The 65,922-nt window shown below is 33.9% G+C and overlaps 2 protein-coding genes across 2 annotated transcripts in view; one reads left to right on the top strand and one right to left on the bottom strand.

The window, feature by feature from the left end:
• Positions 1 to 411, top strand: part of LOC147809400 (uncharacterized) — a 3,915-nt gene extending 3,504 nt beyond the window's left edge. Inside the window, exon 2 of the mRNA XM_087162791.1 lies at positions 377 to 411. Within this exon, the coding sequence (XP_087018917.1) occupies positions 377 to 411 (35 nt within the window). The remainder of the gene's footprint in view (positions 1 to 376) is intronic.
• Positions 412 to 7,500: 7,089 nt separating this feature from the next.
• pkaap (A-kinase anchoring protein pkaap) lies at positions 7,501 to 31,175 on the bottom strand. Its single transcript, XM_043052699.3, has 14 exons — positions 30,871 to 31,175; positions 28,822 to 28,971; positions 25,389 to 26,066; positions 23,476 to 23,574; positions 22,394 to 22,472; positions 20,630 to 20,753; positions 19,560 to 19,696; positions 17,386 to 17,530; positions 17,188 to 17,299; positions 14,099 to 14,273; positions 13,037 to 13,113; positions 11,485 to 11,537; positions 9,862 to 9,986; positions 7,501 to 8,216 (listed from the first exon to the last, which is right to left on the bottom strand). Exons 1-13 carry the CDS (start codon positions 30,902 to 30,904, stop codon positions 9,876 to 9,878), a joined length of 1,974 nt encoding a protein of 657 aa, XP_042908633.2. The 5' UTR covers positions 30,905 to 31,175; the 3' UTR covers positions 7,501 to 8,216; positions 9,862 to 9,875.
• Positions 31,176 to 65,922: the final 34,747 nt, after the last annotated feature.

Raw genomic sequence — 65,922 nt, 5'->3', positions numbered from 1 at the left:
CAGAAACTTTTTGAGAGAATTCAGCAAATTTTAGATTTTGAAATTTAAGACTTCAAAGTTTAAAAAAGATGACAAAAAATGGAAAGAAAGGAAATAATAAACCAAATTGCTTCAAGAGCATTAAAAAGAAATTGAAGAGGGAGTGTTTTGTAAAATTTGTTTTTCTTACTCCAATATTCACAATTTTTCAGAACACAGAATACATACCTTTTGAAATAAATTTTATGATAAAAATTTCTGTCTAGAGTATCAATAATTGATCTAGGCTTAAAACCACTTATTTTGTTACACTTAACCAGATCTTGAAAACTGGCGTATTAGTTTAGAAGAACTCTCTATATAAAGAAAAATTATAAAAATAAATAAATGTTTTAAGGTGAAGCATTTCCGCAACAACCTGGAGTGGGCTAGCGCCTAGGAGTGTCATGGAGGTTAAAGCCAAGAATGTAGAAAGGAGTTCAGCACTTTGAATATGAGCTAACATGTGGAACTGCCCAAAGTAGAATACTATGATAGAAAAACAACTTATAACAAACAAAACATAATCAAATTTGAGGAGCAGCTTACATACTAGATTCGATGAATGCGTCTAAAAAGCAAAGTACGTCATCTGAACTGGTTGTTGGTTAGATATGTTGACTCCAGCTAATTGCCATTTTATTTTTTTGTTCTATCTCAAAATGCGCTAGCAGATACAACTAACATGAATGAAAGATAATTACTTAATTCTGACTGAAATATTTATTACAGTATTTGTACAGTATTGTTTATAAAAAGAGATGAAACGCAGCAACAGACCAACTATATACTGAAAAGCGAAATTTTTTTTCTTCTACTAAACCAAAGCAGTAGTTAGGAGGTGAGTGTAAACCCATTTGAAGAAGAGCTTCTGCTGCTGTACCCCTAAATGTTGTTTCTGCCTTTATATCAGGGACCGGTTTACATTTCGTCCAGGGAAGCTATCCTTCTTCCCCTACGTTCAATTTTTGATGGAGGCTCCACAAATTCTTGACCACAAATAAATGTCTTAAGATTGGTAAAAATCATTCCAAGAGTATATAAATCCTCTTACGTGAGAATAAGATGTGTTTAAATTTCAGTAAAACAAAAATAATAATTTAGGAGATACAATAACAACAATTTGGATACAAATATTGAATTTAAAGAACAAGAAAACAGGCTTGAAACTGTGCTTTTTTTCAAAGGCATAACACACTTTATTTACAAAATCACAACTGTCTGTACATAATCAATACAACACAGAAATCAACAAGAAATGTATGATGCTGAATTGTACAATGAATTTTAAAATATTTGTAACATTATTTTAAAGTAAAAAAAAAACTGAGCATCTCATTTCCATTTAAACAAGAAAAGTCACAAAAATGAGAACTCATAACCAAAAAAGAATGAATAATATAAGTCATATCGATGTAATTTCCATAGTTGATAAAATTATAACTTCAGCCCAAAAAATATTTTCACTTTTGTCTAAGTACACCAATTTCTTTTTTGTACTTAACACAAGTTTTTACTTGGTCTCAAAAATGCTTCAGCTAATATTGGAAATTAATTTTTATCTTTGCACAGAATGTTTAACTGATTCTAAATTTGCAAACGAAATCAATATCAACAGCTAAAAATGTATTTTAAGACATTTCTCTTATTTCAAAAAATAATGAATTTATGGAATGAATACATAAATTTTTTTTTATACTACTAAGAAAAGAAAGTCAAATATAATGTTGCTATAAATAAAATATTTCATTACTTTAATATGCTATAGAGACTTCGCCACATTTGTCGGGAGAAAAAAAAAGGGAACATAGTTTTAGAAAATATTATTTTTTAACCCAATATACAAAAAAGTGTCAAATACATATTATAAAAATTAAACTTTGATTAACTTGCATTGTATGTATAACTATTTTGTGACCAAAATGAGAATCCATAAAAAAACTCTTAATATTTACTGATATTAGGATACAAGTTTAATACAAGTTCTCACTTGATCTCAAAAATGTTTAAGTAAATAAACTCTTAATATTTACTGATATTGGGATAAAATGTGTGCTAACTTCATATTTGAAATGTAAAATAGTTAGAAAATCTAATGCATACTTAGTGAAGTCAGATGCTTTCCCAGAAACATCTTAAAGCTCAGAAGATCCCACATTGAAATTTAAGTTTAAAAAAAATCTTAGAATTACAGTTTTATAATACCTAATTAAATTAATTGTGATTAATATAAGTATACATTAATGTTTTTTTTTAATTATTTATTAACCAAAAACCTTTCACTACAGCATTACCAAAAGCATGTCTCAAATTATCAGATAATATATGAAGGCCATATTTATTAAAGTGGAACTTAACCATTTTCGCTCTTTTTGAGATATTGAGCCTTAAAGTCTTAACTAATGAGTGCATTCTTTTCCATATTTTGTCTTGGTGGCACCCTCAGTTTAGAAGAATAAAAAACTGGTGTACAAATTTTAAAAAAGGATAGTACTAATAATAGGATAGTACTAATTTAAAATAGGATAATACTAATTTTAAAATAGGATATGTAAGAGAGAGAGATGAGAACATAGCTTTTTTTTTTTTAACTAGTGGAGTTGGATTTTTATTAAAATAATTCCTTCAAATACTGCATGACTTGAAATACTTTGTATATTCTAGATAATAAAATTCAATAAAAATTAAAAGTGAGAAGAAATTATAAATTCAGTGTGTTGTCAACAAAACACATTTTAAAACTTATTTTTAATTAGTTTGATCATAATGACAACTGCACACAGTTCATTCATATTAATAGCACATTCTTGAATTAATTTTCTTAATATAATTTACAAGCTGTTTCTAAATATTTTGAATCACAGATATAGTATGATAGGTAACAGTTACATTGAAGAAAAAAAAGATACTCAATTTAACAGAACAGTAGCAAACACTTATTACAAAAAGTAAAAATTAAATCACATTTTTGATAAAAGGGAGGACAATAATTAAACAGAAAAAGCACCTAATAATGCAACAAGTACATACATAGCAATACACCAGCATAACAGTTAAACGAAATAACAAGGAATTGAAAGACATTTTTCTTTAGAATCAAGAAATTTAACCATAATGAAATAACAAAAAAGCAATGGAAGCACAAGTGAATTTATTTACATAGTACCCATATAGTTAATAATTATGTCCAATACTGAATAAGATGAAGTTATTTAACAGATGTTATAGCTCTTCAGAAATAATGAATGGAAATTTAATGAGAATAAAAACTACTTAATGAAGGCAGTAATTTTAACAGCTGCTTTTTAATTTGTTACCCCAAGAGATAATACTCAATTTTAATTTTTGAGAATACAATTTAAGTAAATTAAATTTTACATTTATGAACATATTATATTGCATTAATGTCAAAAGCTGCTCAATTAAAAGTTCATGAAGAAAGAATAACATTCTTAAATTAAAAAAAAAAAAAAACCTCTATGAAATTATTAGTAATATGAAAATAAAATAAACAGATAATAATTCTGAATTAAATAACAAATTTTATATAAATAGCATAGAAAAATTAAGGATCAACAAAATCTGCAGCCCGGGGGCCACACCGATGTTTCACTACTACCATCAGGCCAAAAACTAACCAAATAAAGGACTGATTTAAAGTTGAAGGCATCCTTCCTCTCCTTAGCTTTAAAAATTTAATAGAGAGGGGGAAAAAAAACAGTACATTTTAAATGGTTTTGGGATTTTTCGAAAGCATTTTCCAAGTAAATTTTAAATTACAATAATTATAAAACTACAATTTTTTTAATATTAATAAAGAATTTCATTAAAAAAAGCACACACGATATTGATGAAATTAAAAATGCTACAAAGTAAAGTTTAACATCAAGTGCAAAAACAAAACCAGACACAACTGATAATTGTAAAAATATACATTTTCTAAATTAATTTACATAGATGTTTAAAATTGCTACTTTTAGATTAATGCAGGGTGAACAAAAAGTAACAGAAAATGTCAAATTAATAGTACACTAAAAATATTGCAACATAGATTTATCTAAGACTACCATGTTTTGCACATTAAAAAAAAATTATCTAAAGAAACTGATTCAGTATTTAGAACAAGAACTCAAATATATATATAGTTAATTTTTTTTTTTTTGGGGGGGGGGGGCTACCTTTTATTGTTTGAACATTTTAATAAAATGAAAATAAAAAAATAACATAAAATTTTTTAAAATGATAATTTAAATAACTCTAAGTCTAATTATATATCTAATTTTTCCTAAAAAAAACATGAATTTTGATTTTATAGCCCTAGGCTGCAAAAACTAGCTGGTCAAATAAAAGGTAATTTATTAAACAAATATGTTATACAATGGGAAAGATACTGTTTAAATTTAATTATAACTTCATTTAACAAAAAAAATCTTAAAATAAAAGTAAAGGATAGTTTTAAAATTTTTGTTAAACATTTTTTATGGAAATATACATGTTTTTCAATGAAGAAACATTTAAATTTTTTTTTTCAAAAGATAATATTTAATATCCTAGAATCTCAAACACTATCATGCAGAATAAATAAAGAGCTGAGTGGATAAAAAAGATAAGTGCAATTTAAAAGGATAAGTGAAAGGAAAAATAATTTGACTAATTGGGCTAGGTTCTTATTTTTGTCCGATTAATATTAATTCAACTTGCAGTCTTTTAGCTCTGAACAGTTCAGATCTTGAAGAAGGATACAACCTCTGAGCATTTTCGGAACAGAAGAATGATTGCAGTGCCTCTGGCTATAAACAGTCAAAGGTTATCTTAGAAAATCAGCCATTTGGCTGCAAATTAAAATGCCAAAAGTGTTAATGCCATGAAGAAAACAGTTTAAATGAGTGCTGAAGATTTATACTTTCTACAACTGGTTGCTCAAAAACAGGAAATAAAAGCAAAGCATAGTCTTCCATTTCCTATTCTTAACATGAGAACTTTAACATGCATTCACAAAAATGTCACTTAAATAATTTATCTATTCACTCAGCTTTTTTTAATGTCTATATTTCGTGAAATGCCATCATACAGTTTTCAAAGAAAAAATAACCAAACAAATATTAAAATCATTTGTAAAAATAATAAGTTTTGATTTGTTATGAAAAGTAATTTTTTAAATTAAGTTTTAAACTAATTTATCATAAAAAGAAGTTTTTATAAACACATTTAAGCAAACACTCTTGAAAATGCTAAATCAATAACTTATTACCAATTTCGACTTAATTGCTGCAATAAATCAGCGATTTTTGACAGGTTTACTCGGAGAGCCTGATTTTTTTTAAAGGCAAGGAAGAGCCATGGAGAGAAAGCGTTTATTAATTTATTAGCTATTACAAACTAGTTAAAAAACAAATAGATGTCGATGTAAAAAAAAGAGGTATAACTAACAAACATATCAATTCAGTGACACTGACTTGGTTAAATTAAAACATTAAATATACAACTTAACATTATATTTATTATTGCAGTAGACAATGATAATGATGATTACTTAATGTGATATGGAATGACTTAAATGAAATGTAACAGTAGCTAAAACATAACAGTTTATGTGTAATATATATTTAAATCTAAAATTGTTACAGAAGAATGGAATTTATTGATAAAGTATTAAAAATGGTTCAACTTCTAATGCAGACTAACTTGGATAAATAAAAAAGATTCATGCATTGCTCAAAGTATTAATACATAACCAAACTGCTATTTTTTTTCTTCTGCATCATTAATACAAACTTAGTTTACTAGTTCAATTTATTACTTAAAGAGAAGCAGATACTTTTAATTGTTAAAAGTGACATATAAGGTACAGCATATAATTTTCAGATTTCGTTTAAAAAAAAAAAAAGACATGGGCTTTTCTTAAAGCATAGAAACAAAATTGTAAGCACAAAAACTCAAAACATTATGATCACATTAACCATTACAAAACATAATGAACTCTGCACTTCCAGAGAAAACCTGTAGTTTAGAGGAGATCACACTTTTCTTGAATATTTCAAGGTGCCGAGCAAAAAATTTGAAAATTTCTAGGCTTAACTAAATTCAAACCTGCATAAAAATTTTCATAAAAAATATATCACACGGTGAAAAGTATATAAAACAGGCACCCACCCTTCCTAATTTATTTCAAGAATATTGCAAAGGAAACTATTCCCACTTACTAGCAAATGATCTTTAAAATTCAAAACAAACAAGTTATTAAAAAATATTTGAAAAACACATTTGCGTTTGGAAAAGTTGAAATAAATATAAATTTAAACAAAGTAAAATAAATAAAATACAATAAATTATTTCAACAGCTTATTACACTTTGACACTTACATTGAAATATAACGAAAGAAAACATTTTTTTTTCAGATCACTGAGCATTTATATAATTATTCTTAAATACCAGATTCCATGCCTATTTCAGTTTGGATTAAAGTACATCAAGAAATGTATGAAAAATCAATTAAAGGTAAGAAATAAATCATATTGACTCTTACATATGTTCCTTTGTTTTTAAAAACTTCAGCAGCTATATTATAAGCAATGTATATAAAACACAAATTAACATATTTCAGTTTTTAGGTAACTGTAGCAAGATATATAACTAAAATAATAGAGATATAGTGTTATAACACTATTGTGTTATTTTACACTCTATGATTAAACACAGTAAAAAATTTTTTATACATTTATTTTAAGATACAAATTAAACTAAATATAAGAACATACCTGCCAATATTGGAGAAATAAAATAACGGAGATTTTACTAGCGACATTTTTAAGAGTAAAGTGTTTTAATACATCATGCATAATCATGTAAGTCAAAAAGAGAAATTCAAAATTGGGGATAATATAAACACTTACATTTAGCGAAGCAAAAAATATGTATATAAATCTTAATCTAAAGACGATTTTTTGAACTATTATTTATAATTACTTAAAGTATTAGCACTCAACGTCAGTACTGGCGATTGCACCATCTATTGAGGAATAAGATAATTATTTTAGCCATCAGCGGATATTTTATCGGCAATTAAAATAAATAATAATAATTCTTTAACTACGGAGAAATATGAAAACATACGGGTAAACAGGAGATAGTCGTAAAAAACTGGAGACAGCAGGTATGTAAGTAATGAAGGTATTGCTATCATATTGGTAGAAAATATAAAACAATTTTGTAAAAAATTAGCAGCCAAATTTAAATTAACCTTTTGAATAACTAAAACTTCATAGGTTGGGAAAAAAAAACACTTTTTTTCCTTTAAAATCATTACTATAGAATGATTTAAAAGAGATAAGCTATACTATAATATATATATATACTGGGTATATATAATATTTTTTAAACATGAAAATATTTTCTGCTCCTGAATTACACTTAAAATTTAAGAATTAGAGTAAAAAAAGAAAAATTATACTTGAGAAAGTAATTATTTCTTATAATTGCCCTCCTAATAGGATGAGAGAGGTACCCAGTAAAACCCTAAAAAGAAAATCACTTTGGTCCTATAAGAAGAGCAATATCAAAAATATTTATGTTTCTTACACAGAGTATAACATTTTATTTTATTTATTTAACCCACAAAGAATTCTTTCCTCACTATTATAAAAAGATAATATTTTTGAAAGCCCATCCTATGAGTACATGGCTTGAGATTAATAAATAGAAAATGTTACATATGAAATAAAACGGAAAAATAGTATCAGATGGAATGCAAGGAAAAAAAGAAAATTAGAAACATATGATAACGAGTATGATTCATTATAAAAATAAACAAGATTATATAGATATAAAACAAGCTATTGTGAACTAATATAAACTTTGCTTTAATGTTTGCAACTATATCCTTGAAATACATAAATATGAAAAAGAATATAATAAATATTTATCATTGTACACTAAAAATTGGCAACTATGTTCAACATTAAAATAACTATGAGCTACATTAACTAAATGAAACATAAAAATGAGTTTCTTTCTTTCCCCGAATACAAATGAGATGAACTTGTGACTTGAACTCAAGTAGACAAAGTTTTTAACAGCATCTAAAATAAACTGGACTTGGCAAAAAGGTTTTAGTCCATATCACATCACAATTTTATTTATTACCCCGTTTTTCATCAAAAACTGTTTTTTATGTACACATTGTACCATAAAAGTGGGCCTGAAATGATCAAAATTAGCGATTAGAATATTGAAAAGAATATTAAATAACTACATATTTTAAAGAATCACCAATGGACAACTGAGTTTTTTTAACCCTGAGAAAAACCCTACTGAAAAAATTTTATTAGGATTTTTAAAAATTACATAAAAATACAACATTAGCATTAACCCCTTAATGGTTACATAATTTTGAAGAAAACAGTCATAAAAATGCCAACTTAGCTTATTCAAGAAAATAATATCTAAGTGTGAGCACTATATATGTAGTAATTTTTGATTTTTTGGTTAATCCTTAATATACAAATGTGAGAGCTGACCATTAGTTCAAAATAAACTATCTCTAAACACATTACAAGTAGTCTGTTACTGCCATCTGGTTAATAGATTGAGAAATAAACATGATTATGAACGTAAGAAATAGATTGTTTCAATTTTTTTGACGCATTACTTTTAACCAATGCAGCCAGGAAATATCAAAGGTACGAGAGTAAAACTTAACACCGTCATTTTGATGTGAGCAAGAAGAATTGAGTCAAAGTTAATTAATAATAAACATGCAATTAATTTAATAAAAATTCAAGTTTGTTTGCACAGTTCTTGTTTCTTTTGATGAGGTTGTTGCTTATTAAACAAATTCTTCATCAAAAAATTTTTGCCTTAATTACTGCAGTTAAACTTAATTTTATATGTGATCATTAGTTAAAGACATAGAAATTTTTTTTTTTTTGCACCTGAACCATAGATGGATAAATCACACTTAGCACTTGGTAAGAAATTAAGCACAACAAAGAATCTGAAAACTAAAATTAGGTTTAAATAACAGTATTAAGCAAATTTAACAGTATTTTTAAGCAAATGAAGCTTGCTCTTTAGATACTTGTACTTATATAGTATCTAAAACTCAAAAAAGACTAACAGCACAGAAACAAAACAAAAACAAAAAAATCTTAAGGTTCGGTACTCGTGACCATGGGTGAACAATGCCTGTCACACAAAACTGTGTCCTTCATTGGATTTTACACATTAACAATTTAAAAGTTTTATATATTTATAAACTAAAAATAGTACACATTTTGATGATAATTTACAATTTATGTAAACAAAGATGTATTCCTAGCTTTAACAATTCAAAACGAAATTTTTTTTACAAAAATATAGAATATTAAAAGCATTTAAAGAAACATTTCTATAGTAAGTTGCTCCATCTTTATGACATTTATACTCTTAAGGGAAAAATATACAATAAAATCATATTAAGCTAAATGCTATTGTTTTTATGAGCTGTTTACCTTTTAAAAGAAGCTATTTTTTTAAAAATATAATTCATTTTTTAAGAAGTTTTCATGTTTTTTACAAAAATAGAAAAATGTGTACATTTGTCAAGGTTCACAAAGATGGCATAGAAATTAGGGATTTTCTTGAAAGCATTGAGAGAGTTGGCACTTATAGTATGATAATTATTAAAGTCCACTTCTCCCTCAACTATATAAAAAAATATTTAAAAATAAATCCTAAAAAAATTTTCCTACAGGAGTAGTTAAAAATAATTTAAATAATGAAAAAAAATTTATATGTTACTAACTTCAACAAATGAATTGATTTCAGAAATAATACAGGCGTTAATGTAAGAATAATGAACTTACAACTAAAGATAATTTTAGGAAGGATCATCTTGAGTTGGACAGTTATTGAATTCAGTAGGCATTGTTACGCTACAAATATCTTTTACTATCATTTCAGCAACTTTCCAGGCCATATCTTCTTGGTTCTATTAAATAAAATATTTTAAAACATAACTAAAACTAGATTCTTCACAAAGTAAAAATTCATTTTAAATACTTTTTAAAAGATAATATTAAAATATTACTTAATAAATTTTACATGTTCTCTTTAAAAACAATTGAACTTTAAGTAAAAGGAAATTAACAACCTTATAAATATTTTCTGGTTGGATTAAGATTATTTTAAGTTACAGAAATACAATTGTAATAACATTACATGAGGGAAGAAAAGGACAGACTTAGTTTCACAACAATTTGAGATTTAGTTCATATGAATTATAGTGAAAAATAATTTATACATTAATTGTTGAAAAAAGATTTTAATAAAACAATTTTAAAAGCTAAGCACACTATGAAGTGAAACAAAAATTATAATCTATAAAATAAAGCGATGAGATATAAATTTTTTTAAAATTAATAACGGACTTAATCATAAAATTGTAATTTTAAGAGCTAAAAACACCAAGAACACAAAATGAATCTTTGTTATACACCTAAATCTCTAATCATAAAGAAAACATTAGACCAGATACTTCATAAAAGTGCTTAGTTACATTAAAAAAAAATTTGATGATCAAACTTATGCAATATAATTATGAATCTCTTCGCTGAACTCCCAGATAATGCCCTTGTGGATAATTGATGCTTTACAGTATGTTTAATAATTAGTTATAATTTCAATTATTAATTACTAACATTAAATGTTAAAATTTCAATTAATAAGCATAAAAATTGTAGCGAATGCAAATTTAAATAAATAAAATAATCTAAATGAAACTTATACTATTAAAAACATATTTTTAATAATTTAAAATACACTTTTTAGCATTTATTTACATCTTTATCTTGTATAATTAAGCAACAAAATTACAGTAATAACAAAAATATACATTTATCTTATTTAACAAATAAAATAAGATGAAAAAGGGGAAAAATGTATTAAGACAATAATGAGAAAATAATAAAATTATATTAATAATATAAAATCAATAATTTATATTTGAATGATTAAAACTAGTAATTTTAATATACCTTTTAACATTATTTTGAAATTTCAATTTCAAAAATAAAATTTTAACCGGTTAGTAAAAGAATGACTTAATAGAAGTAAGTAATAATTAAAATAAGAAAACAATGCTTGTTTAATGGGAGAAAATGGTGGGAGCCTAAAAAAGATACAAGTAAGTAATAATATTAAATAAACACCAAGTGAGTAAATAATAATATTAAATAAATACCAAATATTAACATATTCTTTACAAATAAGTCACCATGCACTTTTTCAATTTTAAATTCAATTTTATTAAAAAAATATTATAAAAATGAAGCTTTTAAAACAAAGATAAAATTGAGCAGTTATATATATTTTTTAAATAGGTAACAAAAACATATACTAGAATTATAATTATCATTAAATATATCATTAAAATAATATATTAAATATTTCATTATAATTATCATTAAATTATAATAATTTAAACAAACCTTATCTTCTTCCCAATTGACTAGTTTCTTAACAGCTTTGGAAATTTTAGATTCTAAAAATAATTAGGTTAGTAAATAAATGATATCATAAATTTAAAAAAAATTGTTACACAATAACAACATTGTATTTAAAAAAGACTTGTTTTTAATGTTTAGTTTAAAGATAATGTCTCAGTGTTCTCTATAGCAATAATAATACTTTTGATGGAATAATAAGCAAAAACATTTCTTTGTTACCAAAGTATGAAGAAAATTTAAATCACCGTTGCACTTCGGAAGCTATTATATTTAAGAAGGGAGATTTTCTATTGACAGAACATGTAATGGACGGAGTATTTTAAATGTTTCATTAATGTAAATATTCATTCAACTTTGGTTAATTCGACTTCTGCCACGCCATTCACACAACCACAACCCGTTTATAGGGCGGGTTACATTCACACACAAAGGAGAAAGGACATAGTACACAGAGAGAGAGAGAGAAACATCCATGCCTTGCCTGGGATTCGAACCCAGGACCTTTCTGATGCAAGGACAGTTCCCTGCCCCCTACACAGGCCGGTCGGCACATTATCTTTAATCATTCAGGAGTGATTGTGAGGCCAAGTCAAAATTCCGGAAAATTTCTTGAGTTAAAAAAAAAAAAAAAAAAACAGTTTGAATTGAAAAAAAATTTAAACAAGGTTTTTTTTCCCTCTTTCTCAATATTTCTCAGTTTACTTAAAATATATTTCAAATTTTACACATACCTATACCATTTACTCATACCCATGGTGACCTGGAGAAGTAATTAAAATTTTCAAATATGTCCTTCCTTCTTGAGTTTATGATTATAACAACTATTTACTGATAAAAAATGAATATTAATCATGAATATAAGCTTGTAAAGTATTTCTCTGGCTCTCCCTTACAAACAAATAAAATAAACTGTGTTTTTAAGTTCCACCTTTGAAAATTTGATTTGCGAAAACTTCTGTTATCTGTGATTTTTTGAAACGTCTGGACCTTCTATCTCCGGATCACTGTTAACGAAAATTCCGGAAATCCGGATTTTTTCCGGAGCACAATCAGCCCTGATCATTGCCATTTTAGGAGATCGTTTTTATATGAATGAATTTGTTTTATGCCAGTTCATTTTTACTGCCATTTTTATCACCTGTTCAGCTGTGCCTGAATGTTAAATAACTGTTTGCTGCCTTTAATCTCCATTTAATGAAACAAAAATTGTCCACGAGTCAATGTGTCTTTTTTCCAAGAGTACTTTTGTTTTTGATACTGTTGTAAAGTTCCTCAAATGTTACATAACAATAACAAAAATACATAATGAAAAATGTAGTACTTAGTTTTTAAATTGACAACCTGAAAAGAAACCAAATGAGTCTAAGGAGATTTCAATTAATATTAGGGTTACGATAGCTTTCCATTAATGAGTATTATCTTTTATATTCATACACAACAGCAACTAAATTATAAAAAAATTCAAGAACCACAAAAAGTGATTATTTTTATCATGTTAAAATTTTTAATAAAATAATGAAATCAATAGTTATACCTTTTTTCCTATCTGGTTCAGGTTCAAATTCAGTTGTAACTCTTCCTAAATGATCAACATGAGCCATTTGAAGTTTTCTGAGAAAAAAATTTTAAAATTATTATTTAATAGTAATAACACAATATAATCTTCATTACATTTAAGAGGCAAGTTTGAAAATTTAAACCAGATTTGAACTTTTTTAAGGCAATTTATACATAAGTATAATAAGCAAAATTAAAAACAGAACACCTATATAACTTTTGAATTATTAATCAAATTTTCACATACTAACAAGTAATAATAATGATGTGAGAGTCTAACCTTAAATATCCAAATTAAGTTGTGAAGATAATATTATAAGTTATGAAACATACAAAAACTTGTATTTTTGTAGATAAACATACATCTTTTTCCAAGAAAGTAGGATTTTTGATACTCTAATGATGAGAGACATTCACAATTTAGAAAATATGGTTCGAATAGTTTAGTAAGGGGAGCGGTTAAAAATTTAGTCCCTTTACTGTTATTTTCCCATATCTTTGGAGCTATTTATTAAAAAAAAGTTTTTTTCATCAATTATACAACAGGTTTCTCCAAAGATAATCTCACACAAAAAATATTTTTTAGTTACTTACTATGCAAAATCGTTTAGCCTGCTTTTTATTTTGTATACTGAACACGAAAAATGAAATTTTGAATTTAAGCCGAAGACATAAAATTTCATTTAATGATTGATACAAAAAACTCCCCATAAACGACATCACAAAAACGCATAATTTATACTATTTGCAGTAAAGGAACTAAGTCAAATAATAAAATGTAATTTCCTTTAATGTAACAAAATGTGCTCACAATCCCATAAATGTGTACAAATAAAGAACAAAAATTTAAGATTCGATGTAAATGCTAGAGGACAGGATTGATTGAGGAACTCCGGTAAAAAATGAATGAAAGTACAAATAAAATTTGCAACAGGTGCGTTAAGCCTTTCAAGTAACAAAAATAGAACTTAAAACACATTGCTTAAGAAACTTTAAATAATCATTTAATGCAAGTCTGAAATTGAGAACAGTAACTCACCCTGCCAGAGGTCTCTGCCACAGAGTATCAGGTCTGAATTGTTGAGTATCTATTCTCATGTCTTGATCATCAATGTTTTTAATGACTTTGGTGGTCCCAAGTTGCTTGCTGTCCATGGCTAAAAGTGTATTTACAGAGGAGATAGGAAGACTCTGCTCGCTGCCACTATCACTGCCTGGAATATGCAAAATTCTAAATGAATGCATATATCCTTTGTCTGTAGTGCTAAGATAGTAATATGGTGTGGAATTTCTTATAAAAATTTTTCGTTAATTTATTCCAAAAATTTATATTATTATTTACAGAACTTCAAATAACAGTTTGTTTTTAAATACTAAAAATAAAAACAAACTTCAATATAATAAAATAATGATTTTTTTTCCTTAATATCAGTCACTTATGTGAACCAAACTTAAGAAGTGTGGTTTTGTGATTTTTGCAAAACTAAATATGATTAGAATTCAGTGCTTTTAAAGTATTTGGTAATAATATGCCAAATTCATTGTGCAATACCTATGCTCTCATTAATTGCACAAATTCGCAATGTTTTGCGGGTGTGATTATAAGACTTTAAGATAGACAGAATGAAATATTGAAATTCTGGGCAGTTTGATGACATTTCAAGAAAACAGCATGAAAATTAGCTTCCTTTATAGTTAATTTACTCTAAAAATTTATATTATTATTTACAGAACTTCGAACGACAGTTTTGTTTTTAAGTACTAAAAATAAAAACAAACTTCAATATAATAAAATAATGATTTATTTCTCAATATCAGTCATTTATATGAACTAAACTTAAAAAGAGTGGTTTTGTGATTTTTGCAAAACTAAATATGATTGGAGTTCAGTGCTTTTAAAGTATTCGGTAAAAATACACAAAATTCATTGCGCAATTCCTATGCTCTAACTAATTGCACAAATTCCAAATGTTTTCCTTAGGGTGTGATTACAAGACTTTAAGATAGACAGAATGAAATATTGAAATTCTGGGCAGTTTGATGACATTTCAAGAAAACAGCATGAAAATTAGCATGTTTTATATAATTCTATTTATATGAATAACTAAGAGAAGTTATTGGACAAAGTAAAAAAAACAAACATTTTTTTCTGAAGAGGACACCTAAACACATTAAAGAATTTACTATCCAATAACTAAAGTTATTCCTATATAAAACCGAAGCATTGAACCAAATTAAATAACATAGTAGAAATTTTTGCACCAAGGTTTCCACTCAATTACATGGAAAAAATTCCCTGACTTTTCCAGGTATATCAAGAAAAATTTTATGAAAATCCAAACTATATTTTATTTACACTTATGCAATTTTCATCAGACAACTTTGATTTTTTATTTGTAACGCCAAATATTAGATTTTGTGAGCAAAGAAATATCGTTGAATGAAGATAGAAGCATGGAAGTTTCACTAAAATGTGAAATTGTTATAACAATTGTAATAGATGTTGGAATTATTTAACTCAAATCTCAATTACTGTTACTGACAATACTGATACTGGTTATTCTTTAGGTATGATGTGTAAGTTTTCAGGTTGCTTTTAAAAAATTGCAAAAATGCTAGCTAATTTAGAGAAAAGTAGTGGAAACAGGTCTGGTGGGTGAACTCGTCAAAAGTGAGGTGGGCTACAGATGACAGGCAGAGAGCATAAACTAAGTGAGGATCTTATGTAACTACACTTATTAAGTTACTAATATGGTATTTTCATTCATTTAATCAGAATAGTAAGATATTAAGCATAAATAAAGGATAAAAATTAAGGGGATAAAAATTAAGAGGATAAAATAATCATTTCAATAAATTGCATTTATAACTGCAGTTGTGCAAAATTAAAAAAAGTTTCAAACAAATGAAATAAAAGAAGTCAGACGACATTTGAACAAAATCTTCATTTATATTTAAATATACTGGTTGAAAATGATGGTAGAAGATCATTTGCTTAATTAAAAATATAAATATTTCAGTCCTTAAAATTCAACTTTTATGACTTCTTTAAGAGTTTTTATTCAATTCTCTTTCTAAAAGAATACCTTAAATTTTTCATCGGAAATGAGATTTAATGAAAGGTGCAGTCAAACATAAGCACTCTCTTTTTCCTTCTTGCAAAAATTTTGCAAGTCACTTTTATAACTGAAAATTGTTAATTAGATAAATAAATATAGAAATACTTAAAAACAGTAATAAGAAAATTAATATTAAAAAAAACTATTGCAAAGTACAGAACTTAAGTAAGAAAAATATCAATAGAAAATAAGTTTTCTGACAATAGAAATATAGCTTTCTAATATAAAGCTTACTTATATGAAATAAGCTTTATTAAATTTTTGACAAATAACATCTTAATAAAATATTTTTAATAATAATAATAATACAGGGATGAATTTGGTTAAAATCCAAAAATGATTAACACAGAAATCTAAAAATGTTATCTGCAAAACATATTTTAAATGATAGAAAAAATGCTAAAATTTGAGCCACAAAAAATGTATGCAAAAAGTACATATTTAAAGAAAATTATCACCCTTTTAATTAAGACTATGCAAGAATTCTTTTTTAAAAATTGCGTAAAAACTTATCGCACTTACTTATTATGCATGATTAAATTGTGTCAGTAGGCACCCCAACGTGAGATTTTCAAATTGTGTGAACATGAATTTTGATGCGTGATTTTCAAATTGCATTAATATGAACTTTGATGTGAGATTTTAAATTGCTCGAATATGAATTGCAATGCGTGTTTTTAAACCACATGAATAAGAATCACAATGTGCAATTTTAAATCACGTGAATATTAATCGGATTGTATAATTTTAAATCAAGTAAATATGGATCACAATGTGATTTTAAAGTTTGTGAATATAATTTTGAGAAACGCTAGTATAGGTAAAAAAAAGTGTTACATAAGGACGGAACTCTGTCAAACAATTGAAAAACTCATCCCTGAATAACAACAATTTCAAAAAAATCAATATTATAAATAAATAAAATATATATAAGATAGATAAAATGATACATTGAATCCAAATACTTACATTATTGAAAATAAGAGGAATAATTAGATTCATTACTTACCAGTGTACTTCTGTCGAGGTAAATTATCAGTTCCATCATTTTGAATTATAATAATGCATTCAGATATATACTTGAAATATAATTGGCTATTAAGGAATTGCAAAAGATAGGTCTGGAAAAAAAGAATATTTATAAATCATAAAACATATTAAATAAGAAAAAAACTATGACGAACTTAAAATGCAAAATATTATTAACCTTTTCTAGGTATTGAGTGAGAATTTTTACAGGCTTTATAAAACAGTCTGGATTTGGACCCTCTTCTCGGCAAATGTTCATTTCCACCTCAAAGCGTATTGTGTCACTGAAACCTAATGGTATTGTTGCTTGCAATGAAAAATACCTAAAAATCACAAAAACAATAACATATTTACTAAAAAGCTGATATTGAGTTTAGAACTGATAATTAACATCTTAAACATGATAGTATAAAATTTTTATAATTTGTTTGATGTGCTAAGTTGCAAACAATTTAACTTGGGTACACAAATTTACTGTAATTAAAATGGGTTCCGATTACAGCATTTTGCAACAAATTATTCTTCCTATCTTGTTTTATTTTCTTTCTTATTGAGTTAATTATAGTCAAAAACATCCATATCCTGTTTGAGAGCTGCTATCTATATTTTAAAAAAGGCTTTTTATGCTATTTATAACAAAACAAAATGAAATATTTCAGCCCTTAAAAAAGACGTATACAGATCTAGAGATCTAATTAAAAATAGAAAAGGGCAGGGTGCTTTTTCAAAAACAAAGGACTCTACTGTTTTGAGGAGCACTTATCTTGAAAATTGTATCTAGATAGATTAGTGCGCTTCGAAACTGAGTTCAAAATATTCAAATAAATAGGGGAAACAATATTTTAAATAAATTTAGCCTATAAATAATTTGAAGTACTTATGATAATCTGCAGTTTCTGGAGTCTACAACTGCAATTTCTTATCTTAAAATAAAAAAAAGAACATTTTTTTCTAAAAAAATTAGGAGGGACATTTTTACAAAGAGGGTGCATTTCTTCCTGTAAAAATGCAGGCAGAGTGGGCCATTCTTTTAAAAACATTTAGGGAGAACACAGTACATATATCCTGCAAACAAGTAAAATTACTACTTATTACTTTATCATTTGTATTTATTACTTTAGACTAATTAATGGATATATGGCACATAAAGAATCTTAAAACAAAAGCCATCAAAGTTTATTTATTATCATTGAAATAATTTATGCACAAGGACAGATCAAATCAGAGTAAGTAAGTTTTTTTTTAAAATTCTTATAATCAATACAGGTGTAATAGAACATCTATGCAGGGTTAGTTTATTAAAAAATTATTCATAGTGCTAAGTTTGATTCGATGAATCAAGTGTTTGCCAAACTCTGAATTGCAACTACAAAATTTTTTGTTTACCTTGACTACAAACATGATAAATAAATTTACACATTCTAAATTTACATACATATTTTTTTTTTCAATGACCACCTGGAGAACAACCTTTCGTAATACAGGCATCTAAAGGGCAGATTTGTTGGCCACTCTTTTAGAGGGACCATATTAGGTGGACCAATGTTGCTTCCAAAGTAAGGACAGATAGTACAAAGAATGAAAGAACATTCATGCCTTGCTCAGGATTCGAACCCAGAACGTTTCTGATGCAAGGCTAGTTCCTTGACCCCTACACAGACTGATCAGCTTTCAAATTCATATTGTTAAAGAAATTTTATTAACATCTAAAAAAATTAAACCCCTTATGCTTATTAGTCCTAGTTTTTTCTGAACTTTAATCTGAAAACTTTTTAACAACAAAAAATGCACCCTGCCTTACTCAATGAAAATATAGCGTGGGAAAAAATAATGGCATGTAAAACATCGCAGAATATTATCTCCAGTATGGCTGGTAAATAGTCTTAAAGAGCTTATACATTTTAAAAATAATAGTATTAACTTAAATAATCAAGAAAAAAAATTCCTATATTAGCATCCTAACTATTACATTTTTAAAGAGCAAATTCTGCCCAATACAAACAAAAGAAGAAGTCTTTTAACCAAAAAGCATTAAAAGGGTTTAAGGCAATATAATAATAAGCTACAATCTCAAATTTCTGTAAAATGCTTTGCGGTAAAAAAAAAGAAGAAAAAAAGAAAACCATTATTTCTATGTAGTCAATAAGATGTTTCTATGGATTGTGTGGTTTAAGTGGAAATCAGGGAATTTGAGAAATTACAATGCTAAATAGTTGAATGTAAAAATGTCCCAGTTAAATAAAGTCTGTCCAGTTAATAAATTTCTCCAAGATTTTATTATTATATCTTACTTACACTTAAAAGACAACAAAATTAATGTCTAAAGTTTTGATTTAAAAAAAATACACTTACTTATCATATATAACCATAGCATCAGTCTGAGCTTGCATGCCATCATAACCTTCTTTTTGAGAACGTAAATGTTTTTGAAAATTATCTGCCATTAATAAAAAATCAACCAAATGTCTCACCCCTTCTTGTTCCATGAACTAAAAAGGAATATTTATCATATTAAATAAATTTACAGTTTATTTGGCAAGAAGTATTTAAAAAAAATAATAAAGAATAATTAAATTGAAAATGCAGAGACAGCATGAGTTTTTAGCAGCACTTTTAGTCATTTCTTAATTTTAGACATATTCAAGATTTAAAAATCTGATTTTTTAAATAAAAATAATACAACATTTTAATTTATACAGATTTATTCATTTTGTCTAACAAAAAAAAAAACTTTGAGCGATATGAACATGCACACCGTTGTAATTACTATTTCCTGAAAATTACACATAATGGATTTCTCTCCCTTAAACTTTAAAATTTAGAAGAAAAAAAAATTTAAAACTAATTTACAAACATAAAAAATTGTATACTTCATTCTAAGAATGTTAACAACTAATAAATTAAATATAGTAAAGTTTCCAAAGAAAGAAACTAATTTTATCGATAAAATAAATGAAATTTACCATTCAATTGATGAACATTTCCATTTGCAAAATTAGCTATATAAAGCAAACAATAAATAAATACAATACATCCTGAAGTATAAGTCAACTCACTGTTTTTGATTATGAGTTAACAATTTCGTGGTATATCAGCCCATAAGTTGACTACTGAAAAAAATCAAATATGAAAATTTCCAAAATTAATGATCTCAATGGGAATGGTTGATTAAAGAAGAAACAACTTTTACAAACACAGGAAATTATCATATATACGTCATACCAAGATGTCATTACGAGGAACTATTTCATTATTTTAAAGTTATTGGAAGTAAATTTGAACGTTTTCTGTAACGAATGTTTTCAAAAAAATATACTGAATAAAGATATAGTGAATAAGAGATTTACAGAAGAATAATGGTCAGATTTTTATTTATTTATTTTTCCTTAAACAAAAACAAGAAAATTAATATTAGATGTTACCTCCATAAAAAAGAATAGAGCAGAGTCATTGTAAAGAACATCAGCTAAATAAACATTTCCACTGGTCAAAACATCGATTTGGTGTTTGCAATGGAAGCTACTTCGTAAAAATATAGGATAAAATCTGCAAATAATAAATTATTGTATTTATAAAATGATAATAGAGAGTACACATCTTTTCGTAACCAAGAATTAAAATAAAAGTAAAAATTCTAGTCCCTCATAATATTCAGAATGGTCGCGAATTAACAATTTATGAAGTAAAAGTGTTTAAAATTTTACATAATTATCAGGTATTCTATGCATATTTTGAAATTAGTTCATTGAGATTACGGTTAGACATTTTTATTCAAATGATTAAGCTTCAAATTAGACACCATAATACAGGGTATTTGCTACATTTTTGATTTTCAAATTCATGACTTTCCATGATTAATTCAAAGAATTTTTCATGACTTAACGAAGTTACTATTTTTAAACTATACTATTACAAACACAACAATAAATTTAAAAAAGCATTATAATAACATTCATTGAAATGATAAGTATAACCAAAACTGTTATACTCTGTATCTTCATATTTATTGATTTTAAATTTAAAAAACAGAGCAAAAAAAGAGCTGAATCAATAAAATAGCTGAAAAAAATACAAAAGCAAATAATTTTTTTCCTGCAGAATTATATTCTAAAGATACTTTTCTTGTTCATCAGAAAGGAATGAAATATCCCTGATTTTTCTGTTCTCATTTCGGAATAAAAAAAAATTCACCAATGACTGGTTTGCTTCAACTAGAATTTTAAATTGATAAAATTAAAAAAAAAAAAATCTTAAAAATATCTTAAAGAGATTTTAAAAGATAACTTGCTCTAGAAATGATATTTTTCCTTTAATTTTTTTAAAGAACACCATAATTTTTAAAGAACACAATAAGATAATTTTATATTCTAATAAAATATGACTGAGTGGTGATTTTGTTAGAAATTCAGATATTTGGAACAGGATTGGGGGGAGGGGGGAAATCCATTTTAAAAATTAGATTTTTCGAAGACCAAAATCCATGACTTTTTTTAAAAAAATAGTAAAAATCATGACATTTCATGACAAATTTTGTTCAATACTGAAATTCATGACTTTCCATGATTTTTCATGACTTTCCAAGTGCGCGGATACCCTGATAATAAGAAAAAACCTTCAACTAAGAGTTGAAGAAGTCAGAGGGTGTTGACATGAGAAAATGCAGTAAGTTTAAAAAAAATCTAAATTTTTATGTAACTTTATAAACAATTTAAAGTGAAATGTTACACCAATTAAAAAAAAAAATTGCTTGAGGCATTACTAAGAATATATTATTGTTAATTACAAACTAGGCTGAACATGAATTATTTGGCCATAAAGGGCATGTATTCATCACAGGCATTTTGAGTGCCTTCTTCCCCACATCACTCACATCCTATAAAGTGATTTTAATTATAACTGTTTAAAGATTTAATTTTTCATGATTTTTACTAACTAATACTTATAATAACTAAGAAATAACAATAATATAGTTTTTCTAGTAAAAGATAGTGTAATACAAATTTATATAAATAATAAGTATGATATCAATATTAAATTTTGGTGCTTTATTGCTTTCAAAACATTTTTTCAAAGAAATAATATTTCTTATTTTGAGATTAACTTAGATTTTTTTTTAATCAATTATGTTTCATAAACAGCACAAATACAAAAAAATTATTATAATAAAAAAAATAAACAAATCTTACTCCTTTGCCATTTTTTTGACAACAAATCTTTGGGCCGGAACAAAGCATTCTGTATCAATTTCTGTTGATAATATATTATCTACAAAAATAGAAATTTTTAAATAAGAAAATATCAGTGAAATATACTTAAGACAATGACTGTATGTCTTTTAATGGTTAGTTAAGAAAGAAATGTAAAATGCATATTTTTAATAAGGTTAAGGAACAATTATAAAATAAGGTAAGAAAAGAAAGTTAAAAGATTTTATATCATAATTAGATTTGAAAGCATATACACAGCAAATATATATGTTGTGCAAAGCTATTTTAATTCTCGCTTTTAAACCAAAAATAGAAATTTTTAAATAAGAAAATATCAGTAAAATATACTTAAGACAATGACTGTATGTTTTTTAATGGTCAGTTAAGAAAAAAAAAATGCATATTTTTAATAAGGTTAAGGAACAATTAAAAAATAAGATAAGAAAAAGAAAGTTTAATGACTTTATATCATAATTAGATTTGAAAGCATATACACATCAAATATATATGCTGTGCAAATCTATTTTGATTCTCGCTTTTAAACCAAAAATAGAAATTTTTAAATAAGAAAATATCAGTAAAATATACTTAAGACAATGACTGTATGTTTTTTAATGGTCACTTAAGGAAAAAAAAATGCATATTTTTAATAAGGTTAAGGAATAATTAAAAAATAAGGTAAGAAAAAGAAAGTTTAAAGATCATATTCATATATCATAATTAGATTTGAAAGCATATACACATCAAATATATATGCTGTGCAAAGCTATTTTCATTCTTGCTTTTAAACTGTTTGCCCATCTTAATACAAACAGAACTTCTTTAAATATCTTAACATTTTTAATCATAACACAAGAATGAAATTAAATATTTCAATTCAATATTGTATAATAAAACATTTTCTCCAATCAGAAATTGAATCAATTTTCTAAAACTCATTATGAATAAAATAATGTAATTAAAAAGAAAAACAGTCATTCAAACATTAACAGAAACTCAAATGAAAAGAAGTGTCAAATATAAAATAAATTATTGGAATTTAAGTAAAAATTATATTTTACTTTTTATTGCTTCTCTAAGATCATTAGAAACATCAATAGGAGAAGGTGCATCTAAGTCAATGAACTTTGAAAAGATTGATATAGCATCTTGCTCTACACCTAAAGTGAAAGAAATTGTTAATTAAAATACAAAATAAATTTTTAAATAATTGACATAAAGAAAAGTGCAAAATATCATAAGATATGGAAATGAACAGCGAACCCAGGCCCATCTAATAAAAATTTAATAATTATAAAAAAATAACAAGTTAACTATGAATCAAATAATGTGTATTGATTACCTTCAGTTCACCCTTAAAAAATTATCACTCTATTAATTACAGTTTTCGTTAAACTGAATTTAATCACAACCTTAACTGAAATGAAAGTTTAGTGTAAAGTTTTAGTTAAAGCAAGAGTTTTCATTAAACCCTACCCATTTTCCAAATGAACAAGAATTTTCTAGGTCACATTTAGAACAATCAAAAATTTAACATCCATCCATGGTCACTACATTTTATTATCATTGTAACTGTATCAATCTCATCTCAATGTGTAAACCAGGGTACGTTGCCAGATTTTCAACAAAAAATAAGCATCTTTTAAGTACTTTTTAAGTACTAAAAAAATATTTTTAATTAATTAAAAAAAAATGTCATACTTAGGATCTGTGCAGTGATAATTTTTTTTTTTAATATTGTTTAAAGTTCTTAATTTATAAACATAAAATCAATAAAATTCAAAAAGTATTATCAAAAGCTTTACATAATCCCGGTAAAATAACTAGTTTCTGATAAATATTGCACAGAAAATTGTGAAAATCATGTATATTTTGTAATTTAGAATGATAATCGACACCATAAAGAAAAAAGCACTTTTCAACAGATAGAAAATTAAGCAGTTTTACAAACCCCGTATAAAAAAAGCACCTTCAAGGGCTTTTAAAAAACGTAAATCAAAAATAAGCACCTTTAGCACTTTTAAAAAATGCTACACACCTTGGTAAACTCATTTAAGGTCACAATTATACTGTTTCTTTTCAAAATGAAATTATGACAATTTTGTTTTAAGTGCCAGCAAACTTTTTGAACAATTAAGGCAGGATTCTGATTGCTTTAAAAAAGTAATGAAAAAAGCGTTATTATCATAAGGACAGCATTAGTGACAGGAAAATTAAAACAAGATGACACATACAGGAAACTGAAAGAGGCAGGAATGACTGATCGAGTTTCGACTGTATTTTAAAAAGTAAGTTTGCAAAATTCTTAAAATTTGATATCTAAGAAATAGCAACATTAACCCCTTAACAATCGGTTAATTTTCAAGAAAACGGTCATAAAAGTGCCGATTTTCTTTTAGTACAGGGCTGTCCAACTGGCGGCCCGCCAACTTCTTATTCAGGCTGATCGGCCTCAGTTTTCCCATTAAAATGCAAGCAAATTGTTATATAATCCTTCTGTTCCATTGTTTTGTAAGTAATAATTCAACTATTAATTGTTATTGTATAAGAGGTTATTGTTCAACTTTTTCAAACAGCGGCTCCCCAGGTGATTAGTCACCAGAATTCTGGCCCGTGGGCTCTTTGCAGTTGGACAGCCCTGTTTTAGTAGATGCTGATAGATTAGTGATGGCATCTAGTTTAAAATGAACTAACTATCTACAATTACCTTAAAAATATCCTGGTACTGTAAAATGAGAAATAAAACGTTTTCCAGGCAAAAGAAATGAATTAGTTTTATTCTTATTGGCACGTTACTACTAAACACTCCAGCCCGGAAATTTCACGGGAGCGAGAAATAGAGGGCGAAACCTCACTCTGTCATTTTCACGCAAGCGAGAAGAAAGGGGTTAATAATAATGTACATAAAAATATTTAGAGCTATCACATCACATGCAACATCACAGTGTTAAAAGAGAAAAATAAAATTGCTTACTAGTTTCTAATTTCACAAGACCTTCTTTTAAGACATCAGAACTTTGTTCTTTATTCATCACATCTGTTTCTTGCACACAAGACTCACACAATGTTTCAATATTATTTACATCAGGTTTATTGTCATCAATAAAGTCTACGCAAGAAATTTCAGAGCTGGAAAAATGCTCTTTGCATTTAACTTCACAACCGGAATCAACTGAAAGATGCTGCGTCACTGACTTATGTTTGATTGAGTTATCACATACATTTTCCCTGACACCGAGAGAAACATTTTTATTTACATTAGCATCACCAGAATTTGCACCTATACTTAAACCATTTTGCTTATGGTAAGTTGAAGTTAGGGAGTTTTTCGTTTGACTAGACAAGTGGAAGACCTCTTCAGATTTGTCTGATGTATAGCCACTACTTCCACTGCCAGATGAATTTGCAGCACAAACATTGGGATCACAGGGTATTTGAGGAACTGGCTGTTTAAGAGTCTTTCTCTTGGTCTCCAGAGATACTTTAAAACTTTCTGCTTCAAGCCAAAACTTGATTAAATGTTTTGCTGCCTTTGCATCCATAAATTGAATAAAATAGGCAAGAGCAGCATTATCATTTAGGACTTCTTCCAAATCCTTAGAAAGTCTGGATTTAGTTTTCATAGGCAAAGAATCTTCATAAGTGGCCTCAGCTTAAAAATAAATTGATTAAATCAATATAAAAAGCAATTACACATATGGATATTTTACAATTCAACAGTAAGATATGTAAATTATTATTTTTCTTTAAACTTCAATAAAAACAGTAGGTTCTTTCTTCCCTTTCTAAATTTAAATGTCTAAAATTCCAGATATTAGATAATTGAAACTATTATTTAATTTCCTTAGATTCAAAGGAAAAATTAGTGCACAGGTTCACTATTATGGTAAGAAATAAAGATAGGAAAATACAAGGGAAAATAATAAAGAAATTTATATTAGTGATATAATAAATGGAACATGGGAGTTATTAGTTAAAAGGTAAGCTTATCATAAAAATCTTAAACATAGCTAGAACTAAAAAGAAAATATTACCATATATACAAGCAAAAAAGTAGACTTTTACACCGATAATAAAGTCAGACATCCATTAATTGTAAATTATCGGCATTTATAAACAATGAAATTGACATGAATTACTCTATATCAATTTACCATTTTCTAGAACTATTTTAAATTTTAATATCTTACACGTAGTTAATTTTGCATTTTCTCTCATCATATTTTCTCTACATAGAGGGTTCTTTTTTAAAACAATCCCTTAAATTACATCCAGAAAAAAAAATTAAGAATAAAAAAAATCTAGAAAATTTATTCTAGAGCATTTAAAAAAATATAACACAATGAAAACTGTCATAAAATATTCTATAAAGTTACAAATTTAAAAATCCAAGAACATTATCTGTGTCGGATTCAATAACAATAGCAGTGTCATCATACAGATCCCACTTTGCAAAGGATTCTACTTCATCATTATCTGCTGAGTCCCACAAAAAATTGCCTTCACTTCCGGCCGCAGAATTCGGATTTTCTACATTTGTTAATACATCTTAATTTAAAGGGGTTTTTCATAGCAGAGATGTAATAAATAGGGATTTGGTCAAATACTGCATATGCAGCAAAAAAAAAAAAAAAAAAAAAAAAAAAAAAAAAATCAGCAGAAAAGTAAATTTTTTTTAAATAAAACCACTAACAAACATTATATTTAATACATAAATAAGTTTAGTCATTATTGAAAATTAATCCAAAGTTAGCAATATCTCGATATGATATGAGGTAAAGGAAAAGAAAACTATAATAGAAATATTGAAGATAATTAGAAATATTATGAGAAATAAAAAAAAAAGTAACCACTATTAAGAAAAAAAAGGTTGTAAAGTTGAAATAAAGACAAAAGGGAAATAAAATAGCCTCTTAGTTCTTAAAACGAAACTTTAATTGCTAAATACAATATTTTTTAAAAAAAATCTCCATAAAAAGTTAAAAAAGATATAGTCTACCAGAAACACTTTTAAAAATGCAGTGCTATCATAAAAATTCCATAAAAAAAAAGGATTACATACAAAATCAAAATAGACAAAATAAAAAACAATCTTAATTTTTGAAATAAATTCTTAAAGCTAGACATCTCAGTTTTCCAATCACCATATTTTGAAGAAAAATGTGGAGTATAAAATTTAATAGAAACCTTCTTAATTGCTGTTTCATAATGAAAACATTTATAAAAACAAAAGTTTTTAAAAAAGAAAAAGCTAGGTAGAAACTAAAACAAAAATCCTTCTTAATTCTCAAACAAAAAATTTAAACATTGAAAAGCTCAGTAAGTGATCATAAAAGAACAATGTTCATTAGAACTCTTTAAAAAAAGCTGCCATAATAAAAGTGCTGATAAAAAAAGCAAAAGAGAAATAGAAAAAAAAAATTGTTCTTAGTTCTGAGATGTTACTTTAACATTCAGAATCACACTTTCCTAGCATACCAGCTATCTAACCATGCAGGGAAAAGTAATAGCAAAAGAATTAAGTCTATAAGAAAGACTCTGTTAAAATGCTGTGCTGTAATTGAAACAGAAAAACAAACCAAACAAAAAAAAAGTTATCAATTATTTTTAAAAAAATCAGCGGAACAAAACTTACACTATTAAGTAATCTAGTTTCAATTCTTTAAGTTTTGCTTTCCCAATTGTCTTTCAGAACATAAATTAACAAGTTTTAGAACTTAACAAATATATGTAAAAAGTATTTATAATCATGCATAGTAAAAAATATGAGTTTAGATTATTCTTCAGTAAATCTACTCAAATTCCCACATAAAAACTTAGTAGAAAAATACATTTCCCAAAAATACTTTGCTGAATATTTAGCGAAGTATTCGGTCATATATTTGGCAAGAGGGCAGAACATCGAATAGTGGTCAATTATTCGTTACTTCATAGTATCTATATTTGCGGGCAAATGTATCATATCCAAAGAGAACAATATGAAATATTTTTCATGTGAAGAAATATGCTTATTTTATTTTTTTTTTAAATTTTAAGAAACATTTAAATTTGGTTATTTTAAACGGTTAAGCTCATACACTCAACATACAGAAATATCCAATTTCCTAATCAAAAATAAGGGGTTGACTTATACACCGGGATATACAGTAATAAATATTTCAGTAGAAAAAGAAAAGGCCACAATATATAGCATGTTTTTTTAAAGATTAGAACAGTGGTTTTGAAATTATATTACGTAACACTAGGATCATTGCTAATAGTAATTTCTTTAGTTGAAAAATCAATAGTTTGAATAATCATAAATACTATTAAATTAAAACTGCCGACAATAAAACTAATTAAGTACTTTATTATTTAAAAAAAGATATAATATATCAAAATTAACGCTAAATTAAAGTAAAAATTACCAAAAGCCAGAGGATGTGGTCTGTCTTCCAGGTCAATGCTTGAAAATGATCCAGAATCAGATGTCTTATCAGAGTTCTTAGCACTATGTAAAGATTGTGATCGACCTTGTCCATATACAGATATGGAACTAGTTCTGGGTAAGACAGAATCTGCAAAATTATCAAAGATTATTAATAAAATTTCATTACAAATAAGCTTATCAAATACAATATAATTGATTCGACTGATTAACTACAGAATGACTTACTTAAGATTTTCTTAAATACATTGATATTCAATAATTATTTTAAATACTCTTAATTGTAGGGCAAATTCTAATATGGCTGCTGTTTTCAGGTAAAAATAAAGAAAACTTCAACTCTTAGATTCTGAAAATCTATGATTATTAATACGAGAAAAAGATATCGAAATATCCATAAATGACTAGAGAGAATATGATATAATGTGAAAAGAATACAACGTTGAAATATGATCAATTATTTGTCCAAGGCGTAAAATATTAATTCTAGAAAGCATAACCTAAGTCTATTTTTTTGTTTTTGTCCAGAATATTTTTCTTAATTATAAGCATTAAAAGAAGATAAAAAAGTTCACAGATTTACTAATATTTTGAATGATAAAGATCGGAAAAGAAAAATGAAAGTGATAAAAAGACTTAGGATAAAAATCAAATAAATTAAGTAAAAATTATGGAGTAATCTCTAATTTATTATGTGAAGTTAAAATCTAATTGAACACTGTTAGAACAGCTTCATACTATAGGGGAGATTAGGTATGTTGGATGGGGCTTAGCAATTATATATTTTTGTATATTTTTTTCATTAACATTTTGCACAAATCCGATTAAAGAATCACATGGCTCAGATCAAAAACATTTATTTCAGTATTAATAAATTTTTTGAACTTTACTACTTTGGTTTCAAAAATTTGCTTTTATAAGAATAGAACAATAAATTGCAATTATTTAAAAAGATTGGATCTTTAATTTAATTATTACTCTTGCTGATATTTATACACATAAGTAGAGAAATTATTGAGATCTATGACGTCTATCGACGACGACATGAGACTATCGACGTAAATTCAGCGCATCAAAAAGTTATTACTTGTATGTATGATTCAAATATTACGTGTAAATTTCTGTAGAAAAGAAAAGTAATTTTTTTTTCAAAAGAAAAATATTTCTGCAAGAACTTTGTAACATTCAGCGACAATGTCGCCGTGATTCTGCCACAAGATCACAATGATTTAGAGAATCTTTATTATAAGCATTATTCTAGTTATTTTAAAGAGTTACACTATTATATGCACCTAAAAATGATTATTTATATTTTTTTGGAAGTAGGAACATCATCCCAATATTCTTTTTTAAAAATTTGATTTACAAAAGTCTAATGTAAAGAATAACAAAATTTAAAACAAAAGCTAACACATATTTCAAAAAATAATACTTTAAAGAATTATACTTAAAATTAATTTTTTCTACAAATATTCATTTCATTAACAAAAATTACATTTAACTAGTTTTATTCATTTTAAATAATAAAATTTGTCCGAAATGTTGCTTTTTATCTTTTGTTAATCTGGAAGAAAACTTATTATAATTCTAAAGATAACTGGCGGAAAAAGACATACAGAAAATCTTACCTTACCTACGCACCTAAAAATTACACAAAAATATGAATTTTTTAGAAAAGAATTCATTAATTTTAAACGTTAATGTTTTTCAGTTCAGTTTTTCAAGTAAAATAAGATTACTGCCTCGATAGATCATCGAAGTTTTTTTAAAAACAAAATTACGAAACTTCATACTTTTCTCGCCAGCTATTCTTTTAAGATATTCAAATAATAAATTAAATAGTATTACAACGAGCTCACGAAGAAGAATAAAAAAATATCTTTTAAAATATGCAACTTAGTATTCATTTTTAATGTAAAACATTGATAGATTAAAAAATCGTGACCATAAAAGGGGCAGTGTTTTTGATAAATCAGTTAAAAACGTTCAGAAAAAGAACTTTTTTTCCTCGGTGTTCTACCATACTGACCTGCTCTATTCTTTTTTCGGCGAAAAAAAGACATTCTGATATTGTCCTAAAGCTTTTCATTGCATAATATGCAGTAATGTTTAATCTTTAACTAATTCACCCCAACACACTTTGAAAAAGCAATTACTTTCATAAATGTATGAAAGTAATCAGAATCTAAATTATATAATGGAACGTTATAACTTCTCTTTTTCATTTCAATATTTATAAACTTTTATATAGACTTTATTAAAAAACAAAACTATTTTGTTGTCAATCAGAATTTCTAGTTAAAGCATCAAATAAAAAATATTTACATTGAGTTTGGAGTTTAGTTGTCTTTACGCTTATTTCTAATTCAGTTTTATATTTTGGGATATTCTTAAGGTTTATTTTCACTAGAAGCAATCTTCCCCTCGGTGATCTGCTGGGAATTATGACATAGCGAAAAAAAAAAAAACTAACAAAGTACACGCAATAACTCCTTTTTATTATTAAATAGAGCTATAAAGTATCAATGATGTTATCTTTAAGATTTTGGAGGAAACAATGGCTAAGGCTTAAGCAGCCAGGTTCCAGCCAAATCTATGCAATTAAGCGGGTTATTCGATTAAAAGGGAGTGCAATATTCTATCCTAAATTTCTGCGAAATTTTACTTTTTAATGGTATTTAATGCAAAGTATAGTGTTTTGATTAAATAAACTTAGTTTTATGATCAATAAACAATTTTGAATAATAGTACCTGTGTTAGTATCACAAAATATAAATGTCATTTAAAGTTATATAAAAATAAATCAATATTAGTGAATAGTATAATATATAGGTACTAAAATATTATTTGATCCCTTCCGAAAAAATCTATAATTGAAGACTATTTTTATACCCGTTTAATTCGTCAATTTATCAAAATTAAATTTTCCCTTTCACTTTCTATTAAGACTTTCATGAATAATTGTGTATTCCTTTCAAATACATTCAGATTATTTATTTTTAAATTATATTTTTTCTAACCTCGTCTTGAGAATTTCCAAATTAATGAGCTATTTTAGTTTGGAATTTTTTTAAATATATCGTTTACCAGATTCATTGCTTTCCCCCCCCCCGATTATTTCAAATGTGTTACGTTTTTGAAACTTTTTCTTATCAAAGCTAATAGTGCACCAGGAGGGGACCACAAGTCTTGGCTACAAAACAAATCACTCTGTACCTTATTAAAATTCTAAATGATGTGTAAGTAAGTACAATTTGTCTTAAGTTGAAACTCTCCTATTCGTCTGGACCCGTGGCGGTGACTATGGTAACAATAAGGTATAACTATTTCAAATAGAGGTGTGGGTCACTATTTAGGATATATTTTGTCTCGGATGGGGGAGAGAAAGGGAATCTTTGTTGCCCTAAAGTAAAGAGAAGCTACCCTCCCTGAAATGCGCTATTCTTGTTTCCTTAGCAGCAGACGGCCTCAGATTTAGTGGCGGGGGGAGTTCTTACCGTAGACAAACTATAAGTCAAAGAGGGGTAAAACACTCGTCGCTCACTTCAATGTAGAACTAGCAGCAAGATTTGATTTTTTTTTCAATTTTACCCCTAACACCTGTTTAGACCAACTAATGAACAGGACCCTTTTAAAGTGATCACCTATTGTATCCTTATCTTAACTGAAAAACGAAAATTTCATTTTAGTTAGTGAAGCATTTCTCCAAAATAAACAAATTTTTTTCATTTCAGTACCTCTTCTTCATGCAATTAGGCGGGGACAAAAAACAAAGAATGTCAGTTTAAACGGAGAAGTTTAACATTAGTTTCATATAAAATGACTTGGTTCCATTCGTGTAAGCGGGTTATTCGATTATCCGACACGCAATTAAGTGGAGATGACGCAAGAAAATTCCAATCCGTTTTTCGCTCGAACGGTTTGTAATAGAATGTTTTAATGTCGATAGTAACCTTCGTGCGACGAACTATTAGTTAGCCAAATTTCATCGCTCTCTGTCAGATGGTGTCAAATGTGTCCAGGGGTGGCGAATCTTTATGTCTCAACGTGCAATTTTTTCTAAAAAAATGTTTAATGAACTAGTTAACGTATAGTTTGTCTAAAGTAAAAACTCCCCTAGCCATTCGTCAAGACCTAGACAACGAGGTCTAACTATTTCAAGGGGTGTGGGGTCATTGTTTAGGACAGATTTTGGCTAAGGGTCGGCGAGAGTAAGAGGACCTTTTTCTTCTGTCTACTGTGTTAGCCATAGAGCGAAGAGAAGCTACCTTCCCTTCCCCCCAATGCCCACCTGTATCAAAATTTTTCGTGAATTCGGACATTAACATAGCAGATTTGCTGGCCTCTCTTTCAAGGGCACCATATTAGGTGGGCCATCGTTGCTCCCACAGTAAGGACAGATAGTACAGAGAAGAAAAGAACATCCATGCCTTGTCCGGGATACGGACCCAGAACCTTTCTGGAGCAAGGGCAGTTCCCTAACCCCTACACAGGCTGGTCGGCTAACTACCTTCCCTGAAATGCGCTATTCTTGTATCCATAGTAGCAGACGGCACCAGACCATGTAGCGGGGGAGTTCTTAGTAGACAAACTATAAATACTCTGTTAAATTCCGCATCCATTTATAATTAAATTCATGTTTTTAAAATATAGGAAAAAAACAAGTGAGTGCGAGCGAAAAGGGCACATAGCCTCTAACATAATTGGACCTAAATAGGAGAACAGTTTTTTAGTTATCTTAAGATAAAGCTAGACGCCCGGTGGCTGAGTGGTTGTGCTTCGCGCTCCCGTGCCACAGTTCCTGGGTTCAGGCAAGGTTGACTCAGCCTTTCATCCCTTAAGTGGGTAGATAAATGAGTATCAAGCATGCTTGTGAACTAAGCACTGGGAGTTCCGCGTTCGGCTGACCACCTGACCGGAACATCTGCTCCAAGAGAACATCTCCAGAACATGTCCAAGGTCAAGAAAACTGAGATGCGCACAGTAGGCATGAGCTTTTGCAGTCACATTCAATGGCCGCGGCAGTACCTATAGAGTGGGGGGACTCTCTTCCCCTTCCTATATATATATATATATATAGTGAGTGTAACATAAAACGCTTCAATTAATCTTTTTATATAATTCCTTCATGGAAGTCCTTTTCTTAATTTACTATTCTAAACTAAACGCTCTTCCTCGCACTTTAATATTCACATCCTGTCTTGTAATCTAGTTTTGGCTTCAAATAATGCATTAAGTAACAGTTTTGATTTTACCCCTTATTTGAACAGTGAGAAAGACTTTTTCACTCGCTTTATTTAAAAGATAGATTTTATTTTATAATCGTCGTTGAACAGCCGACCCAATTTCTGGTTTACGACTACTAATGTTCAACTCTGTAGCCTTGTAATTTTGAATAAATTCAGAAGACAATCAAATTTTTGTTTCAGTACCCTCAGAGGTATTGATTTGTTATAGGAACTTGGAGGACTTTGCAACTCGACAGATTTAACTTGCCTTAATCACCATTTACTACACGGGGAGTCTTCGATCGGCTGTGGATGAATTCTTGGACATGGGTTCAGTGCCCAACTATCCAGACCTTTAATAGATAGATTTTATTTTATTTTATATCCATCGTAGAACAGCTGACCCAATTTTTGGGTTTACGACTACTAATGTTCAACTCCGCAGTTATGTAATTTTATAATTAAAAACTGGAAGGTTCCGCACCTTCTTCACGTTGCTGATCAACCCTCATGGTTGCTTCTCATTAATCATTGCGGATTAAGAGAAAAAAAACTTTATTTCCATTTTTTTTCATAAATTACGATTGAATTGCTATTTACATTTTGAACATGACTAAATTTAGACAAGTCAATAAAATTGGTACTAATCAATGAAATTGGTACATCCTGTAGAGTTAATACTCAGTGAAGATGGGTTCAAGGGAAAGAGTATTCGCCTCTGAATGAGGTGAACCAGATTCGAATCCCAATAATGGCTGGTCGATACGAATTCCGCACCCGGCTCGCACCTACCGCAGTGCTGACGTAAAATATCCTCTACGGTAGACGGATTATGGGATTTCGTAGTTTTTCTTCGTGTAACGCAAATGCGGGTTAGTTCCAATGGAAATTTCTGCCAACACTTGATCCAAGAGTTCCCTTGTCTTCTTGATTCGGTTCAAAATTACAAGGGGACGGTGTTGAAGAAAAGACAAAAATAAATAAAATAAAATAATGCCTTTTTTATATTAGGTTTTATTTTATACCAAACTTTGAGACCCCATAAGTACATGCATTAACATTGATACAAATGATTAATAAATTAAGAAACTTTTTTATTACCATTAAAATGTAGCTGATTTAGACAGATAGTACAAGAAGAAACAATACACTTCTCCATTTGATTACGAAACAAAATTATTTTAGGTTATAAAGTAGCACTAACTATGTAAGCATAAACAAATACTGTTAATTCAAATAATAACAAATAAACAATTTAATTCTATTTATTTAATCTGATTTGAAATGAGGTCCAAAATTCCTTTAAGATGTTCTTTGGGTATCTTTATGTTTCTAAACAAAGCATAAAGAAGCATATAAATTCCCTTTTAACATAAAAATGATGCAGTTGTACCGTAAACAATTTTTCCTTCGTGTTTCAGCATTTATACATAACTTTCTAAAAAAAATTATGCTAGCAGTATTTAGACAAATTAAAATTAGATATTCATTCAACACAAAACAATCCTACAAAAAAAACTTACAAAAAAAAAAAAAAAAAAAACACTTTATAATGAAATAAAAATTAGAGTAAACTATTTACTTTTTAATATTGTCATCAATAAACAAATTTTGTGTACTATAAAATCATGTTAAGATTGTGAGAAATAGAGACATTTTTTTAAAAGCCACACAATCCCTGGTACCAAAAAAAAATCAATTAAAACGAACACAAAAGTTGCACACCAATTAAAACGAGAATGTATTAAAATTCATCTGAAAGCAAGATCAAGTCACTGTTGTTAAATCCTTTAGAACTGCTTTTAGAAGATATTCAAGGATATGTTGTTATTTTGCAGGACAGCTAATGGTGGATACGATGTATTTTAGATGTAAATATAAACTACGAAGAAGTTAAGATAAGTTTTCTGCAGCCTCATGGACCCTCATTGTCATACTCATACCCACAGAAGCCTTTGATATTAAAAGTAAATAAAACACAGATCATTTAGAAGGTTGATGTACGAACAACAGGTCAAGATTATTTCCTACCGCCTAATGAGATAAAAATGTAAACACAAGAATGGCACTACATCATTCCTAACTATTTCATAAAATTTTATAATGGTTAAATAATTACTAATTCTGTTCATAACATATTGCTACAGAGTCAAGTTTTTCCAAAGGCATTCCAAAAGAGCCAAGCAATGGATCCTTCGTAACAACTCATTACATTGGCAAATGATGGCATATCCAATTTGTGAGCCATTGACGCAAAGTGAAATTAATGAAAACAAATTACATATTTCAGTCGTGCAATACCTTTCATAAGTGGTTGGACCTTCTCCTTCTATGCCCGCACTCTGTTCAGCGCATTCAAAGCTTTTTCAATAAATGCAGCAAATTGATCAGCGTGAGGATACCCTCACGATGGTACATGAATCTGAAAACTTTAACTCTCATGGTGAATATGAAATGGAGTGGCTCTGAATCCCCTTTTATACGCAAAAAGGTGGAAGTGTTACAACGTGCGGCATTCTGACTGTCCACAAAGTTTTATGAAATTCTAATTGGCCATGTGAGAAGAAATGAAGTCTTAAAGAATTGAAAAATAATATACCTCAGAGGGTTTCATTTATTTATAATATAATACAATACATTCAAAATTACAATACAATACAATACATTCGATACAGTATAATATTCGATATATATTCGATATATATTCGATAATATTCGATAATATCTTTTTTACCGGAAAAATCCAATGGTGTTACTGGAATAAATGCATACTGTCTTTTCCTTAACTGTTTCAAAAGTGTACGTAAATCCAACGCCTCCAAAGATTTCGAAAAATTGTCTAAAAAGTCGCGGAAGTTATCCCATTCTTGATCCTCCTTTGTTGCAATGAGTGGAAAGTTCAAATTCAACCATGAGGACTAAAAAAACACTTTTGTTTCAACAAACACTTGCGGCATATCCAACACTTCTGATTCATCCAACGTTAGAGGCATATCCAATACATCTCTTTTATCACAAGGCACTTGGGCTTCGTAATTTCTTTGAGGTTCATCACAGGAGAATTCGTCATTTACTTGAGGCATATCCAACACATGGGTTTCCTGATTCACTTGGATACGGGGCACTTGCGGAACTTCAAAATCTTCAGGAAACTTTGCACAACAGACTTGGCTGTGGATGCTCAGCTAAAATGTTAAGTAGGATCGCATCTATCAACTCCGGGAGCTACGGCCAACATAACTTACAGTTACAGGACGAGCTTCAACCGCAATCGATGCTAGGCTATGTAACGTTAGAAACAAGCATCCACCACCTCCGACGGGGACGACACAGCATTACAACGTACAAGCCGAGCATCAACTCCGGGCGCTACAGTCAACGTAACTTACAGTTACAGGACGAGCTTCAACCGCAATCGATGCGAGGCTATGTAACGTTAGAGCCAAGCATCCATCACCTCCCACGTGAGCGCAACAGCATTGCAACGTACAAGCCGAGCAGCAACTCCGGGCGCTACAGTCACCGTAACTTACAGTTACAGGACGAGTTTCAACCGCAATCGATGCGAGGCTATGTAGCGTTAGAGCCAAGCTTCCACCACCTCCCACGTGAACGCAACAGCATTGCAACGTACAAGCCGAGCAGCAACTCCGGGCGTTACAGTCACCGTAACTTACAGTTACAGGACGAGCTTCAACCGCAATCGATGCGAGGTTATGTAACGTTAGAGCTGAGCATCCACCACCTCCCACGTGAACGCAACAGCATTGCAACGTACTAGCCGAGAACCAACTCCGGGCGCTACAGTCACCGAAACTTACAGTTACAGGACGAGCTTCAACCGCAATCGATGTGAGGCTATGTAACGTTAGAGCTGAGCATCCACCACCTCCCACGTGATCGCAACAGCATTGCAACGTACAAGCCGAGCATCAACTCCGGGCGTTACAGTCACCGTAACTTACAGTTACAGGACGAGCTTCAACCGCAATCGATGCGAGGTTATGTAACGCTAGAGCTGAGCATCCACCACCTCCCACGTGAACGCAACAGCATTGCAACGTACAAGCCGAGCAGCAACTCCGGGTGCTACAGTCACCGTAACTTACAGTTACAGGACGAGCTTCAACCGCAATCGATGCGAGGTTATGTAACGTTAGAGCTGAGCATCCACCACCTCCCACGCGAACGCAACAGCATTGCAACGTACTAGCCGAGCAGCAACTCCGGGCGCTACAGTCACCGTAACTTACAGTTACAGGACGAGCTTCAACCGCAATCGATGCGAGGCTATGTAACGTTTGAGCCGAGCATCCACCACATCCCACGGAGACGCCACAACATTGCAACGTACAAGCCGAGCATCAACTCCGGGTGCTACAGTCACCGTAACTTACAGTTACAGGACGAGCTTCAACCGCAATCGATGCGAGGCTATGTAACGTTTGAGCCGAGCATCCACCACCTCCCTCGTGAACGCAACAGCATTGCAAAGTACAAGCCGAGCATCAACTCCGGGTGTTACAGTCACCGTAACTTACAGTTACAGGACGAGCTTCAACCGCAATCGATGCTGGGCTATGCAACGTTAGAGCTGAGCATCCACCACCTCCCACGTGAACGCAACAGCATTGCAACGTACAAGCCGAGCATTAACTCCGAGCGCTACAATCACCGTAACTTACAATTACAGGACGAGCTTCAACCGCAATCGATGCGAGGTTATGTAACGTTAGAGCTGAGCATCCACCACCTCCCACGTGAACGCAACAGCATTGCAAAGTACAAGCCTAGCATCAACTCAGGGCGCTACAGTCACCGTAACTTACAGTTACAGGACGAGCTTCAACCGCAATCGATGCGAGGCTATGTAACGTTAGAGCTGAGCATCCACCACCTCCCACGTGAACGCAACAGCATTGCAACGTACAAGCCGAGCATCAACTCCGGGCGTTACAGTCACCGTAACTTACAGTTACAGGACGAGCTTCAACCGCAATCGATGCGAGGTTGTGTAACGTTAGAGCCGAGCATCCACCACCTCCCTCGTGAACGCAACAGCATTGCAACGTACAAGCCGAGCAGCAACTCCGGGTGCTACAGTCACCGTAACTTACAGTTACAGGACGAGCTTCAACCGCAATCGATGCGAGGCTATGTAGCGTTAGAGCCGAGCATCCACCACCTCCCACGTGAACGCAACAGCATTGCAACGTACAAGCCGAGCAGCAACTCCTGGCGCTACAGTCACCGTAACTTACAGTTACAGGACGAGCTTCAACCGCAATCGATGCGAGGTTTTGTAACGTTAGAGCTGAGCATCCACCACCTCCCACGTGAACGCAACAGCATTGCAACGTACAAGCCGAGCATCAACTCCGGGCGCTACAATCACCGTAACTTACAGTTACAGGACGAGCTTCAACCGCAATCGATGCGAGGTTATGTAACGTTAGAGCTGAGCATCCACCACCTCCCACGCGAACGCAACAGCATTGCAACGTACTAGCCGAGCAGCAACTCCGGGCGCTACAGTCACCGTAACTTACAGTTACAGGACGAGCTTCAACCGCAATCGATGCGAGGCTATGTAACGTTTGAGCCGAGCATCCACCACATCCCACGGAGACGCCACAACATTGCAACGTACAAGCCGAGCATCAACTCCGGGTGCTACAGTCACCGTAACTTACAGTTACAGGACGAGCTTCAACCGCAATCGATGCGAGGCTATGTAACGTTTGAGCCGAGCATCCACCACCTCCCTCTTGAACGCAACAGCATTGCAAAGTACAAGCCGAGCATCAACTCCGGGTGCTACAGTCACCGTAACTTACAGTTACAGGACGAGCTTCAACCGCAATCGATGCTAGGCTATGCAACGTTAGAGCTGAGCATCCACCACCTCCCACGTGAACGCAACAATATTGCAACGTACAAGCCGAGCATTAACTCCGAGCGCTACAATCACCGTAACTTACAGTTACAGGACGAGCTTCAACCGCAATCGATGCGAGGTTATGTAACGTTAGAGCTGAGCATCCACCACCTCCCACGTGAACGCAACAGCATTGCAAAGTAAAAGCCTAGCATCAACTCAGGGCGCTACAGTCACCGTAACTTACAGTTACAGGACGAGCTTCAACCGCAATCGATGCGAGGCTATGTAACGTTAGAGCTGAGCATCCACCACCTCCCACGTGAACGCAACAGCATTGCAACGTACAAGCCGAGCATCAACTCCGGGCGTTACAGTCACCGTAACTTACAGTTACAGGACGAGCTTCAACCGCAATCGATGCGAGGTTGTGTAACGTTAGAGCCGAGCATCCACCACCTCCCTCGTGAACGCAACAGCATTGCAACGTACAAGCCGAGCATCAACTCCGGCGCTACAGTCACCGTAACTTACAGTTACAGGACGAGCTTCAACCGCAATCGATGCGAGGCTATGTAACGTTAGAGCTGAGCATCCACCACCTCCCACGTGAACGCAACAGCATTGCAACGTACAAGCCGAGCATCAACTCCGGGCGTTACAGTCACCGTAACTTACAGTTACAGGACGAGCTTCAACCGCAATCGATGCGAGGTTGTGTAACGTTAGAGCCGAGCATCCACCACCTCCCTCGTGAACGCAACAGCATTGCAACGTACAAGCCGAGCAGCAACTCCGGGTGCTACAGTCACCGTAACTTACAGTTACAGGACGAGCTTCAACCGCAATCGATGCGAGGCTATGTAGCGTTAGAGCCGAGCATCCACCACCTCCCACGTGAACGCAACAGCATTGCAACGTACAAGCCGAGCAGCAACTCCGGGCGCTACAGTCACCGTAACTTAGAGTTACAGGACGAGCTTTAACCGCAATCGATGCTAGGCTATGTAACGTTAGAGCCAAGCATCCCCCACCTCCCACGTGAACGCAACAGCATTGCAACGTACAAGCCGAGCAGCAACTCCGGGCGCTACAGTCACCGTAACTTACAGTTACAGGACGAGCTTCAACCGCAATCGATGCGAGGCAATGTAACGTTAGAGGCGAGCATCCACCCCCTCCCACGTGAACGCAACATCATTGCAACGTACAAGCCGAGCAGCAACTCCGGGCGCTACAGTCACCATAACTTACAGTTACAGGACGAGCTTCAATCGCAATCGATGCGAGGCTATGTAACGTTAGAGCCAAGCATCCACCACCTCCCAGGTGAACGCAAAAGCATTGCAACGTACAAGCCGAGCATCAACTCCAGGCGCTACAGTCACCGTAACTTACAGTTACAGGACGAGCTTCAACCGCAATCGATGCTAGGCTATGTAACGTTAGAACCAAGCATCCACCACCTCCCATGCGAACGCAACAGCATTGCAACGTACAAGCCGAGCATCAACTCCGGGCGCTACAGTTACAGGATGAGCTTCAATCGCAATCGATGCTAGGCTATGTAACGTTAGAGCCGAGCATCCACCACCTCCCATGTAAACGCAACAGCATTGCAACGTACAAGCCGAGCATCAACTCCGGGCGCTACTGTCACCGTAACTTACTGTTACAGGACGAGCTTCAACCGCAATCGATGCTAGGCTATGTAACGTTGGAGCTGAGCATCCACCACCTCCCACGTGAACGCAACAGCATTGCAACGTACAAGCCGAGCATCAACTCCGGGCGCTACAATCACCGTAACTTACAGTTACAGGACGAGCTTCAACCGCAATTGATGCGAGGCTATGTAACGTTTGAGCCGAGCATCCACCACATCCCACGGAGACGCCACAGCATTGCAAAGTACAAGCCGAGCATCAACTCCGGCGCTACAGTCACCGTAACTTACAGTTACAGGACGAGCTTCAACCGCAATCGATGTGAGGCTATGTAACGTTAGAGCTGAGCATCCACCACCTCCCACGTGAACGCAACAGCATTGCAACGTACAAGCCGAGCATCAACTCCGGGCGTTACAGTCACCGTAACTTACAGTTACAGGACGAGCTTCAACCGCAATCGATGCGAGGTTGTGTAACGTTAGAGCCGAGCATCCACCACCTCCCACGTGAACGCCACAGCATTGCAAAGTACAAGCCGAGCATCAACTCCGGCGCTACAGTCACCGTAACTTACAGTTACAGGACGAGCTTCAACCGCAATCGATGTGAGGCTATGTAACGTTAGAGCTGAGCATCCACCACCTCCCACGTGAACGCAACAGCATTGCAACGTACAAGCCGAGCAGCAAATCCGGGCGCTACAGTCACCGTAACTTACAGTTACAGGACGAGCTTCAACCGCAATCGATGCGAGGTTTTGTAACGTTAGAGCTGAGCATCCACCACCTCCCACGTGAACGCAACAGCATTGCAACGTACAAGCCGAGCATCAACTCCGGGCGCTACAATCACCGTAACTTACAGTTACAGGACGAGCTTCAACCGCAATCGATGCGAGGTTATGTAACGTTAGAGCTGAGCATCCACCACCTCCCACGTGAACGCAACAGCATTGCAACGGACAAGCCGAGCAGCAACTCCGGGAGCTACAGTCACCGTAACTTACAGTTACAGGACGAGCTTCAACCGCAATCGATGCGAGGCTATGTAACGTTAGAGCTGAGCATCCACCTCCTCCCACGTGAACGCAACAGCATTGCAACGTACAAGCCGAGCATCAACTCCGGGCGCTACAATCACCGTAACTTACAGTTACTGGACGAGCTTCAACCGCAATCGATGCGAGGCTATGCAACGTTTGAGCCGAGCATCCACCACATCCCACGGAGACGCCACAACATTGCAACGTACAAGCCGAGCATCAACTCCGGCCCTACAGTCACCGTAACTTACAGTTACAGGACGAGCTGCAACCGCAATCGATGCGAGGCTATGTAACGTTAGAGCTGAGCATCCATCACCTCCCACGTGAACGCAACAGCATTGCAACGTACTAGCCGAGCAGCAACTCCGGGTGCTACAGTCACCGTAACTTACAGTTACAGGACGAGCTTCAACCGCAATCGATGCGAGGCTATGTAGCGTTAGAGCCGAGCATCCACCACCTCCCACGTGAACGCAACATCATTGCAACGTACAAGCCGAGCAGCAACTCCGGGCGTTACAGTCACCGTAACTTACAGTTACAGGACGAGCTTCAACCGCAATCGATGCGAGGTTTTGTAACGTTAGAGCTGAGCATCCACCACCTCCCACGTGAACGCAACAGCATTGCAACGTACAAGCCGAGCATCAACTCCGGGCGCTACAATCACCGTAACTTACAGTTACAGGACGAGCTTCAACCGCAATCGATGCGAGGTTATGTAACGTTAGAGCTGAGCATCCACCACCTCCCACGTGAACGCAATAGCATTGCAACGGACAAGCCGAGCAGCAACTCCGGGAGCTACAGTCACCGTAACTTACAGTTACAGGAGGAGCTTCAACCGCAATCGATGCGAGGCTATGTAACGTTAGAGCTGAGCATCCACCACCTCCCACGTGAACGCAACAGCATTGCAACGTACAAGCCGAGCATCATCTCCGGGCGCTACAATCACCGTAACTTACAGTTACTGGACGAGCTTCAACCGCAATCGATGCGAGGCTATGCAACGTTTGAGCCGAGCATCCACCACATCCCACGGAGACGCCACAACATTGCAACGTACAAGCCGAGCATCAACTCCGGACCTACAGTCACCGTAACTTACAGTTACAGGACGAGCTGCAACCGCAATCGATGCGAGGCTATGTAACGTTAGAGCTGAGCATCCACCACCTCCCACGTGAACGCAACAGCATTGCAACGTACTAGCCGAGCAGCAACTCCGGGTGCTACAGTCACCGTAACTTACAGTTACAGGACGAGCTTCAACCGCAATCGATGCGAGGCTATGTAGCGTTAGAGCCGAGCATCCACCACCTCCCACGTGAACGCAACAGCATTGCAACGTACAAGCCGAGCAGCAACTCCGGGCGTTACAGTCACCGTAACTTACAGTTACAGGACGAGCTTCAACCGCAATCGATGCGAGGTTTTGTAACGTTAGAGCTGAGCATCCACCACCTCCCACGTGAACGCAACAGCATTGCAACGTACAAGCCGAGCATCAACTCCGGGCGCTACAATCACCGTAACTTACAGTTACAGGACGAGCTTCAACCGCAATCGATGCGAGGTTATGTAACGTTAGAGCTGAGCATCCACCACCTCCCACGTGAACGCAACAGCATTGCAACGGACAAGCCGAGCAGCAACTCCGGGAGCTACAGTCACCGTAACTTACAGTTACAGGACGAGCTTCAACCGCAATCGATGCGAGGCTATGTAACGTTAGAGCTGAGCATCCACCACCTCCCACGTGAACGCAACAGCATTGCAACGTACAAGCCGAGCATCAACTCCGGGCGCTACAATCACCGTAACTTACAGTTACTGGACGAGCTTCAACCGCAATCGATGCGAGGCTATGCAACGTTTGAGCCGAGCATCCACCACATCCCACGGAGACGCCACAACATTGCAACGTACAAACCGAGCATCAACTCCGGCCCTACAGTCACCGTAACTTACAGTTACAGGACGAGCTGCAACCGCAATCGATGCGAGGCTATGTAACGTTAGAGCTGAGCATCCACCACCTCCCACGGAGACGCCACAGCATTGCAAAGTACAAGCCTAGCATCAACTCCGGCGCTACAGTCACCGTAACTTACAGTTACAGGACGAGCTTCAACCGCAATCGATGCGAGGCTATGTAGCGTTAGAGCCGAGCATCCACCACCTCCCACGTGAACGCAACAGCATTGCAACGTACAAGCCGAGCAGCAACTCCGGGCGTTACAGTCACCGTAACTTACAGTTACAGGACGAGCTTCAACCGCAATCGATGCGAGGTTATGTAACGCTAGAGCTGAGCATCCACCACCTCCCACGTGAACGCAACAGCATTGCAACGTACAAGCCGAGCAGCAACTCCGGGTGCTACAGTCACCGTAACTTACAGTTACAGGACGAGCTTCAACCGCAATCGATGCGAGGTTATGTAACGTTAGAGCTGAGCATCCACCACCTCCCACGCGAACGCAACAGCATTGCAACGTACTAGCCGAGCAGCAACTCCGGGCGCTACAGTCACCGTAACTTACAGTTACAGGACGAGCTTCAACCGCAATCGATGCGAGGCTATGTAACATTTGAGCCGAGCATCCACCACATCCCACGGAGACGCCACAACTTTGCAACGTACAAGCCGAGCATCAACTCCGGCCCTACAGTCACCGTAACTTACAGTTACAGGACGAGCTGCAACCGCAATCGATGCGAGGCTATGTAACGTTTGAGCCGAGCATCCATCACCTCCCTCGTGAACGCAACAGCATTGCAAAGTACAAGCCGAGCATCAACTCCGGGTGCTACAGTCACCGTAGCTTACAGTTACAGGACGAGCTTCAACCGCAATCGATGCTAGGCTATGCAACGTTAGAGCTGAGCATCCACCACCTCCCACGTGAACGCAACAGCATTGCAACGTACAAGCCGAGCATTAACTCCGGGCGCTACAGTCACCGTAACTTATAGTTACAGGACGAGCTTCAACCGCAATCGATGCGAGGCTATGTAACGTTTAAGCTGAGCATCCACCACCTCCCACGGAGACGCCACAGCATTGCAAAGTACAAGCCTAGCATCAACTCAGGGCGCTACAGTCACCGTAACTTACAGTTACAGGACGAGCTTCAACCGCAATCGATGCGAGGCTATGTAACGTTAGAGCTGAGCATCCACCACCTCCCACGTGAACGCAACAGCATTGCAACGTACAAGCCGAGCATCAACTCCGGGCGTTACAGTCACCGTAACTTACAGTTACAGGACGAGCTTCAACCGCAATCGATGCGAGGTTGTGTAACGTTAGAGCCGAGCATCCACCACCTCCCTCGTGAACGCAACAGCATTGCAACGTACAAGCCGAGCAGCAACTCCGGGTGCTACAGTCACCGTAACTTACAGTTACAGGACGAGCTTCAACCGCAATCGATGCGAGGCTATGTAGCGTTAGAGCCGAGCATCCACCACCTCCCACGGAGACGCCACAGCATTGCAAAGTACAAGCCTAGCATCAACTCAGGGCGCTACAGTCACCGTAACTTACAGTTACAGGACGAGCTGCAACCGCAATCGATGCGAGGCTATGTAACGTTAGAGCTGAGCATCCACCACCTCCCACGTGAACGCAACAGCATTGCAACGTACTAGCCGAGCAGCAACTCCGGGTGCTACAGTCACCGTAACTTACAGTTACAGGACGAGCTTCAACCGCAATCGATGCGAGGCTATGTAGCGTTAGAGCCGAGCATCCACCACCTCCCACGTGAACGCAACAGCATTGCAACGTACAAGCCGAGCAGCAACTCCGGGCGTTACAGTCACCGTAACTTACAGTTACAGGACGAGCTTCAACCGCAATCGATGCGAGGTTTTGTAACGTTAGAGCTGAGCATCCACCACCTCCCACGTGAACGCAACAGCATTGCAACGTACAAGCCGAGCATCAACTCCGGGCGCTACAATCACCGTAACTTACAGTTACAGGACGAGCTTCAACCGCAATCGATGCGAGGTTATGTAACGTTAGAGCTGAGCATCCACCACCTCCCACGTGAACGCAACAGCATTGCAACGCACAAGCCGAGCAGCAACTCCGGGAGCTACAGTCACCGTAACTTACAGTTACAGGACGAGCTTCAACCGCAATCGATGCGAGGCTATGCAATGTTTGAGCCGAGCATCCACCACATCCCACGGAGACGCCACAACATTGCAACGTACAAGCCGAGCATCAACTCCGGCCCTACAGTCACCGTAACTTACAGTTACAGGACGAGCTGCAACCGCAATCGATGCGAGGCTATGTAACGTTAGAGCTGAGCATCCACCACCTCCCACGTGAACGCAACAGCATTGCAACGTACTAGCCGAGCAGCAACTCCGGGTGCTACAGTCACCGTAACTTACAGTTACAGGACGAGCTTCAACCGCAATCGATGCGAGGCTATGTAGCGTTAGAGCCGAGCATCCACCACCTCCCACGTGAACGCAACAGCATTGCAACGCACAAGCCGAGCAGCAACTCCGGGCGTTACAGTCACCGTAACTTACAGTTACAGGACGAGCTTCAACCGCAATCGATGCGAGGTTATGTAACGTTAGAGCTGAGCATCCACCACCTCCCACGTGAACGCAACAGCATTGCAACGTACTAGCCGAGAACCAACTCCGGGCGCTACAGTCACCGAAACTTACAGTTACAGGACGAGCGTCAACCGCAATCGATGCGAGGTTATGTAACGTTAGAGCCGAGCATCCACCACCTCCCACGTAAACGCAACAGCATTGCAACGTACAAGCCGAGCATCAACTCCGGGCGCTACAGTCACCGTAACTTACAGTTACAGGACGAGCTTCAACCGCAATCGATGCGAGGCTATGTAACGTTAGAGCCGAGCATCCACCACCTCCCACGTGAACGCAACAGCATTGCAACGTACAAGCCGAGCAGCAACTCCGGGCGCTGCAGTCACCGTAACTTACAGTTACAGGACGAGCTTCAACCGCAATCGATGCGAGGTTATGTAACGTTAGAGCTGAGCATCTGCCACCTCCCACGTGAACGCAACAGCATTGCAACGTACTAGCCGAGCAGCAACTCCGGGCGCTACAGTCACCGTAACTTACAGTTACAGGACGAGCTTCAACCGCAATCGATGCGAGGTTATGTAACGTTAGAGCTGAGCATCCACCACCTCCCACGTGAACGCAACAGCATTGCAACGTACAAGCCGAGCATCAACTCCGGGCGTTACAGTCACCGTAACTTACAGTTACAGGACGAGCTTCAACCGCAATCGATGCGAGGCTATGTAGCGTTAGAGCCGAGCATCCACCACCTCCCACGGAGACGCCACAGCATTGCAAAGTACAAGCCTAGCATCAACTCAGGGCGCTACAGTCACCGTAACTTACAGTTACAGGACGAGCTTCAACCGCAATCGATGCGAGGTTTTGTAACGTTAGAGCTGAGCATCCACCACCTCCCACGTGAACGCAACAGCATTGCAACGTACAAGCCGAGCATCAACTCCGGGCGCTACAATCACCGTAACTTACAGTTACAGGACGAGCTTCAACCGCAATCGATGCGAGGTTATGTAACGTTAGAGCTGAGCATCCACCACCTCCCACGTGAACGCAACAGCATTGCAACGGACAAGCCGAGCAGCAACTCCGGGAGCTACAGTCACCGTAACTTACAGTTACAGGACGAGCTTCAACCGCAATCGATGCGAGGCTATGTAACGTTAGAGCTGAGCATCCACCACCTCCCACGTGAACGCAACAGCATTGCAACGTACAAGCAGAGCATCAACTCCGGGCGCTACAATCACCGTAACTTACAGTTACTGGACGAGCTTCAACCGCAATCGATGCGAGGCTATGCAACGTTTGAGCCGAGCATCCACCACATCCCACGGAGACGTCACAACATTGCAACGTACAAGCCGAGCATCAACTCCGGCCCTACAGTCACCGTAACTTACAGTTACAGGACGAGCTGCAACCGCAATCGATGCGAGGCTATGTAACGTTAGAGCTGAGCATCCACCACCTCCCACGTGAACGCAACAGCATTGCAACGTACTAGCCGAGCAGCAACTCCGGGTGCTACAGTCACCGTAACTTACAGTTACAGGACGAGCTTCAACCGCAATCGATGCGAGGCTATGTAGCGTTAGAGCCGAGCATCCACCACCTCCCACGTGAACGCAACAGCATTGCAACGTACAAGCCGAGCAGCAACTCCGGGCGTTACAGTCACCGTAACTTACAGTTACAGGACGAGCTTCAACCGCAATCGATGCGAGGTTTTGTAACGTTAGAGCTGAGCATCCACCACCTCCCACGTGAACGCAACAGCATTGCAACGTACAAGCCGAGCATCAACTCCGGGCGCTACAATCACCGTAACTTACAGTTACAGGACGAGCTTCAACCGCAATCGATGCGAGGTTATGTAACGTTAGAGCTGAGCATCCACCACCTCCCACGTGAACGCAACAGCATTGCAACGCACAAGCCGAGCAGCAACTCCGGGAGCTACAGTCACCGTAACTTACAGTTACAGGACGAGCTTCAACCGCAATCGATGCGAGGCTATGTAACGTTAGAGCTGAGCATCCATCACCTCCCACGTGAACGCAACAGCATTGCAACGTACAAGCCGAGCAGCAACTCTGGGCGCTACAGTCACCGTAACTTACAGTTACAGGACGAGCTTCAACCGCAATCGATGCGAGGCTATGCAACGTTTGAGCCGAGCATCCACCACATCCCACGGAGACGCCACAACATTGCAACGTACAAGCCGAGCATCAACTCCGGCCCTACAGTCACCGTAACTTACAGTTACAGGACGAGCTGCAACCGCAATCGATGCGAGGCTATGTAACGTTAGAGCTGAGCATCCACCACCTCCCACGTGAACGCAACAGCATTGCAACGTACTAGCCGAGCAGCAACTCCGGGTGCTACAGTCACCGTAACTTACAGTTACAGGACGAGCTTCAACCGCAATCGATGCGAGGCTATGTAGCGTTAGAGCCGAGCATCCACCACCTCCCTCGTGAACGCAACAGCATTGCAACGTACAAGCCGAGCAGCAACTCCGGGCGTTACAGTCACCGTAACTTACAGTTACAGGACGAGCTTCAACCGCAATCGATGCGAGGTTATGTAACGTTAGAGCTGAGCATCCACCACCTCCCACGTGAACGCAACAGCATTGCAACGTACTAGCCGAGAACCAACTCCGGGCGCTACAGTCACCGAAACTTACAGTTACAGGACGAGCGTCAACTGCAATCGATGCGAGGTTATGTAACGTTAGAGCCGAGCATCCACCACCTCCCACGTAAACGCAACAGCATTGCAACGTACAAGCCGAGCATCAACTCCGGGCGCTACAGTCACCGTAACTTACAGTTACAGGACGAGCTTCAACCGCAATCGATGCGAGGCTATGTAACGTTAGAGCCGAGCATCCACCACCTCCCACGTGAACGCAACAGCATTGCAACGTACAAGCCGAGCAGCAACTCCGGGCGCTGCAGTCACCGTAACTTACAGTTACAGGACGAGCTTCAACCGCAATCGATGCGAGGTTATGTAACGTTAGAGCTGAGCATCTGCCACCTCCCACGTGAACGCAACAGCATTGCAACGTACTAGCCGAGCAGCAACTCCGGGCGCTACAGTCACCGTAACTTACAGTTACAGGACGAGCTTCAACCGCAATCGATGCGAGGTTATGTAACGTTAGAGCTGAGCATCCACCACCTCCCACGTGAACGCAACAGCATTGCAACGTACAAGCCGAGCAGCAACTCCGGGCGTTACAGTCACCGTAACTTACAGTTACAGGACGAGCTTCAACCGCAATCGATGCGAGGCTGAGTAACGTTTGGGCCGAGCATCCACCTCCTCCCACGTGGACGCAACAGCCTTGCAACATATAAGCCGATCATCAACTCCAGGCACTACAGCCACCATATTTTTATTCTCCCGTTACGATAGAGTCTGAGACTTAGGGGTTTTCTGATGCAGTAGTTTTCAGAAGGAACTGTTAGTACTCTAACTCCCCCAACGTTCTCACCCAAAGAGAAAAAAATGGTACGTAAATAACCAGGGGCCCCCTCCAGGGAGGGAGGTGGGTGCACGATGCGCCCACTTGAAGCTTGGGGGGGATGGGGGCCACTGTAAATAACACTCAATTCTCTTCATTCTAAGTCAGTCAGTCACGTTGAAAAAAAAAAGCACGTGGTCAACAAATGTTTAGGTAATTTAAAGCAATCCTTTACCAAACTGTTTGGTCAGCTCTTTTCTGACTAAGAAACCATGTTTGAAAAATGTATTTTCTTTTTTTTTTCCCATTCTATTTTTTTTTTAATCCTTTCCATTATTTGTTTTTCTTTACTCGATCGTTTCAGTAAAATCATGGATGGTGTTTTCAGTAGAAATGTAAACAATAACAATCTCGAGCTCGGCACCTACTCTAGTTCCAGTTAAAAAGTTTGCAGCTGCTTACTACATGTTATTCTGATGGGCAGTGTTTTCAAACGGATAGTTTTGTTTTCAATAAAAGAAATAAATTTGATAATTTCTGAGCTCAAATCTGCCGTATTTCATAAGATATTAATGTTATTATGTAATATTGGGGAGTTAGGAGTGAAAATTTGTTTTAGGTATTTTGTTATTTATTATTAAAAAAGGTGACATGGTTGCTAGATTTTGAATAACTCGCTTTTTTGACAGTCTTGATTTAGCCTCTTTCCATAAGTTTATTACTGTTTGTTCTTGTTGCAAGCTGTGCACCATCTTACGTTAGTTTTAACACTTTTAGCATTGTAAACACAAGTATTGTTAGCATTGTAAACACAAGTAATAAGTAATCAAATATATTGTTTGCAAGAATCTCAAAACACAACGATGCCAAATGGCTTTAAAATACAACGGAAACAGTAACCCGGAAATTTAGGCGGTACCGAGCTTGCAGCGTTCCCTAGTGTAGAAAATACCATCCATAAAGTGTAAAAAGTTAAGACATTTAATTCTTTAATACATTTTTCAGTAAATAGTAAAATTCTAAAGTTATTTTTTTAATAATTGAATAGGCTGGAAACAATATATGTACAATAAATCACCAATTTCTCTGCCTTAAAGTTCCGTGAAAAATTTTCGATTGCATTTTGGATAAAATTTTGAAAATTGGGTGTACATTTTTTAAATTTGTTACTATTCTTTATAATCTTGTTAAAAATTATTTCCTAAGCAACGTTCACAAAAAGTATTTTTTTTTAATTATTGCAATTTTATGCAAGTATTATGGTTTTTAGAATTTTTTTTCTCCATGCGTTAAGATTTTAAAGAATAAATTCTGTATTAGTGCCCAAAAATTATGTTCACGCTGTTCATGATTTTTATAGATTCTACTTTATACTATTTTAGATTCTGATGAAAAATTAATGATAAACAATCAGAGAGTTTGGAAAAATCGGTCCACTCTTACTAAATTTACTTTTTTGAGTTAATAACCGGTTATGTCCTTGCAATGTGTTTTTTCGCGAGTAAGGTATTATGACACCCAATCTCCCGTCTTGTTTACTCCCAACTTGGCTTAGCTCAAAAATAATTTTAATACCATATTATTATTTTATTAAATAGAGATTTAAGTTTTTTTAATTGAAATTTTACATGAAATTTTGATCAATCTTAAAGATTAAACATCAAATTATCTTAGAGTAAACGAGTTTATTATTTGAGTAGTTTGAGTTAATTCCCACAACTAGATTCAGAGAGAGTGATAGAAAGGCATACTGTGAAAATAACATTAAAGGATCCAAAGTTTCAACCTTTCTCTTTGATGATCTATGAAGGCCATATATTCCAAATTGTCATACCTTTTTGACTACAATATTATGAAAAATATTTTTTTTTTATTCAGAGGAATCACTTATGTCAGTGTGGTACGCGTACCCCTAGGGGTACGGGAACAGTTTAGCGGGGGTACTCGCTCTTATGCGAAATATCTTGCAAAAAAACAAAAATTTCAAAAATTTTTATTTAAAAACAAAGCTAGCCATGAAAATTTACTATTACGTATTTTTCTATTGGCTATTTTTTGCTGAGTTAACAGTTCATAAATAGTGGTGTCAACAGCCCATTGTGATTTTTAACTTTTGTGGAAATTTCTATAGTAAAAAATACATTCATTTTATATTTGTGGTACACAGCAAAATTTATGATTACGCATTTTTTTATTGGCTATTTTTTTGCAGAGTTAACAGTTCATAATTAGTGGTGTCAACAGCCCGTTGTGATTTTTAACTTTTGTGGAAATTTTTATAGTAAAAAATACATTCATTTTATATTTGTGGTACACAGCGCTACGAAAAATTTAGAAAGGGTGCACAAAAGTCATAAGTTTGGGAAACACTGACTTATGAGTTTAATTTTGCGTAGCAATCAATAGTTAAAATGAAATAGTATGCATATTCTAAGTGAGCCTCTTATAACAGCAATATCACTTCTTCTCATAAAATAGAATCATTACTCGAAATTATTAATTTTGATTGTTGTGCAATAAAATTATTGCACATCATCTTATGATATTGAATAAAATAATTACAATGATTAAATTAATAATATCAAGACCAACAGTTTCATCTTAATAAACTCGGCCTTTACATGACATGTTCGCCATTATTTAAGAAAGAACATTCTTCGGCCATCGAATAGCGTTTTCGCCTTCCTTAACTTTAAATAAAATATTATCAAAAACTATTTCTGAATCTACAAGTTTTCATATTTTGCTTGAGAGTTTTAATTTATCAATGTATTAGAGAGTATTGTTAGAGATACATGGTTAGTTTATGATTTAGGAATCAGATGGAAGATTCATTAATTGAAAAAAATTGGTTTTAAAAATAGAATACTGACGTTTTAGTTAATGTGTGCATAGTTATCAGGCATAATTTACTTTAAGCCGTATAAGTGTAATATTGTTAAACAAATTTTTTGACATTTATGTTTAATTCAAAAGAACTATAAAGCTGATTGTAGTGTATCTAACACTACAAAAATATTATTCCTATTCATTAGTATATAAGACATGTTAACTTCATGCTTTTGAGGGGTACATTTTCATAGATGAAGGTTGACATTATCGATATCTTTTCTCCCTACATTGGTGACCCGGAAGTAATGCGAACACGCTTACCTTGACAGAAATTCCCACTTCGACTTGAACATGGCTACTTCGAAGGATTCCCCATTGAACAGTTGACTTGCTACTTGTGACTGCGACATTATTCACCTCTTGGCACCGTCGCAACTCAGTCAGTTTTAGATATTTATAGAGAGATTGTTAAAAAAGGCACCCATGGTTGCTATATTTAGAAAAAACTCAGATTCGGGCAGTTCAGATTAGGCTTCTTTTGACTATTTGTTCCTGTTGTACATCGAGCATACAATAGAGCTAGCATTTAGTTCGAGACAAAGTTTATTTTGCAAAATATTATTTCGATTTAAATTTGGAAGTTTGCATAAAGTAATAAGTGTTTTATAACGATTTTTATTCTAATCTCATGTTTTTATTACTTCTCAAACCACTTGTTTACTATCTTATTCGCCATTTATGTTTATTATTATATAACTACGTGTATTGTCTTCAATATAATTACTATCTTTTTATTTTTCACAGTAATAACTGTCGACAGAGGTAAGAACACCGTTGAGCCAAATGGTCTCAAAATGGTTAGCCGGAAATATAGGCGATAAAAAGTCTCTCCCTACTCCGTAATGTAGATATAAAACAATTTACTTTCTGGCACAAAATTAGTATTAGCGAAAAAGGATATTTTAATTTATTGCTTTCTTTCCGAAATAAATCTTTATTTATTAATAGCATGAGGTGCTCCTTCTCTAAAAGTCGTTAAATAATGAAATGGAGGATAATTTTTAAAGTCAAAATGCTAGTTAGAATATTATTTAATATTCTGAATATATTATTGGATATAATATTATGTAGTAGTGGGCTGCGCCCCCTGCTCGCTAACGCTCGTCAACCCCCGAAAATTGCAACGCAATCTTATATGGTTTGCTTCGCAAACCAAGCTCGCTGCTAACTTAGGTGCATTGCAAATGCACAAAATTCTAAGAATTCAAAACAATCATTCAAATCCATATAAAAACTTTTTTTTTTTTTAAATTACATCTTTTTAGTAAATACTAAGTCATTAAGATAAATTTGAATTCAAATAAATGACATGTAATTCGTTAAACCTATTAGAAATGTGCTATAGTATAATTCGTGATATAAATCAAAAATCGTCAAATAAATTCGTAATATATAAATTCGTGAAAAAAAGCGCTTTCGACAAAATACTAAAATAGAGATCTATCGACAAAGACTTCTGCCTAGCTTAATAGTATGAGATTGCCGCAGCTGATGCTCTCTGGTTATTTCAGTTTCCGTTTTTCAAAGCGCTATATGTTAAGCCACTTCAGCTAGATTTGGCATGTGACATTTTTAGCGGCAATCATTGGTCGATTCGCCGTGTAATACGAGTATTGAGTATAGTAAAGTTTCTGCTTATCGCTTATAGCTCTGCGTTTGTAAGAGAAATAGTAACGTAAACAAAACAAAGCAAACGTTGCCACCGGCGGAAAAGAAATACAACCAAAATTTGGGAGCCACGTAAGAGAATTATATATATTAAATTATTGAATTTAATATTATGTAATGTTATTGCATATTACCTTAGCTCTCGCATCATGCTAGCTGTTCCAACAAAAAATGCCTTTATAGCCTATTAAAAAGCATATAATAGTTCGTTAATGTGTTTACTTCTCTATTTAGAAAAAAGCTTAAACAGCAAACAAGCATAAGATACTTGTATATAGCTTATCATACTATTTCTGTATAGACTAGCTATGCAGCACTTGATGCAGGTTAGTATTATGAAGTATATGATCTTGCAGACATAAGATTGCGGTCATAATAATACATAACTGAAACCTGTTGTTACTATTGCAGAGATACCAACTTGCTCCGGACAGCAAATATATATTTTGAAGTGTTAGTTTATCAATTGTGATTCGAGATTTAATAAATTCAATTTAGTGGAGTTTTATCCACCACTATTTCTGAATAATTCGTAGGCTTATATAATTCACCCCTTTTTTCCCACCATGGGGACCTTTAAAAAAGCAAGCAAAAGTAGTCAAATATTTGCAAAATTTACTTTGCAGTTATTTACCGTTTTGTTAATTATTTTGGCGTGTCCGGAGCAGTTGGCATCTCTGCTATTGCTATTACTAGCATGGTACTTTTGACTTGGGAATACTTAAATTTTATTATTAATTATCCAAGTTATGATCTCTTATTATCTGATTTTAAACTTTTATTGTATGATTTTAAACTCTGTTTACAATGCAATTCGAGCTTCATTACCTGGTCACTTGATTACCCGATGTCTGCCCTATTATTGAAGATAACTTCGTGAAACTATTTGCAACTGTATTTGTATGGTATGTCACATAAATCTGTTATGCACTATAAAACAGAGTTGTTGGGGGAAGTATAAAAAGGATCCCCTTATAAAACACTCTTTATGCTGGAACATTAATTTGTGACTATTTTGCTAAAGAGTTTGTTGTAAGAATTAGATGTGACATTTTGAGCCTATTTTCATTGTGAAAATTTCTTTTTTTTCCTTTCTGGATTTTAATCAAACGACACAGGGGATAACACACAGGTGGTAGGGTGGTCCAGACGGATCATTTAGCCTGTCCTCCTTCAAGAAATTTGCTGTGTTCATATGATTACTTTTTAATCATTTTTAAGAGATAATGATTAAGTACTTATTTCGAATTCTGTTTTTATGGTATGAATAAAACTAGACAAATTTTATCAGTAACTGCAAATATTGTATCGTGAAAATTTTCATTTATTTTATGCTATTTTTTATTAACCCTTTGACGGTTATGAACGAGTTCAGCTCGCAATCGAATAGTGCCTTATAATGCGCGCAAACGAGTTCCGCTCGGGAGCAAGATTTCGACCGTAATGGTTAGTAACGAGCACTACTCGCGTAGTGAAATTTTTCCCCAATGCGCGCAGACGAGCTGAGCTCGTTCGCCGTTATTATTCTGCAATGACTATGTTAAAAACGAAAAGTGCGTAAAAACTGTTATTTATGTACTACGAATACTTTAAGAAATTTTTAAAACGCGTGAGGCGAGCTATCTACCGCATCCAGAGATGCCAACTTGCTCCGCTTTGTAAAATAGTATTTCCTAGTGATAGCGTAAGTCAAGTTACTTTCAGTTTAGTATATCAAAAGTTCAGTTTAGTATATCAAAAACTATAAGTATCATATAAAATGCAACGTTAAAGCAACACTCTACTGGTTACAGTATTAAAAAGTAGGCATAACTGTTCATCTCCAACGAAATTTACTACATAATTTGCTACCACTTTATTATAACAATTCCAGAAAGCGGAGCAGTTAGCATCGCCAGATAAGGGTGACATTTTCGGAAGAACGGCGGTGGAAAACAGCTGCCACTTTTGACTACTGTTTGCTCGCGAATTAATGAAACGAAAACTGCTCATTTCCCTGACCGTCAAAGGGTTAAATCAACGCTGTTTGGTTAAGGTCATGTAAAAATTCAGGATACATTTAATGAAATACTGAGCGATAGAATTGCAGGTTTTCCGAAATCTTATGTATAATGATATTGACCCTTCCTGCCCTTAAGTATGGATTGGGCATATAAAAAATCAATGACTCTTTAGTTACAAAGCTTTACATTGAAGTTTTTTTAAATGAAATATTATAACATTCGGCCAATGATGGAACTAATTTATAAGAGAACTAATTGTAGGGCACACTGGCTATAATTAAGCAAAATGATATCTTTTTTCAGCTAAAAGTACTTAATTGGATATAAAGAGTCTTAATTTGCACTACGAAATAAATTAAAGAAAAAATCTTCAGATAAGGAATATAGTGCAATGTAAAAATATGTTTTAATACTGGGACGCCAAAGCCGTAGAAGTTAAGTTTTCTCTATTCTATAAAATTCTTTTTATTAATACTCCGTGAAGAAAAGACGCTTATTTTACAAAACAAATATAAATAAATAAATAAAAATATCATTAAAATAATAATACTTACAATTTTCATGCAAGCTTTAATGTCATCCTCAATCAAGAATTCTTGAGAAGAAATGACAAAGCATTTATTCAATCGAAATAACAATTGTTTATGCATTGTTAAAATAAAAGTTTACATTGTTAAAGCATACGAATAATGCTACAGCTTTTGTTGCTATTTTATGGAAAAATAAATTTTGGCTTGTTGTAAAAAATTAGCAACAATGTGGGTAAATGTTTCTTTAACTTTGTTTATTTCATAGTTAATTTAATATTAAAATGGTTTGGGTTAGTCGATTAAAGACAAGATAAAAGAAAAGGTATGAAAACGGTCAAATATCGCGAGAATACATCGACACAAAAATCGAAAGATACACTCGTAAAATCATATCAAATGAGGAATTCAATTACAGAACTTCTCCTTTAAATCTCTCCCCCACCCCCGGGGTGGTTGAATGGAGTCAACCTCATAAGCCCCTGTTTTTATATTTATCGTAGATTAAAATTTTCCGAAAAAGAACGAACCCCCGATTTGACTTACAAACTGTTGCATTTTTGTTCTTTGTTATCATTATTGTTTTATTTTGTATTATAACAGGTGTTAAAGGCCTACATATTTTTGTGCTGATAATTATCAATGTTCAACTCTGTAGTCTTTTGATTTTGAATCCAACACCGAAGGCAAGTGAATTTCTAGATCAAGCATTGGGACAAACTTGCTTTTGGAGAGGGACTTTTTGCCAATTTCCTCTGTTTCTTGATATTTTTTTTAAAAACTCGCCTCTGCACAGCATGCAGAGGAAAACCATGAGGAAGTCCCACAGTTAGACAGTTAAAAATCCGTGGGGGAAAGCCCGCATGACTTTACGGCCTAAAGCCGTCATAAAAATTGCGCCCAACACGGGACTCGAACCCACGTCCCCGAGATTAAGAGTCTCGTGCTCTACCGACTGAGCTAGCCGGGGAGATGACAGAAAGAATTTTAACCCCAAGTCTATTTACGGCCACTGAGAATAGTTAAAGTTCATTCGAATTGAATGATAAAAAAAAATCACATTGTGGTGGCTGGCACCACCACAGCTTTGTGGTAGGTGCCAGCCGGGAGCGGAATTTATTGCGACCAGCTAAAGGTAGTTTTCTGTTCTGTTTTCGGTGCAAACCGGATGCAAAATACAGAAGCATCGGCAAAAGATTAAAATTTTCAACGAGTTCCGGGTACTCAAACTTATTTATATTCTATGTAACTATAAATTACTGAAACTATTTCGTTTTATATATATAAAAAAAACTTAAATTATAAATACCTTTGAAACGACATTTATTCTAGTAGCTGTCGATTACATCAGAACCAATATAATATGACATCCAAACCAAACGTGAAGAAATTGAATTCGCAATTCAATACTACAGATTCCATAACACCTTACTTGCACGAGTTTCGGTTACTACAGCTGAAATGACTAATTGCAATCGACTAGAGAAAATCTTGAGTGAAGGGCACCTTGGAAATGCTTGGATACTATGTGACAGCCGTAGTTCAGTTCAACACCTCAAAAATTGGGCCCTCATTGGAGATAAAACCAGTTTTTCGATCTTACAAAAAGTAAAGCTTATTTCCCAGCAGCATGAGGTCCACTTTCAATGGATCCCGTCCCACGTCGACATCCACGGAAACGAGTTGGCTGACACTCTCGCAAAGAAGGGACTAGACCATCCAGTCCCTCAGAGCTTACATACCTTGAACTTTTCGCAAGGTAAAAGGCCCAGAACAAACAAAAGTGGCTGCTTCCACCTACTCACTACTGGTATAAAGCAAAAAGACCAGGACTCTCTCTATCTCTTCCTGGTGACAGGCAGACCAACACTTGCTTATCCCGACTGGTCAGTGGACACCTGAAAAGTCTCACATTTTCTGCTAATCAAAAGATCTTTCCTCTTTGCCCTAAATGCCAACAAAACCAGGCATCACCTGAGCACATCTTGAACTGTTTAGGGCTGGACTGGAACGACATTCATTCCTCTCCCATTTTGGTTTCGGATTTTCTAAATGTAAACGGATTTATTGATCTGGTCTGACCCCGTCAGACCAGATGGGAATTAGCAACAACAACAACACCTTACTTGCACGAGTTTCGGTTACTGAAGCTGAAACGATATTTCCAAACAGATAAATTTGTTTCCATTAAAAATATATAATAAAAAGCAACTCACTTTTTTTGCGAATCCCGATTTGGCTTCGATTGACTTAATTTTTATTTCTTTTTCTTATGTTAGTACATACGCTAGTATTTAGTTATAGTATAGCTAGAAAAAGCACATTTTTTAAATTTTTATTTGGATTTAAATTTCGAAATTTGTATATAGTTGAAAAGGTAATCAGTGTTTTTAAAGATAGGTGTGATAAAGGAAGATCAGTGTTTTTAAAGATTTAGTCTAATTTTAAATCTTTATTACTTCTCAAACCACCTGTTTACTATTTAATTTCCAATTCATGTTTATTATTATATAACATGTACTGTATTCACTATGTTTCTGTTTTTTCATTCTTACTTATTCTCACTTATTTTACTGTTAATAAGGTTAACAAGTTGAGCTAAATAGTCTCAAAATACAGCAGAAAGAGTAGCTCTGAAATATAAGTGGTAAATAGCTGGTACTAGCATGAATTTTGCTTTGGGAATCATTAAATTTTATTAATAATTATCCAATTAATGATCTTTTTTCTTATCTGATTTAATTTTTTTTTTCTTTGGCCCACTATAAAAAAAATTGAGTGTTTGGGAAATTTTAATGAAGCCCACTATAAAACAGAGATGTTGGCGCGATATAAATGAGATCCTATTATAAAACATTCTTTCAGTTGGAGCATTAATTTGTGATATCTACTATTTTGTTCTAGACTTAGATGTAAAATAATGTATTGGATGTGCACTTTTGGGCCAGTTGTCATGGCGTTGATTTAGAATTAGCACCACGGGCAGTGGCCTAGCCGGGTTGTTTGACTGAGGAGTTGGCCTTGGGTGGTTCTTTCTTTCAGGAAATTCAGTGAGTTTACTAGATTACTTTTTAAGCATTTTTATGAGGAAATGATTAAATACTTATGTGTCTTATTCTGCTTTCTGAGCAAGTATAAAAGTAAAACAATATAAGTAACTGCAAATGTTGTATTGTAAAAATTTTAATTTTTTTTATGAAATCAACGTTGTTTGGATAAGGTCAGGTTTAAATTCAAGATACGTTTAATGCAACGCTGAGTAATTGCAAAATTTTCAGAAATGTTATATATACCGATATTGACATTTACGGCCCATAACTGTGAATTGGGCACATAAGAAATCAATGACGGGTTAGATCAGGGGTTTCCAACTTACATGAGGCCGGGGGCCACATTTAAAAACACAAATCAAATGGCGGGAGCAACTTTATCAAAATTTTATTTTGGACTCTTTTATGTTTGAAAGAATATTAATATTACTGTCAGATTTTTACCAAGTTGTTCGAAACAAAAGTATTGAATTACAAATTAAAATAAGAATTAGATTTTTAAAAATATTTAATTGCATATTAAGAAATTCGGGTTACAATAACTTTAATGTGCACCCATGTATTAAAAAATTAATGTGCAACAGATATCTAATTAAAATATAAAACTTTAAAAAGGTTGGTATTAAAACTTACAAAGTAACACACAAAATGTTCAGTGGCAAAATTGAGGTTTATCTGCTACAACCACCTGAAAATAGATATTTACATTTTAAATTTACAAATGTGCGTGTAAATATTTTCGTCAAAAATGAGTGGTTTCAAAAATTTAAATCGGAGAATTTTTTCTAGAAAATTTCTGGTACACACATACTAAATTATATTTACGAAATGCAAAAAAAGGAAGTAAAAAAGAGCAACATACACGATTATTTTTGTATTTGAATAAATATTTTTCGTATGCAAAACCTGAGAAATAACTTTTTTTGCACCGTTGGTATGATAAATTTCACAGAAACGAAGAAATTAGGTTTTTATTAACGAGAAAAGTATTTTAAACCCATATAGATTTTTTTATGAAAAGTGTCCGCAAAAAAATGACAGCTAATATATTCTAGTTCGCGGGCGACAAAAAAAGGCTTCGCGGGCCGCCAGTTGGAAACCACTGGGTTAGATACACTGATCTATGTACAAGTTTCTTTAATATTAAATGTTAAAACATTCGATCAATGATCGAAATTTAATTGTTGGACACAAAAGTTATAATTAAACAAAATGAGAACGTTTTCTTTTTCAGTTAAAAGTACTGAATTAGTCATAAAGAGACTTAATTTGTACTGCAGAGCAATTTTTAGATGCAAAAACTTCATATAATAATATTTTGAAAATAAAAAGTAGATAAAAGCATTTATACTTATTTTATCTGCTGCCATCAATTGAACGTGCTTGGATTATTGAACAACGTTATTAGTAAGACACTAGATTTCGCAGTTAGAAAACTTTTATGCTAAGGATTATAGAATAATGTAAAAATGAAGGAAATCCTAATACTAGGACCTCAAGGCCGAAAGAGTGAAGTTTTTTCTATTACATTCAAATACTTTTATTAATATGCTGCGAAAGAAAAAATCCCTAACATAATTAAAACTATCAGTAAAAGGAAAGCACTTACATTTTTCTTGCGAACTTCATTGCCGACTTCGATCAAGAAATCCGATGAATAAATGAAAGATTTAAAAACAGCTATTGTTTACATCATTGTTAAAACATACGAATAATGATACGACTTGCTTTGACATTTTACACAAAAAATGAATCTGCTTTGTTGAAAGAAGCAACAATGTTTGTTCGTGTTCTTTCACTTTGTTTAAATAATAGTTAATTTAGTATTAAAATGTGTTGAGGTAGTTGAGTAAAGACAGTGCAAAAAATATGGAAGCTATAAAATACCACGAGAAATACACATCGACTCAAAAAAAATTAAAAGCAAACATCATTGATGTTAATTTCAAAACAGTGGACCAAACTGAAAAGTTGATTTTTAAACAATGGACAATGGACACTAAGACAATGAGAAAATTTCATTTTTTAAATGTCTCTGAATTAAAAAATCTAATTAATATTCGAAAATTGGGCTTCGTCATCTGCTTACAATTTTACTCAATTAGCTTTGTTGAATTTCATGTCTTCAGAGCTTACGGCTCAACCGCAATCTGGTATTAAGACATACAAGTATACACATACAAACTCTCTATTTTATTACTAAGTTCCCTGTTTACTGCCGTCGACCAACCTCGCAATAATTGCGCAGTTTTTTTTTACAAAAATAATTTTGAAATTATTCTCTTACTATATGTAGGGGAGAGTGGGGTCAATTGTAACAGGGTACGATTGTAACAGAGCAAAAATTTCAAGTGTCGGGTTCTAGATTTGGTTCCTAGGTGGCGCACAAGGTGCATTTAACAAATCTACATGTACACCCCTGATGGCAACCATTTTTATGTACTTTTGAAAGAGTTACATCGCAAAAGATATTTTCACGCCACGCAAGTACTTTTTTTGGTATTAGAATACTATATTGTAACAAAGTAATTTTGTTTAAACAAATAAAAATTAGTTACCGAATATGTAAGTGGACACCTTAATTAACATTTCAATAAAAAAAAGATTAGTTTTGCTAATTAATTAGCATTATTTTTAACAAATGAAGCTGAAATGGCGTCTTGGGGACAATTGTAACAATAAGTAAAGGGACGATTGTAACAGTTGAAAATAAATAATCTTAAGTTTACAAACCATTACTTAACTCTTTAAGAACCACCAATAGTTTCCTATAGCATTTATATTATGTTGCATGAGCATTATTTTATTTGTCACCTTTCACAGCATAAATTAAAATTTTTAACCCCTTAAAGTTAAAAGTTTAACCCTTTAGGTATCTGCTCATTATTATTTTTACTCCTAAAATATCACTACTATTTTGATCAATAAAAAAATATATCACAACTATGATAATATGTATAATTAACTATGTTTTAGATGTATAATTAACTATTGAATAATATTTAGTTGAATTTATGAACTGTTACAATTGACCCCGTAAGTGGGGACAATTGTAACAAGTGCACGACTGTCAAAAATTGTTAATAACTAATATAATAATATTTAAAATCAGATATTTATTTTTCTTCTAGTAGAGGATAGTCTACTTTACACGTCTGTCAATAAATACTAATAATATATTGGATTTTTTGTTAGTTAAAAATAGTTAAGTAAAAAATGTTACAATTGACCCCACTCTCCCCTACTGTTCTGACAACCTTCATCTATCAAAAGGAATGAATCTAGATAGAATCATGATTGAATCTAGTTTGTCTTACGACAACAACAACGAAATTAGTAATGAACCATTTCCTTATAATAAATACTATACGATCCTGCCTATACATTTTCTATAAAGGCACTTTTTCTGTTTGTGCACAATAAGAGTCCAGTAGGTAATTGTAGTTAATTTACGTCGCACTAGAGCTGCACAATGGGCTATTGGTGACGGTCTGGGAAACATCCCTGAGGATGATCCGAAGACATGCAATCACAATTTTGATCCTCTGCAGAGGGGATGGCGCCCCCGCTTCAGTAGCCCGACGACCTGCACGCGAAGTCGAGCAATTTACAGTAGAACAGTTTAGCGAGGACCAATACCGCACACCCTCAGTCTCTACGCAGACTAATCCATGTGGTTGCTCACTCGCACACTGACCGCTGCCAGTGATGCTTGACTTCGGTGGTAAATGTTTCATACAAATTTGTATGTTAATTCAGTTTTCATTATTCTTATTTCTCCTTGTTATTAATCGTATCAATATTATACTTATTCCTATTTCATGTTATTCTTATCTCTCATGTTAATGTATTTGCTTGTAAATAGTTGTATTTTACTTATATCCAACTGTATTTCACATAACTATAAGTTTTATTAAATATAACTATAATTACTTATAGTTGTATTTAATTTACTTATATTTAAATTGTATTTAACTGTATTCAAATTTATGACTATTTATAGGCCCTTTAGTGTTTCCTTTTTTATTCAGGTTACTTCAACTATTTTATGACTTTTAAATACAAGATCCGAGGACTCGATGAATTAGTAAATTGAGCTCCGAGCCAAAACTCACGTATTTATTTAACACGTTCACGCCGGGAGAAGCGAAAATACTGGTACGGGAAACAGGGGCGTACGCAAGGGGGGGATTTAGGGGTTTAAACCCCCTTTGAGCTCAGACAAAGTGAATTTACAAAATAATACAGACAGAAATAAAAATTTCAGTAGAAATTATGCTGGCTATTATTTTTTAAGACTATATTTTTATTAGTCTTATGCCTACTTTTTTTCTCACGGTATTTCTCAGAATACTGAAAAAACATTTACTATTATAGGGTTGTACTTTTGAAACCAAATTCACGTGATACTGTTACGGGCGAGCTCCGATCGCTGGTTCCTTTCTGTCCTGTCAGTCGCGATAGTTTTCGAGACTGGCTGGCATTCGCGAGGTCTGGAATCCTAGACGTTCTGTCGTCTTTGAAACAATTCGAGAATTTTGTAGATGCGGTAAAAAAAATTATATGAAAGGGGGAACGGAGTACAGTGGAGTTAGTTAGTCAAACTAAGAGTTATCTCTGCCGCTTGTCTGTCTTTCGGAGCTTGATTCTAAATCCGTTTTGTTTTGGAGACACTGTGCTCGTTGAAGTTATTCATTCCAGCTCGAAACTTTGAGATCGTAGCTTAGCGGATATTTCTGTGCCAATATATATGTATTTATTTTTGCTGTTCTTGGATCTTTAGGATGTCAAAACGCAAGAATTTAACAATTTTTAATTACTTTGAGAAAAAATCACGACCTGAAATTAGTGAGGTGACAGCATCTAGTACCAATGTAAGTTTTTCTGTTGAACAGAAATGTGATACTTCCGTTGAAGAAAACGTTTCTAGCGTAACAGAATCTGATGAATGTGAAAGCGGCCCTCAAAGTGTTACTTCCCACCCATATGACATTGGACTTTTTTCAGAAGATAATACATGCGAGGATAAAAAACTGG

The sequence above is a fragment of the Parasteatoda tepidariorum genome, chromosome 5, assembly GCF_982258835.1.
Source record: "Parasteatoda tepidariorum strain Cologne lab strain chromosome 5, Ptep-v5.0, whole genome shotgun sequence".
In the NCBI taxonomy this organism is placed as follows: domain Eukaryota; kingdom Metazoa; phylum Arthropoda; class Arachnida; order Araneae; family Theridiidae; genus Parasteatoda; species Parasteatoda tepidariorum.
Note: the sequence above shows the minus strand (reverse complement) of the source record. Positions and strands in the feature narration are given on the sequence as shown.

Excerpts from the sequence above, each read along its gene's own strand:
- pkaap (XM_043052699.3), bottom strand. The coding sequence starts at position 30,904 with ATGTCTTTTTTTCGCCGAAAAAAGAATAGAGCAG. Across the intron at positions 14,274-17,187 it reads ACCTCGACAGAAGTACACTG|GCAGTGATAGTGGCAGCGAG; the intron begins GTAAGTAATGAA and ends TGCATATTCCAG. Across the intron at positions 11,538-13,036 it reads TGAACCAGATAGGAAAAAAG|AATCTAAAATTTCCAAAGCT; the intron begins GTATAACTATTG and ends AATTATTTTTAG.